Source organism: Bos indicus, chromosome 6 (genome assembly GCF_029378745.1).
Source record: "Bos indicus isolate NIAB-ARS_2022 breed Sahiwal x Tharparkar chromosome 6, NIAB-ARS_B.indTharparkar_mat_pri_1.0, whole genome shotgun sequence".
NCBI classification, from domain to species: domain Eukaryota; kingdom Metazoa; phylum Chordata; class Mammalia; order Artiodactyla; family Bovidae; genus Bos; species Bos indicus.
Genome location: NC_091765.1, coordinates 105957403 through 106027160, shown reverse-complemented (window position 1 = coordinate 106027160; position 69758 = coordinate 105957403). Strand labels below are relative to the sequence as shown.

Sequence of the window (69758 nt, the reverse complement as noted above, 5' to 3'; positions counted from 1 at the left end):
ATGGGATTAGTAACCTTAAGAGGAAAGAGACCTTCCCAAGTGGCTCAGTGGTAAAGAACCCATCTGCCAACGCAGGAGATGTGGGTTCCATCTCTGGGTTCACAAGATCCCCTGGAAGAAGAAATGGCAACCCACGCCAGTATTCCTGCCTGGAAAGTTCCATGGACAAAGGACCCTGGTGGGATACAGTCTACAGGGTCACAGAGAGAGATGACTGAAGGGACTGCACACATACACACACACACACACGAGGGAGGAGACCGGAGCTCCTTTGCTTTCTACCTTATTGAAACAAGACAGTCGTCTGTAAGCCAGGAGACCAGCCTCTCACCAGGAACCCAATTCTTGGCACGTTAACCTCGGGCTTCCCAGCCTCCTCACTTCTTCAGGCCCAGCAGTTCTATGGCTTTTCAACCTCCATGCCCATCCCAAGAGTGTGTTTCAGCTACACTCCCCAGTGGTGTTTCCAGATTCACATCTCTGCTTCTCTGGGAGCAGTTTAGCTCTCAGTGCCGGCAGCCATGGAACAAGGGTGGAGGTCACACAGAGGGAGCATGTGGCCTCAGGCTGCCTGGCCCTGACCAGCGCTGTCACGGGCCTGTCCCCAGGTCCTTCCTGTTCCTCCCAGGCTGGTGCAGGAGGCTCCCCTTCAAAGTATGCATCTGAGATAGCAGATCCCTGGTCTCCCCATCAGCACACCAAAAGACAAAGAAAAACTTCTGCGTTCCCAGAAGGAACACCAGCGAAGCCAAGCGCGACAGGAGAAGAAAGATAACATTTTGAGAGGTAAGGGGGATGGTATTAACTACAGGGTGAGCACTGTAATGTTTTGTGAAGATCTTATGAGTCCTTTTTTTTCCTGCTTGTCCTCTGTACATCTCTTTAGTAGGTCAAGACGACATAGTCCGTCCTTACATTTCTGCCAGTAATATGCTTGGAGTGCCCTTAGGCCATCAACGAAACAGCAAGTTGTTTGCTGAGTTCTTGGAATAAGCACTCGTCCCTCAGATTCCTAGCCAGGCCTGATGTATGGAATTTCCACCTGGGCACCTGGGGCTGGACTTTCAATCCTGGTTTTCATATCAGGAGAAATCTTCCTCCTAGAGGAAGCACCTGCCTGGCAAGTTGGACCATCAGCTTAGAAAATTCAGCTCAAACGGTAGAGAAACCTAGGAAGGAAGACAGGTTTTCCTGAAAACCTAGCAATTGAAAAATAGTTGTGGACTACTGGGCATGTTAACTGGTGTTTGATATATAAAGTATATTTCAGTCAAAGCTTTAGACTCTGCTAGGATCATGACAGATAGCTGCTGCATATCTTTGAGTCATGAAGTTAGAATTTTATGCTTTACCCCTAATACCTTGAATACTCAAAATGTCAAAGATTTAGATGTCTAGTAAGACATGGCCAACTGCTACCTCACATTACTGTGACTTGTCATGCTAGGCTTTTTAAATTTGTAGGAAAAGACTAACTACTTGCTTCTTATATCCTTTGACAATTTCTGGTGCCTTTGCCAAGTTCAATTTTAAAATCATGTTTCCAAAATGAGATTTCTGGCTTAATGTTAACATTTTAAATAAGAATGTCTCATTAAAGATGATAATTTATACCCAAGGCCACGTGAAATGACATCATAAGGTGTTCACTATCTAAAGGATTCTGAGAAGAAATTTATTTACTTGCTTTAGCTTAGGAACCTGGGTCTGGGAGACCAGAGTCCAGGCTTTCCAGCAGGAATGGAATCAATTACGTTTCAAAATGTAGGTGAGCTTGGTGTAGGGTGAGGCAATTCAACACAGGATCAAGGTTCCTCTGAAGGAATATAAGGCAAAAAGCAAAGATGGTCAAGGCGGAGGACATTCCCCACTGATGTCCTCAAAACCCTAGTTTCCCACCTGGCAGCTGCCGGAGGGGTGTCCTTTGGCACCACCTGGTGGCCAGAGGGCATCACAACAACAGACTTAGGAGATGCCCGAGGAAGCTTGATAGATGCTGCGGCTGCTAAGTCGCTTCACTCGTGTCCGACTCTGTGTGACCCCATAGACGGCAGCCCACCAGGCTCCCCCGTCCCCGGGATTCTCCAGGCAAGAACACTGGAGTGGGTTGCCATTTCCTTCTCCAATGCGTGAAAGTGAAGTCACTCAGTCGTGTCCGACTCTTAGTGACCCCATGGACTGCAGCCCACCAGGCTCCTCCGCCCATGGGATTTTCCAGGCAGTAAGAGAATAAAGTCATTTCTATGGCTCATTCTTTTCCTCAGCAGTAGGAATAAAGGGTCAGAAAGAGGGGAGCACAGTGGCATTTATATTTTCCCTTCTGAGCCATGGAAAAGGATAGTCTAGTTTGGAAGCCCATAGCACAGCCCAAATTGACAAAGCTGACAGGCGCTTTCCAAGGATGGCTTCAGGGTAATTTTTTGATACTAAAAAATATACCCACATTACAAGAAGAGCAAAACTGAATGGCCTAACAAGCCAGGTAAAGTGGTGATTTTGCCAAATCCACTCACTGCGACTTGTCAGAAGTGATAAATTTCAGTCTATTATAGACAAAAAGATCCTTAAAGTCCTTGTTATATATAAGTCCACCAAAGGGCTTCCTGTAAATTAACTTTACTCTTCAGTCACAAAGCGATTTCAGACCAAAGAGATGGTAACTCCTTGGAGACTCTCTAGACTCGGAGGGGCACAAGCCCAGGGGTTATAAGGATGCCCCCACGTTCAGTGCCAGGGTGGAGAGGGCGAGCCACCAAGCAGTGCCCACCCTGCCCAGTCTGCATGGCCACGTGGGTGAGCACAGCTTGCTCTTGAGGCTGACCCTCAAAAGAGAGGACTTGGGACACCAACGTCTCAACCAGCAGGTGCCTGACAGTTGCATCATCAAAAAATGCCTCCATGGCTCACACAGCTGTTTCTGGAAACTTCTCTCACCAGGAAAGACAGGTGCAGCAAGATGACCACGTGGACTCCATCACTCCAGGTGGTGGAAGGCAGGACACCACCCCACCCAGGGTAGCTTCAGATCTTGTCTGTGTGCTTCACTTCATTTCAGTTCAAATTTTTTTAAAAAACTGAAGATTTGTTCCAACTCTGCCATCAGCACTGCTTCCCAACATGTGCTCACTATGTGTCTGTCACAATTCGTGATTCTCACAATTTCAAACTCTTCATTACTGTATTTGGTATGGTGACCAGGGATGCCATGAATTGCACCACAGAGATGTGTTCCGATGGCTCCAACTGGCCATTTCATATCTCCCCCTTTTACTTTCTGCCTCTGTGTCCTGAGGATGAAATATTGAAGTTAGGCCAGTGAATAAGCTACAAAGTCCACTAAACAATCAAGTGAAAGGAGAGTTGCCCGTCTCACTTTATATCAAAAGCGAGAAATTACTAAGCTTAGTGAGGGAGGCACAACAAAAGCTAAGACAGGCTGAAAGGTAGCCCTCTTGTGCTGGACAGTCAAGTCGTGAACGCCAAGGGAGTTTTTGAAGGAAACGAAAGTGCTACTCCAGTGAACACACAAAGAAAGCTCAGCCTCATTGCTTACATGGAGAAAAAAGTTTTACTGGTCTTGCTAGAACAGACGAGCCACAACATTCCCTTAAGCCAAAGCCTAGTCCAGAACAAGGCCCTAACTCTTTGATGCAATGTCAGGGAGGTGAGGAAGTAGCAGAAATTTAAACAGGCAGAGTTCAGTTCAGGAGGTTTAAGTAAGTCGTCTCCTTAACTTCGAAGCCACAAGGGCTGATGTAGGACCTGCAGCAAGTTATCCCAAAGATCTAGCTCAGATCACTCGTGAATTGGCTACACCAAGCCAGTATTTTTAAATGCAGAAAAGCAGCCTCATGCTGGAGAATCTCATAGCTGAAGAGAAGTCAATACCTGGCTTCAAACTTTCAAAGGCCCAGTTGACTTGTTCGGGGCTCATCCAGCTGGGGACTTAAGTGGAAGCCAATGTTCACTTGCAATTTCAAATTCACAGGGCCCTTAATTATGCTAGATGGTGCCATTTACAGAGCACAGGCAGAGTCAAAGTCTGAGTGACAGCACATTCTGTTAACATGGTTTCCTGAGTATGTTTACTGTTGAGATCTACTGCTCAGGAAGAAATTCCAAGTATTATTGCCACTGACAATGCACCTGGCCACCCAAGAGCGCTCTGATGATGATGCAGTGAGACTGTGTTGTTACATATGCTTGTTAAGATCTGTTCCGCTGCTGTGGATCGAGAAGTCATACTGACTTTCCCGTCTAAGTACACCTCATAAGGCTATAGCTGCCATAAATAGTGATTCCTCTGGATCTGGGCAAAGTAAATTGAAAACCTTCTGGAAAGGATTCACCATCCTACATGCCATGAAGAACAGTTGTCATTCACGGCAAGAGGTCAAAATAAACGTTCACAGGAGTTAGGAAGAAATCGATTCCAACCCTCATGGCTGGCTGAGGGCTTCAAAACTTCAGTAGAGAAGTAGCTATAGAGGTGACAGAACCAGCAAGAGGACTCGAATGAGAGGTGGAGCCTGAAGATACAACTAGATTGCTGCAGTCCTACGATAATTTAATGGATGAGCAGTTGCTTCTTATGGAGACACAAGGTATCTAACCTGGTGAAGAACCTGTGAAGACTGTTGAAATGACAGGATTCGGAGAGTTCCAGCAACTTAGTCAAAAGCAGCAGTGGGGTTTGAGAGGACTGACTCACGATCTGAAAGTTCTGTGGGTAAAATGCCAGACAGTATTGCACACCACAGAGAAATCATGAAGGAAGAGTCAGTGGTCAAGCTCTGTTGTTCTGAGACATTACCATAGCTACTACCCCCAACTTTCAGCAACCACACTGGTAAGTTAACGGCCATCAACATTGAGGTGAGACCCTCCACCAGCAAGATTCCAACTCACTGAAGGTCCAGGTGGCTAGCAGCTTTCAGCAGTAAGGAAATTAATGTACATTTAGAAATGCTATTGCACACTTGACTATAAACTATCTGCATTGGGAAACAATTTGTGCGACACTGATATGCGCTTTTTCGTGGTCGGGAACTGAACCTGTAGTATCTCCAGGTAAGCCCGTCATGCACAGCACTAGCTCCCTTTAGGAATTTTTATAACAAACAACTTAATAGCTGGTCAGTCCAAATAACTTCTAAGAGTGATAGAAGCTCTCTTCTGTCTTGATTCAAGAATCAAGAATGCATTCTTGATTCTGAAAGATTAAGCCTTTAATATTTCTATTCTTATTCTTAGATCACTAAACAGACCTCTACCTCCAAGTATTGAGGACAAGACCTCGCAAGATCTCTACAAATCAAAGGGTAAACATTATGGTGAACTACTCAAGGCTCAAAGCCTGCTGCCCAAGGGAAGTTGGGCACATTCCTAAGTGTCATAGGGCACAGCAGGAAATTGAGACAGAAACAAGAGGCTACTGAGATGCAACACGGTTTCTGTTCTGCCATCTGGTAAGGATGTTCAGTTCAGTCACGTCTGACTCTCTGCCACCCCATGAACCACAGCACACCAGGCCTCCCTGTCCATCACCAACTCCCAGAGTTTACGCAAACTCATGTCCATTGAGCTGGTGATGCCATCCAACCATCTCATCCTCTGTCACATCCCCTTCTCCTCCTGCCCTCAAATCTTTCCCAGCATCAGGGTCTTAAGGATGTACTGGCTTCAAAATCTGAAGTTACTTAATAGGGAAGTTCTTGATGAATTAAGTGAAATGGACTGGATTGAGCTCTGTTGACTCAAACAGCCAATGATCCAGAAGTGTCCTTGAAGAAAGTTCTTGATCACCCTGATGGGTGATTGGATCTCTTTCAGAGATTAAGGAAGCAGATGTGACCTTCCTGGGTGTTCAGTGTCAAGTGTGAAACAAGGAGGTGACTGTCATCTAGCAGGGGGTCTTATTCCAAAAGGAACTTAGGACTTCAGGTCTTCCACCTAGAACCACCTCCAGAACCAATTCATTGTTTTGACAGTTCTTCAAAGTTCTAAACACAGGGTCACCATTTGACCCAGTCATTCTTGTTAAATAGAATTGAAAACATAGATTTAAGCAGTTTTATCTGTACCCTGATGTTCACTGCAACATTCACAAGAGCCAAGATGTGGAAACAGCTCTGTTATCCATCAACAGGTGAAGAGAAGTAAATTGCGGTATATCCAGGAAATGGATCCTTATTCAGACCCAAGAATTGAATTTCTGACACATTGTTACAACATGGACAGAATTTGAAGTTCTTCTAAATGAAATAAGCCATATAGAAGGACAAATGCTCTATGATCAAAGGGCAAAAAACAGAATAAGCAAGTTACACTCAAGAAAGTAGACTAGAGGTTGTCAAGGGCTTCCTAGGTGGCGCTGGTGATAAAGAACCCAGCTGCCAATGCAGGAAACGTAAGAGACGTGGGTTCAATCTCTGGGTCAGGAAGATCCCCCGGAAAAGGAAATGGCAACCCACTGTAGTATTCTTGCCTGGAAAATCCCACAGACAGAGGAGCCTGGTGGGCTATGGGGTCACACCGAGTTGGCCACGACTGAAGCAACTTAGCATACATGCAAGCCACACAAGGGCTAGGGAAGGGTCGGGGGTGAGAGCCCTTGCTTAGTTGTTGCAGAGTTTTTGTGGGGCGATTGACAGGTTACACTAACAATATTGTATGACCATCACTAGTGATTGCCAATTGTACACTTAGGATGTTTCAAAAGGCAAATTTTATGCTGTGTGCATTTTAACACGAAAGATTTCTTCAGGAAAAAAAACAGCTCATTTGCTTTAGGGGATGAGATGAAACAGCTAAGAGCTCAGCTTTTATAGACAATGTTTCTATCCTTAAACTTCATACATTCAAGCCATAACCCTCAGTGTGATAGTATCTGGAGGTGGGGGCCAGGAGAGGTGTTAGGCTTTGATGAGATCATGAAGGTAGAGTCCCATCATGAAGCCAGTATCCTTTCAAGGAGAGGAAGAGACTGGAGTGCTTGCAGGCTGCTGTGTACAAGTGAGAGAAAAGGCTCTCAAACACCCAGTCTGCTAACACCTAAGATCCTGGACTTCCCAGCCTCCAGAACAAAGAAACAGAGGTCTTCTAGCCATCTGGTCTGTTTTGTTAGAACATAAAGAAGGGCATGAAAGCAGGCACTCCAGCCCTCCTCTTGCCCCAGAGCTCAGAGGTAGTTCCACTGTTTGGTAGGTTGAGAAAGGGGGCTGAGGAACACTTCATCCTCCCAGAGTCAGCATGCATGAGTTTACAGAGATCAAATACCCAGTTCAGTCCTGCCCAGCTCCTCCCTTCCCTGTGCGTTCAGTCCCTTTCACTCCTATCCAGAGACAACCCTGTTATAGAGGAGTGAGAAGGCTGATCCAGGAAAACAGATCTTTCTCACTCTTGCTGAAGGCAGCCAATGAGCTGCAAAAAGCATCCTGCTCTGCAATCTAGAAGCTACCAGATTCAGAGACAGTAGAAACCAAGAGATAGCAATGGGAGATGCCACTTCCTGGGAGGACAGTCCTTTACAGCTTTTACTTAAAGCCTGAAGCGCTCCTTGCAGAATCCATTGTGAGATCCCTCCAGCAGTCCTGGACCACGTGCTGGGTGTTGTGAACACGTACTGAAAGAGCCTGAGGATGTAGCAAAGAATTGAGATGAATACAAAAGCCACAATTGAGTGAACTAAACTTCAATCCCAAATGAAGATCTTGCCTATATAGTAGCAGTCTTAATTTACCTTATTAGAAAAATAAAAAGGTCAACCATTCAGATGGGCAGTGGGTGAAGATTCATCAGCACCAAATCTGAGATCAAGGTTTGATAGGCCAAATTTTTTGAGAATTCATACATAACTTGCAGAAGTACTCATCTCTGAAGTGTCTTAAATCTTAAGAGCAGAGACCCTGAAGTGTTTGAGGTAAGAAAGGGGCTTGACAGTCTAGGTGGAGGGGGTCTTCTTGATCTGGATGTTGAAGCTGAAATGACCTTACCACCCAGCATTGAATTTCAAGCATGAAACCAAAAGCAGTGGATTCTCTCATCTATTCAGGAATTTTAGTCCAAGAGGATCACAGAAAGGTTTTCCATCGACCCACCTACAAAAATAGTTGACAGTTTAGCAGTTCCTCGAAACACTATAGAATTAGCATTTGGTGATGCCCCTTTGGACGTTCAAACTACCGTACACTCATTTCACATGCAAGCAAGGCTATGCACAAAATCCTTCAAGCTAGGTATCAGTAGTACATGAACCAAGAACTTCCATATGTACAAAAGTTGGGTTTCAAAGAGGCAGAGGAACCAAAAGTCAAATTGCCAACATTCATTGGATCGTGGAGAAAGCAAGGGAATTCCAGAAAAACATCTACTTCCCCTTCATTGACTGTGTGTAAATCCCCTTCGTTGACTGACTGTAAATCTCTCAGCATTTGGCTTGCGGGGCATCAGGCTAAGGATCCCAGTTTGGTGACCCTCAGGCATCAGGGCAGCATCCACATTTGACAGACGCTCTCCCTTATTCTCAGTAACTTGGACATCCTTCATCTCCACTTAAAGGGGCAACACTCCCTACAAGAAGTACCTGGACACGGGAAAGCTGAAGAAACGGAACCCTAAAGAAACGCAGCTCTTGCAGACAGTAAGCAAGCATTTCCGGCACACAGGACAGCCCCTGGGGTCCAGCAGGCAGGTCCTGCCCTGCCCGGCACATCTTTCACCTCCTCATGCAGTAGTGCAGGCTGTCCTGCCTGAGCAGCTCAGGTTTGGTGGCACCAATACCTGCTAGGAACTAAAGGAGTTAAAGGAGCCAAAGAAAGCTTGCTTGCCAGTTCTTGGTGAGCTCACAAACGAGACAGCAGAGAGGGCTGTGATCCTGAAGCAATAGGACCTACAGATCCCCCAAGCTGGGTCACATCAGAGGCCACACCCAAGCACTCAACACCCCGGAGCTGGACATTCGTATACGTGAAGCTCCAAGGAAACTGCACGCTTGAGCCCCAGAAACACCCCTATAGTCAAAACACCCTCCCTGCCCTCGGAGTTTCCCATCTGGCAGAGACAATAACTGAGATGGTTCGGCTTTGACATCAGTTGACAGGCACCAGCAAGCCCTTAAGTTTCACCATCACAATATTCAAAAGCACAGTGGAGCACCGGCTCCGAGGAAGGCCCCAACATCCACAGGGCAGCCCCCCAGAAGTACCCCTCTGGATCCTGGCTGCAGTTCACACTGCCAGCCTCTCCCCCAGGTTTGCTTAGTATACAAGTCTGGCAAAGTTATATATACATACAATTCAGAATAGCTAAAACTAAGGTCATTTGGTACCATGCAAATGGCAACTAGGAGGCAGGGGCATTGAGAAGGACATGATCCAGGCTCCCAGGTTATGGCCTTGCATCCTGTTACCAGGCTCATCTCCCAAGGCAGGCATCCCTCGGCCTCCTGGTGTGTGGTCTTTTGTGGACGGTAGGAAATGACAGACCCACTTGGAACTGCCCGAGATGGTCTCCAAGCACAGCAAGCTGCTTTCCACGCCTCTCAGGAAAGAGGCTGACCCAGCCTGGACCACGAGGAGGAATGTCCCTTGTGAGGCCCCTGACATCTGCACATGCAGGGCCAACTTCCTGGGTTTAAAAAATCCTCCGAATCAGGAAGGTTCTTTGTCCTGCTCTGACTGCAAGCTCCAAGGTGCCTCGCACTTGTGAAGACATGTGGGAAGAATTCCACATCCACTTGAGTGACAGCCTCCCCCAAAACCACCTCCCAGTCACCCAGCACCCCCGCCCCTAAGTCGGGCCTGCCACACACCAGGGCACATCAGGCATTACCCAAAACTCAACTTTCTCATCCCCGATCTTTTTTCTCAGCGACCCAGGAAGCCCATCGGACTGTAGCCTGTTCTAGGCCCCAGAGTGCAGCCATCAGAACTCAGCGGGCAGCGGGTTAGGATGCCCTCCTTTTGTGTGTTTAGAGGCTGAGCTGTATGTCCTTGGGGAGCTGAGCACCCAGCAGAGGACACTGCTTATCCTCTATCCCAGTGTGTGAACTGTGGATGTTGTCCTGGGATAAGGTTCCCAAATACATGCACGTGAGAAAATCAAGGATGGGAGAGGTCATTCCCAAGTCTTCTCCCCCATTTTCAGCTAGTTACTTTGAAGTCAGCGGGGTCCTACCACACTCACTGATGACATCCCCTTCACTGTTTTAGGGGAACAACAACAATGCCAAGTCTCAACGAAGCAAACTCAGTACCGATTTGTTGAGTCTCGCCCACCCACCACACAAACCCCAGCCCCTGCACCTCATCCCCTGTGGGTGGCCTTTCCTAGCCCTCAGCACCACCCGCCAGGGCCCCTGGACCCACCTGCCTCAAGTCAGAACACTGTCATCCGGTTTCACAGGAGGATTAAAGTTTTTAAAATTAGATTATGTTCCCTGGCAGTTCCAGACATGTTTTCTGGGTGAGGCCTGTGAGAGAACAACTTGAGTTCAAGTTCAGAGATTCGTCATTCCCGGGGGGGGGGACTTGGTACAGGATCTGCCTTGACACCTTTGGATTCCAGGCAGTCAGGATTGGATGGGTGTGGCGGGAGGGAGCCACTTGCAAAGGCCTTGCTGGGAGAAGCAGCCGGTGCCCTTCTCCCTGGTCCTAGCCAGTTGACCCTCCTCTCCCAGGATTCAGTCTGATCCTCCCTATCCATCCCTCCATTGTCCAGATTTAGGTGCTGCCAGGGGGAGGGGCTGGGGAGCCCACCTCATTTTGGGGAGGTCTCATGAGGCTGGACAACAAGAGCTAAAGCCATCTCTGCGGTTTGACCCTCACAACAGAGCTCTTGTAGCCATAAGACAGGAAAAAGGTCAATCTTCATCCCAAGAAGGGCAGTACTAAAGAATGTTCAAACTACAGGACAGTTGCACTCATCTCCCACACTAGTAAGGTCATGCTCAAAGATCCAGCAAGGCTCTTGTCTTTGAATTCCACAGCCAGGCCCCACCATTAGCCTATTGGTTCTTATCACTAGCCTAGAAGACCCTTCGTGACACAGGGTTCTGGAAGAGGCTTGGAACCTGTAAGGGACAAACAGCTGCTACTCTGACACACCCGAGTCAGCTCCCCAGGTACTCAGGGGACAAGAGTCAAGTCCTGGGCCAGGGAGGCCAAGATTTAAGGGTGGGGCCTTGAAGCTGCTAGATCTGCTCACCTGCTCTAGCAGAGAGCAGTCTGTGAAAGTCTGCAACACATCCCCACGCAGTTTCCTCTGGATGAATGGTAGCTCAACCCCTGGAGGGCTCTGTCAGAGCCCACTATGCCACACTCCTTCCATCCCACACTAAGTCCAAGTTTTCCCACTGAGCATGGCCCCAGCAAGAGGGGCCCAAGGCATCAGGGAAACCCATCCAGTACACAGCAGCTAGCTCGGCTCCTCCTGGGCCACAAGCTGATACCTTGTTCTTCTGCCACTGCCTGCTTTCAAGCCTCTTTAGACCCCTCTTTTTCCTTGAAAAAGGAAAGTCTGCTCAAGTCCTGACCTCTACTTAGACTGAGGTTGCAAACCTATGCCTCAAGTCAGATAAACCCCTTTTTTGTTTTAAACCCAGCTAAAGCCTCCCAACACCTCAGGACTCCAATCAAGGCCACGTTTGATACTCCAGCTGTTCCAAGTCCACACGGCCATACAGATTTAGGCCAATTGTCACCATTAAGAGACTAAATTTCAGCCAACACCAGCACAGAGCCATCCCTTCTACACACACAGCCTGTATCTACACCCAGGAGCATACAGAGCAGCGAGTGTGCCTTTCTCCAGACACACCAGGAAACCCTCTTTTCCAGGTGAGATTAATTAAAATGATGCACTTGGCGGGAAGTTAACTGCATACCAGTGCAGAGTCTGAGCCAAATTCTCCCCACCAAGCTCTAACCACTGCAAAAGGGGCTCATCTATATGCTATTAGTTCCTTCAGGGCACTGCCTTCTAGAAACCTCAAGAGAAACGTCGGGTTGTGGCACGTAGGAGAATCCCGGGCCGGGTGAGCTTACAGGAGAAGTGTACTGCAGGGACTCTGTAGTCATGGATCCAACACAAGAGCTGGAGCCGGCAGCCAGGTCCTCAAGCAGGAGTCTGAGGATTTCCAGGCAAAAACAAACTCCTAAAGCTGGCCTCAATTTGCATTCCGTAATCCCTAAAGTGACACTCCCAAGCTGCTTTCAAGTCTTTACAGATGTAAGAGGTAGAGAAGCACCTCCCTCATCTGAATTCAGACTCTTCCAGTGGTTAGACTTCCCCTCAGTTCCTCCACCGGTAATCCACTTATTTGCAGTTTGATTAAAAACCCTTGCCAGGGCAGAGTCCATCTCCAACACCAGGCCCTAGCAGTCCTACAGAGCCTAGCAGAATTGCCGTTTTAGCTGAGAAAAGCTGGCTCAACACTCAAAAAACTAAGATGATGGTATCCCGTCTCATCGCTTCATGCAAATAGGGGAAGAAGTGAAAATGGTGACAGATTTTATTTTCTTGGGCTCCAAATGCAGCTATGACATTGAGACGCTTGCTCCTTGGAAGGAAAGCTATAACAAACCTAGGGCAGAGTATTAAGCAAAGACGCTCTGCTGACAAAGGTCCAGCTATGAAAGCTGGAGTTTCTCCAGCCGTCATGTACGGATGTGAGAGCTGGACCACCAAAGGCCGTGAGTGCCGAAAAACTGATGCTTCCACATCGTGGTGCTGAAGACACTTGCGAGTCCCTTGGACTGCAAGATCACACCTGTCAGTCCTAAAGGAAATCAGTCCTGAATATTCATCGGAAGGGCTGATGCTGAAGCTGAAACTCCAATACTTTGGCCACCTGATGTGAAGAGCCAACTCACTGGAAAAGACCCTGATACTGGAAAAGATAGAGGGCAGGAGGAGAAGGGGACGACATACTGCAGTCCATGGGGTCACAAAGTGTCAGACACGACTGGAAAACCACCCCCAAGCTGTTCTATCTACTCCTCCCCAGCAGCACAAGCTTACCACTGCAAAGCGTGCAGTCAAGATCATCCCTTTGATGGCCTAGCTTAAGTGACCAGATCACCCACCACACCCCAGTTGTCCAAGCTAAAAACCAAGCATCACTGGGCTCCTTCCTTCACCCTTAACTCCCACTGCCTGCACAGCTCAAGTTTATCTACTCCCTGTTCCCACACACTGTAAGCTAAATTCAAAATTTACTGTAGCCTTAAGGCAGAGGACAATGAGTTAGCAATTTGTTAGCAGTAGCCACAGAGTAGACAATGGACCAACCTGGTGAATGTAGTGATAGTCCCCCATCTGGTGGACTTTTTTGGCATTTCTGAAACAGCCCTTCCAAAAGACTCACCCGGTCAACTCCCAGGCAAAATAAAAAATGTATTACAGAGGAAATATCTAGAGAACTCAAAAATGCCACCAGAACGTGTAGAGTCTGCTCCTCCAGGGGGAAGTGAAACACGGTGTATTTGTAATAGATGTTACATTGACCTGCGAGTTTTAGAAGCTTTAGTAAGACACGTACAAGAATTTCAAGTGAAGTGCAAAAGTAGTCGTTGATATTAACCCAAAAACATAGGTGTTTCAACATTCACTTATGTAACAAATTGGCCACCACAGGCATCAGTTTCTACAAAACTTCCCTGGTCAATCATGTGTTAAGGTCTTTTCTCCCAGAAGACATTCTCATGCCTTAGGAAAATAAGGAACCTCATATGCCCCATGTCTCTGTAGTACCTCCAGCTCCCTGGCACCCAACATGCCTTTCCTCCAAGTTATGCACTTCTAATAACTATCTGAGCAAGACTATGCTGCTTTCCCATGATGAACTCAGTTTTACAAAGGGATATAAAACCTGGGGTGCACCAGCCCCCGGAGTACTTTCCCATTTGTGTCTAACTTTTCAGTGCCCATCATTAACGCAATGGATCTTTCAACAAGCATGAGCCCATGAGTTGCCATAGGCCAAGATTTTGTTTTGAAATATTCAGATAGGTTTGCTTGATTCCACTCCCTCTCCCCCCAGTCAAGGGTTATAACTCAAGTATCAGTATTTTGGCACTGGATAGTTGAATGGTCGGGGGTGGGCAACCCGAGGGAGGGGAAATAAGTTTTGTGAACCAGTCCTAAACTATTGTGACACAAACTGACACCCATCCGATGGCTGACTCCACACGCACTCTGCCTGGGAGTAAGCACTTAAATTCCAAGTTCTAGACATTCCCAAGGGCACCACTTTAAACATTTCTCTCAATCCTAGCACTCTTAGAATTAAGTGACCTCTTCCCACTGGTTTCTAGTGGTTCTGTAACTGAGGATCACTTCAAACACCCACATCATGCCAGGCAGACACCAGGTGAATGGTCAACATGCAGAAATCATGCTGCCTGACCTACATGGTCTCCATCCTACAGGAGAAAGTCTCTCAAGGGCCCACATTCTCGCCCCTGCGTGTCATAGTCTCCACTGTGGCCAACACAGCATCCCCCAGTCTTGGGAATCTCAGAGAGACACAGATGCACCAACCTCCTGAGAAACTTCCGCCTAAAGATACACAGGGCTTCAGTGGGATGGACATGCACAGAAGAGACTGAAAGCCTTGTTTGAAGTTATATCTAGTTGCCAACACCTCCCAGATGTATGTTACTGGTGCTGCCTGAAGCCATTAACTCTGGAGAGAGAGAAGCTCAGACTCTGAACACCAGCCTTACGCTCTGCAATCTCCCTTTGGATCTATTGACTTAAACTCTGCAGGGTTCATGTTGTCTGCGTACTTATTATCCAGTCCCAAAGCCATCTTTAAGGGACTGGAGCTCACCTGACCAGGAGCAAGGAGCCTGGGGCTCCTCCAGGTCCACAGTCAAGCCAGGGGCATCAAGAGAGCCACGTGCGGCCACTGTCATGGTCTTTGTAGACCAGGACCTGGGGACTGGAGTCAACGAGAAGAGGGACTCAGGGGACCCAAGTCTCGAGTGAACAAGGGTGTTTTATTTGTAAAAAATCAAAACCACAATGAGGTACCATTTCACGCCAGTCAGAATGGCTGCAAAACGTCACGTTTTATATTTTTATACAGGCAGCTTCAGGCAGTTAAAAAATTGAGCAAAAACAAAGCCAAGCAAATAACAATCCTTAAAGGGCCAGAAAGCATTCTATGTCCTGAGTAAGAGGGGCATAACTGAGTAGACTACCTTTAAGTATAAAGGTCACTGAAAGGAATCCAAGGAGATGCCCTTTCACATGATCTCAGTCCTGCGAACTGTGTGCAGCTCTGCTCGCTCCTGTTTTCCAGGAACTGATAAGGAAGAGAGAGTCCTTGAGAAACGGCACAAAAAGAACATATTGGATCCCTGAAAGTTGAACGTCCCCTGACAGGCCACTACCACTCTCCATCTGCCCTTGGACACAGAAGTAATTCATATGACCACAACAGCCAGGCTGAGGAATTGGGCCACATATCTCTGGGGAGCACAAGACACTGAGTAGCCCCCAATATGACAAATGTCCTGGTGGCTATTTTAAGAGCTGCCATTTTAAGCTACAGTTGAGCATTTTCAAATGGGAGTCAGACTTGGGGATGGGCTGGAGAGCAACATTTATGATCATTGATACTTTGGTAGGACACCTGCCTGGTTGGGGGTTTCCCCCAAAGTCAAGTATTTCAGAACAGGTGGTAAACATTATGGTGTAAATGCTATTGTCAGTGAGTGTCAAACATCTTGCCATCTTCCCCTCCAAGGGGCTCAGAGGCTAGGGGTTGGGACTCTGGGCTTGGGAAAGGATGCTGATGACAGGTGAGATGGGCAGGTCCAGTCTTCTGTATGATGCAGGGTTGAATTGTGTTCCTCATGCCCCATACATCCAGGTCCTAGTACCTCAGGATAAGACCTTATTTGAAAATAGTACCATTGCAGGGGTCAAGACAACTTCATCTGGAATTGGGTGGGCCTTGATCTAGTGACTCTAGTATCCTGAGGGTGAAGGAGGTACGGACACTCAGGGATATTGCCATGTGAACATAAAGACAGAGATTGGGCAATGCTTCCACAAGGCAATTAATTGCCAGCAGGCCCCAGAAGGGAGACAGGCACACAAGATTCTTCCTCATGCCCTTCAGGAGGAACCAACCCTGTCAATGCCCTGATCTCAGACATCCAGCCTCAAAACTGGACAATGTTTAAGCCACTTATCTTGAGACATCTTGCAAGGCCCAAGTCTCTGAAATTAGGCCGGCTCCTCACCTGGACTTTAAAAGGATCAGATAATGCAGGCTGTTGTCTATGAAGTGATGACAGAAAAATACAAGGATAGGTCAGTAACGAGTGAAGAGGATATATCCTCCCTGAGCTATGTTTATTAGATCTAGTAACCTATGCAGTGATCAAGTTCTTAGAGGTACATCCATCGGGCATAACCTCAAAGGTTATGCCTTCTGTATGCAAAGTTCAACAGTTTTCAGGGAACTGCAAACCCCTACCCACTCCAGTGTTATTGCCTGGAGAATCCCAGGGACGGGGGAGCTTGGTGGGCTGCCATCTATGGGGTTGCACAGAGTCGGACACGACTGAAGCGACTTAGCAGCAGCAGCAAACCCCTACAGCACTCGTTGAGCTTCCCCGGTGACATAGCAGTAAAGAACCCGCCTGTAATGCAGGAAACTTTTCAGGAGACTTGAGGTTCGATCCCTGGGTTGGGAAGATCCCCTGGAGGAGTGTATGGGAACCCTCTCCAGTATTCTTCGCTGGAGAATTCCATGGACAGAGGAGCCTGGCAGGTTACAAGTCCATACAGTTGCAAAGAGTTGGAAACAACTGACAGCAACTGAGCACATACACACAGCACTCAAGTTATTCACCTGGCTGCAAAGCCCAGCACTCTGACACAGCCTGTGAAACATTTGTTTTCATCTGCGCAGCTTGAGGAGGGACCCAGTAACAAGCACACAGAGGTTAAGGACTCACTTGTTCTTGCCTTAGAAGAACTTATATTCCAGAGATTAATATTCATACAAGGTTTATATAGGTAGGTCAGGGTTTTGAATTAAGCCTCTTTGACAAAGGCCTGGCAGACAAAGGCAGAGATCTTGCTGTGATGGCCCCGCCCTCAACAGGTCTCCCTGCTAGGAGGGCAGCCCAAGGGTACAGCCCCAGGTTTCCAGGACAGGAGGAGATAACCTGTAGCTAAGTTTGCCTCATGGGACTTTACCATCCCCGCCTCCCATTCATAGTTAAAATTTATTGTAGCCTTAATGCACAGAATATAATGACTTCAAGCAACTCCTGTTATCAGTAGCTAGAGAATGGGTAACTGACCATCCTGGTGAATGTAGGGTTAACCCCATCCCCGAAAAAATACACCTCATGGGAAATCCAGTAAAAAGAACCCATAGGTAGAGGAAATCACCCACAGGACTAAAAATACCGCCAGAAAGTCTTCTCTTTCAAGGGAAAGCAGTGACCCCCATGGTGTATTTGTAATAGATGGTCTGTTCCTCTGCACAGAGGTGTCTGTGATCCTGCCTACCACACTAATGAAGTATTAGAATGTTTTAGTAAGATGTGCAAAGTTTCAAACAAAGGGCAAAAACAAGTTGCTGATATTTACATAAACACTGGTGTTTCAACAGTCACTGACATGAATTGTTGGTCACAGGCATTGGTTTCTACAAAAATCCCCCATCAACGTAATTGGGCTATAGATGGATGGGAAACTGAGAACAAGATCCATTAAATACCAACTTGCTTGTCCAAGTTGTAACTTGCCTTTATTAAGCTTCCTGTAACTGTTCTTGCAAATTGAATCCCCTCCAGGGGTCACTGGAGCTTAAGACTTATCACAAGATTCCTTTGACCATCCCCCTTATAGGCAACACCTGACATGGGTCAGTGAAGAGTTGCTCAAGTTGTTTTCAGGAACTTGCCCAGATCACTTGAGACCACTGACTATTCAGCTGGACCTGAGTGTGTGACCTTGTGGCATCACAAGAACGCTCTCAGATCACGTGAATGTTGCTACTTTCTGAACATGCGTCCCATGAACCATGTCAACTCACAGATTTTCCTTTCTACCTCCAATTACCTTTCTCCTGAACCTTCTACCATCATCTGCTCTTCACCCACAAGTATCCCAAGCCCCTCAACCTTCGGGGAGGGAGCCAGATTTGAAGTTTGTTCACCCCTCACACTTGGGGGCCTCCTGAATAAGCTTTGCCTCTTCTGCAAAGCTCAGCATCTCACTGGACAACAGAGGCAGACTTGACCCAGCCTGAACTCAATTTTCTGGCGATTTGGAAGCGAGGGCCTGCTTGTGGAGCAGATTAACAGGCGATGGCAGTAAAGCTGGCTTAAGGCAGGAGGCAGGTGCTGCTTGAGTGTGGCTTACATGAGCTTGTTTACAAGCTGCAAAGGACCCAGGAAAGAAAGACTCCTAGAGGGCAGGGGGCAGTTACTCTACTGCATGCGACATTCCTACAGCTTCTTCCAAGAGGTGGGCTAGTCCAACCCTGAGCTCCTGGAGGGGGTAAGTGCCTGCCCCGCACCCCCTGCCCCGTTCTTCATTCCTGCACCTGGCACAGAGCCCTCTTGCAGGGGCCCAGGGCAGAACAGGAAGCAGATCCCTTCCTTGGGAGCCTGGACATGAGAACACTAGGGTTGAAAGTGGGCAAGCAGGAGTTCGGAACAGCCGTCCAATTGCTCCTCTCTCCCCAAAGCCGCAAACAGGCTACCTCCTGTACAGATCCAATTTAGGGAAGAGACAAGGGCTGCCACCTTCTCTGGTGGCTCAGTGGTAAGGAATCTGCCTGCCAATGCAAGAGATGTGGGTTCGATCCCTGGGTCGGGAAGACCACTTGGAAAAGGAAATGGTAACCCACTCCAGTATTCTTGCCTGGGAAACCTCACAGAGTGGCCTGGGGGGGCCATGGGGTCACAAAGACTGACAACTCAGCACACACGCACATAGAATTTAAGAGTTCAATTGAGTGCGTGTGCTACCCTATCTCTGCCTTAGTCAGACACTGTGGAGTTGGGCTAGCGAGAGGAAGTGGCCACAGCCTTTCAGGTTGCTTTTTTTAAATCAGGGCTCTTCTAGACCTGACTACCACTTGCACGCTCGTGTGCAACAAGGGCTGAGGTCAAGCATGCCCAGGGTGAAGTGGAACCTTGTAGGGCTATTGGGGCCACTATGAGGAAAGCAGGAGCGACTCCCATCTTGAAGCTTATCTCTCTTAAGGACAGGATGTGAACTGGGCCTGAACTCTGCCCAACAATGAGGAAAGCGATGCTAACAAAAACCAGGTCTCCTGGAGACTTCCCTCCCTATCGATGGCAAATGGAGACTGTAGTTGAGGTCAGGCTGCTCCTGTGAGATTTAACCATGGAGACATCCCCATGATGTATAATCATTATTCCCCCATAACCTTAATTGTTTGTTCTCCTAGCACCTGCTTGTTGTAAAACTCAAGTCATAAGACAAAGGAGGTTGCTAACATGTAACCAGTCACATAGCAAGGGGTATAAAAGTCTCAAACATCAGGGTCCTTGTTGGGAACCGATTCCCCTTGGACCTGCTGGCATCATGAACTGTACTCCAATGTCTTGAGTGTCCTCCGAAGTGTGTTTCACGACTCTAGATTCCACAACAGGGCCACACGTTAAGCCTTTTTTTTTTTTCTTACTACAAATCAGCTGGCAGAACTGAAGGGGAGAGGGCCTCCTCATACACATACCTGGAGCCAAATGAACGGTTTCTCTCCAAGTTACCCAACTCAGGTAATTGCAACCAGTTTCCCCCAAAGCCAGCCTAGGGGTTTTCCTGAAGAAAGTTTGAAGGAGTATGCCCCAAAGGGTGCGTTTTTAAGAGATGCTGTTTTACACACTTTGGAATTCAATGTGGATTCAGGTGATGCTCTCGTGACTCACCTCCAGAGGGCAGATCGGCAGCTTCCCTTAGCTTATCTGGTGGGCCCTTTGTTAAATATTGCAAAAACTGTTGGCAGGGCAGGCAAATTGGATTAACCCAGCAGGCACAGCATCGTATGTTAAATGCTGTTTATGTACAGTTTGGGCTTCCCAGATGGATCAGTGGTCAAGAGTCAGCCTGCTGATGCAGGAGACGGAGGTTTGATCCCTGGGTCAGGAAGATCCCCGGGAGGGGGAAACAGAAACCCACTCTAGTACTCTTTGCCTGGAGAATCCCATGGACAGAGGAGCTGGGCTGGCAAGAGTGAGGGGCTGTGGTCTGGCGGGTTACCCAGTCTGAGCAAGGCTCTTCGGAGCTGACTGCCACTTGTTAAGAAAGGGGTCATCTCTCCCATTATCTGCAGTTGGAAGTCTCCCCAGGCAGAGGTATGGGTGTTCCTAAGAAAGTACTTCCAACCACTATTCCCATATCACAGGGATTTGCTCCCAAGTGGTAAAAAAAATTTAGTTGAATGAACTTTCACCTTAAAATTGTGAGGTATCAGGAAAGGCCTGGAAACAGGTGCAGAAACCCCAAGGCAGGCTCTGAGCCAGCAGGCAGAGCTGGAAGAACCGGGGTGAGAGCAGTTTGAGAGCCAGGCTGGGCCTGGGCACCCTAGAGCCTGGAGAGGTTGTTGCTCTCTACGGAGAGAAAAAAGACTGGAGTGGGAGGCGACAGAATATTAACCAGAGATTCGGGCATCCAAGAGTCCAGGTGAAGAATGTGGCGGTTGTGGGTGGGTAGATGAGTTTTCTGGCCAGTATAGCCAGAGATGGGGCCGCTGATCACTGCAGGAAGGGACAGCACGGAGGAGCCGTCTTGTGCAATGGGAGAAGGCGAGGTTGCCTGGTCTCAGCTGGCATTAGGTCCAGTCCTGGTAGGTGTCTCTGGGACACTCCCGAGGTGCCAGGGAGGCAGTTTCAGAAATGAGGGGGTCAGAAGTGGCTGGGCGACACAGCAGTCACAGACTGGGGTACAGTTGTGTTTGAGGGTCCCCACCGGAGACTAAGAGTACATTGACACTTGTATTAAAGGTGTGGGTGAGGAGTGGGAGAGCCCAAGGTGGGTTAGTAACAGCTGATACCAACTCAAGGATGGCTGATCCCTTACAGCTGAGATAAACCAAGCTAGGATCACCCCAGGGAAACAGCACCCCTTGTCCCTCTTCCTTCCAACCCCTGAAACTCCCTGACAAGTCATGTTTTCTGTGACCTGATTTTTATAGCAAAGGCCCGCATCCCTAACCCCCAGCCAAACTCAAGTCCCCATACCAACCTAACTTCCTCCTAAGCTATCGAGTCTAGCTTCCTGCAGGGGTTGGAACTTAGCTTTAAGTTTGCTGTATGGTCTCATTTATCGAGTCTAAGAAGGTTTTACCCCCATGCATAAGGGTTATCTGCTTTCAAAGGGCTTAAGGTTAATGCTTTAGTTTTAGAGTCAGTCCTTCCGTTACACAGATGCCTGAGGGGTGAAAAGTTAGCACACCTGATCTTAATCCCAGTCCCAATTCTCAGATGATTACAGCCCTCACCTGTAGACCACTCCTTTTCCCTTTGTTCTGGCAACATCTCTAGGGTGGTTCAGTTCACAAGACTACCTTCACAGATACTCTTTCTGAATTGAGGACTGCACATGGGGTCTGGGGTCAGCCATTTGAGTACCCTGTGCCAGGGACACACTCCAGATAACAGGGATATCAAGAAGGTATTTGTCGAGGATGGAAGGTTTCGATTCAGTCAGGTGGTCAGGGTAGGGGGTTTTCCCTGAATAAACAACATGCATTTAAGTACTTTTGAGTAATTCCAGGTAGCCAACAGAGGTTACAGAAGCCCTGGAGGCAAGAGCAAGGCTGGGGCATTCGTGGAATACCCAGGAAGCTGAGGTGCTGCAGAAAACAAAGAGGGAGCAGAGCTGAAAGTGGAGAGTAAGATAGTCTCATGGAAACCTGAGACCTAGCACATAGGGCTCAGTAGGCCATTTTTATGGCTTATAGCTTGAACTTTTGAGATCGAGCACCTACAGGTTTGAGAGTAAGGAACAGATTTCATTTTCAGTTTTAAAACAGGCTGCAGCCTGAAGAGCAGAGGTGAAGGTGGGGCAGGGTAGGAGCAGATACCTAGAGACCAGATAGGACACACCTGTGTTCACACAGGTGCGCCTTCAAGGCTCTGCAGGACTATTCAGTAAAGACACATGGACCTGGATGCAATTCAAAAATAGAGCCAACCCAGGTACAACGTCCCCTGCAACTCCGGAAGATTTCCCAAGAGAGCCAGAGGCAAGGATAGCATGGCCCCCAGGAGGTCGCACAGGCCTGGCCGAGGAAGACACACTGACCACCTCGCTCTGGAAGCTTCCACCGCGAGCAATTCCTTATAATCAGTACATCGATTCCTATGTCTGACGCCAAGATCTTTATTATGTTTTTTCTATTTTTCTATGTTGAAAATTTTCAAAGCTTCAAATGAGTAAAGGTTAAGCATAAAAAATTTTTCCAGAAAGGATCACCCTGAGGTTTTTGAGTTTACGTTTAACCCTCCTCTACCCTCGTCCCCGCAAACCCCGAGGCAGTACCGAACTTGCTTTTCCCCTAGCAACGAGGCGCTGCTTCAGCCTTACAAGTTGAAGTTCCCCCTTCTGCTTTCATTAGGAAATAAGCACTATTTTTTTTTTTTTTTTTTTTAGAACCTACATCCCTCCCCCTTCTGCTCTTGGGTTCCTAGTTTCCTAAAAAGTTTTTGAGAGAGCTCGGGCCCTGCAAAGCACATCCCTAAAACTCCTCCTACAGCTCCTTTTTGCGAGGAAGGGCGACTACCAGTTAAACATGCTTTGAAGGAGAAAGCAAGAAAAAGAACTCTTCTGTTTGCAAAACCCAAGCAGGACGCCCACTGGGCTGAAAAGCTGGCAGCTCGGTAAACGCCCGCCACGCAAACACAAGCCTTATCCTGGAGCTCCGGTGATTTCACCGCCCGCAAAACTTCAGCAAAAAAAAAAAAAAAAAAAAAATCAACTTCCTTAGCCCACCCTTCCCCACTACTACCCGAGCCACCCAACGTCCTCCCGCCGGCTCCCAGGCACATTCTGACGAGCCGCGCTCGCCACGCCGCCTTTTCATGCGGTCGCGGTTCTACGTCACTTCCGGAGGCGGGGCTCATTGGGCGGGGCCGTGCAGGGAGCGGGGAGGGGCCCGAACCAGGAGGGGGAGGGGCGCGGCGGCGGCCAGGTCCGCGCAGGCTCGCCTGAGCCGCAGCCGCCGAGCCGAGCGCTTGACTATATATGGTCAAAGCTGGGGGGCGAGCCGCGCACGCGGGGCCGCGCTTCCGGGTTCGGCGCGTCCGCAGCGGCTGCGCGCAGGGCAGGGCGCGAGCCGGCCTCTGAGACCCGGCCTCGGACCGCCCCCTCCGCCCCTCTCCGCGCCCTGCACGCCCGGCGCCGCCTTTCGGCCCCTGTCCCCGGGCTCGGCCTCGGCCAGGTCTGATTCGCGGCGCGCGCGGCCCCTGCAGGCTCTCTGGCGAGCGCGGCGCGGTAACAAGTGGGCAAGGATGCCGTACGAGATCAGTAAGTGCCGCGGCCCGGTGCGCCCCCCGCCCCAGGGGTGGGCGCCCGCCCTGCCTGTCTGCCTGGCCCCGTCGGCCATCGGCCGGGTGCGGGCGGTCCGGCGAGGTCCGCGGGGCGCAGGGGAGGGGTGCGGGAGCCGGCTGGTGAGCGCCCCGCCGCCCTCCCGGGGGCGCCGGGCTGGCCGGCGAGGGAAGGCGAGGAGAGCGCCCCAAAGTTGGCGATGCGGTCGGGGCCCCGCAGAAGCCTCCGCATCTCCCTGCAGGGCCTGGTTAAGGGAGCGCGCGGACCAGGAAGTCGCACCCGTCCCCTGCGCTCCTTCAAAGTGGCGGCCGCCCCTCCGGGTTGGAGGCAACAGGTGACCGGCAGAGACCGGTCCAGGGCCGCACCCCCCCCCCCCCCGCCTTCTCCTTTTTTCTCTCCCCTTTTCCCTCCCCTCCGCCCTCAGCCCGGCGCGGGGCTGGCCCTCAGGTGCCTGGCTGCGTTTGTGTCTCTGCAGAGAAGGTGTTCGCCAGCCTCCCCCAGGTGGAGAGGGGAGTCTCCAAGATTGTCGGCGGCGACCCCAAGGGCAACAGTTTTCTTTACACCAACGGCAAGTGCGTCATCCTGAGGAACATAGACGTGAGTACCTCGCCCCCCGCTCCCCCGGCCGCCGCCCGGGCGCCGGTTCTTTCCCTGACCACCCGCCCAGCTTTGGGGTGAATCCTTCCCCTTGCACCCTCTCCCCTCCTGCCCAGCGGCCTGGGGCGAGGACGCCACGCCCCCCTCAGCCTCGGGGACCACACCTCAGAAACCCAGGGAGACAGTTACAGATTGATCCAGACCCAATTCTCTTTCTCCGTGGGGGAAGCCGAGGCTCAGATTTAGTTCCCTTCAAGTGAAGGGCTTCTGGGTTTGAGAGATTGGCCCTTGACCCTTGGGGTGCTTGGTGACTCGGCCTCTCTGAGCCCCGGTTGACTCATCTGTAAAATGGAAATGACTTGGGGCTCCCCGGCTTGCCCTGCTGGCCTGGGCCCCCCTGAGGGAGACCCTGCATGCCGAGCGGACACCCATACTCATGGCACACCCAGGGTGCCCCAGTGTGGCAGGAGCGGGCTCACACCCAGGTCTCTACCCTTCCGGCCTGGTCTTCCCTTTCGCGGGGTCTGAGCCCCACTGCAAAATAAGGAACCAGTTTATCCCCATGAATCATGCACAGGCCTCCTGTACCCAGGCTGAGAAGGCTTCTAGAGCCCATTCCTTGGGAAATCCTCGAAAAATTCCGTTACTTCTCTGTAATTATCGAAATGACCCGGTGTACTTGTCAGGCTCCCCACTGCTGAGATTACACACTGAAATCTTTTCTGCCTGCCTGGACTGAGTAGGGGGTGGGGGGTGGAAGCCAGAGGTATCTACATGACCATTCCCTAGTGTCTGGGGGTGGGGAGGGTTCTCCTGAGCTTTCTGGGTGGGGCTTGTACACAGTCTGTAGGTGGATGGCTTTGATTGGCAATGCCCCCTCAAGGGGTGTCAGCTTTAATTCAGGGTATGTGGGTGGTTACCCCTGGGGCACTGGAACTGTCCCTTTGGAGACAGCCTTGCTTCTGAACCTCAGAGCTGGCTGAAGCAGTGCAGGAGCTCTGTGGTCTTGGTTTCCTTGGTCTGTTTGAGTTCTGAGATGCTGCTGGCTCTGCCTCCGCACCCCTCTCCCCGCCCCCCCCACCCCCAAAACAGTCTGCTGGGAGACAGAGCTCCATTTGGCAGTTTCTGCCCTGCCCAGGATGGCTTGGCCCCTCACTTGAAGGGGTGGGTGGGTGTGAATGTGCTTTGAAGGTGCGAACAGCTCCTCTGCTAGACACAGATTCCTCGAAAGCTGATCCCAACTCACTCAGAACTGGGGAAAACATGGCCAAGAACTTAGATCATAAAGATCCGGAGGTCTCCAGAGAGCTTCTGAGATATTGAGAAAAGAAAAGTTTAGATGACTTGAGCAGCAATGGTCCGCTCAAGTAGATAGATATTGATAGGTCCTGAGTAGATAGATACTGTAGTTTGTCAAATAAAATGAGTAAAGGCATTCTCAGGGATACAGGGCAGCAGAATGAATGCTTGGGTTTGCCCCTGACAAGGCACGCACACGTCCCTGCAGGCTATACTCACTTCCAGATGGCAGCCTGCCCATGAAGACCTACTGTGTGTCTGGTGCCATGAAAGGTTCTTAACCTGCAGCTTCTCCTTTAAACCGCATCTTCCCCACCTCCCTGCTCCACCCGCCCAGGGGACCCACTGCTCAGAACTGGGGTCCAGCTCAGCGAGATGAAGGCAGCCAGTAAATGGAGCCACTTCCAATGGAGACGCTGTTTACAGTCACGGACAAGCACCCCCTTGCAGGGGCATTCCCTAACTTATGGAACCTATTCTGTTTTCTGCTTGCTTATTCTTCTGAGCTTTTTTTTTTTTTTAATAATATTTATTTATTTTTGGCTGCGACAGGTCTTAGTTGCAGCACACGGGTTTCTCTAGTTGAGGCACCTGGCTTAGTCGTTGCAACATGAGGGCTTAGTTGCCCCGTGGCTGGTGGGAATCCCAGCTCCCCAACCAGGGATCAAACCCGCATCCCCCACATTGCAAGATGGATTCCCAATCACTAGACCACCAGGGAAGTCCCTCTTCTGAGCTTTTCGTCCTTAGCCGTACCGCCTCGAGTTTACCATTCTCTTTGGAGGGCGCGTCTGCTTACCTGTCCCATGTTTGTGAGTGTCTTCAGGGCCAGGACAGCACCGGGGTGCCGATGTGTTCTTCCCACCCTGTTCGGGAAGCCCCATCAGGCATTTAGGCTTTTGTTTAATGGGAGCAGACCATTGCTGCTCAAGTCAAGGTGGGAACAATTTTTGTTAGGGCGGAGTATTCCTGGGGAAAAAAAAGACACTACTCATGAATATTGAAATAGAGAGTGTTTTCTGGTTGGAATACAGGCTCAGAGTCCAGAAGAGACACGAAAGGGAGGAGGGGACCAGATCGGGAACGTCCAACAGAACATCTGATGGGCGGCTTATACTGAACACGCCTGCCCATAGTTGGGTTTCCCACACATTCATCCCCAGAATGGTGACCGCCACTCCGCCAGCGGTTCTGGCCCCAGCCTTGGACTTCCCCTTTCCACACCATATTTAGTTCTCTAGTGAGTCCTATTGCCTCTGCATTCAAAGACTTCCGAATCTGACGGATTTTTCACTGCTTCCACCCTCATCGTGCTATCTCGCCTGGACTGCAGAAACCAAAGGCCAAACTGGCCTTTCTCCCTGGCCCTCCTCCAGCCCGCCCTCAGCACTGCTGCTGGACCGGTTATTAAAACATGGGGTCGAGCTGTTCTTTGCTCTCCCATCCGAGACCAATGGTGCCCTGTCGTCCAGCCTTGCATCCCTGACCTCTCCTTACTGCCACCTTCCCCCCGCTGGGGCTCCAGGCCCCCAGATTCCACACCCCTCCCTGGAGCTTGCTTCGTGTGGGTCTCCAGACTTGGGCCTTGCTGTGTCCCTTGTCTGCGCATTCTTGCCTCAAATAGCAGCATGACTCGCTGCCCATTTGCTGTGGCAGCTTGGCCTCCTAAGTGGCCCTCCCATCCTGGCCTTCCGGGAGCCAGACAGCGAGTAGCCACTCCCACCTGCCGTGTCCCGGCCTAGCACAGTGCCTGGCACGTAGTCCGGTGCTCAGTAAGTCTCTTCTTGATTGAAAGGCGGGCTGTGTGGCGGAGATGCAGCCACAGAGGTTTTACTGTATGGAAGTAAGAAAGGCTCCCCTGGTGGCTCAGACGGAAAAGAATCTGCCTGCCGTGCAGGAGATGCAGGTTGGATCCCTGGGTAGGGAAGATCCCCTGGAAAAGGAAATGGCAACCCACTTCGGTATTCTTGCCAGGAGAACTCCATGGACAAAGAAGCCCTGAGAGCTACAGAGTTGGACACGACTGAGTGGCAGATACCACCTTTATTCCCGCCAAGCAGGCGTCAGGCCCTTGCTAGCCTTCCACTTGGAGCCACAGCTGTCACGCACTTTGCTGCCTTCAAAGTTGCTTTGTGAACCCAGCATCACGGCGCTTCTCAAGCTGGTGGCAGAGAGCGTTTCTCATCTGTTTTTCTCTCAACACATTTGATTGCCACACCTAGGAGAGGAGAGGAAATTCTCTGCAGGGTTAAAAGCAGGCAGTGAGATGGCCATCCAGAAAGGAAGATTCCAGAAGGAGGGAGCCTAATAAACTCGTACTTCGAGGCCCTGTTGCCCCCCGCCTGCAGTGTAGTTAAAAGGTTCCCCGCCCGCCGTCCCCCCCCCCCCCCAGCCCCCGCCCAGTGGCTGTGAAGGAGCCTCATCACCTTCTAAACCGCCTGGGATCACTTCCCTGTAAACTGGCTCTGGCAAGTGAGTGCCCGCTGCCAGTAGTAGCCAGCAGGGCTGCTACACAGGCAGGTTTGGGGCCTGCTTTTAAAGCTCTGCAGCCCCTACATTCCAGAGCTAGAATGTACTATATGTGTGTGTAGTAGTTGCTCAGTCGCGTCTGACTCTGCGACCCCATGGACTGTGGCCCGCCAGGCTCCTCTGTCTATGAAGATTCTCCAGGCAAGGATACTGGAGCGGGTTGCCATTTCCTTCTCCAGGGGATCTTCCCACTGTATATATACACACATGCACATATGTGGGGGAAAATGATTTATATGAAGTTAAATTCCAGGGGGTGTAGTGTTTGGAGCAGTCTGGTGTTTCTGTGCTTCCAAGCACGGGCTCTGTGGGCTCCTTGTCAGCAGGGCAGGGCCCAGCTGGCGTGTGTGCCACGTGCTTAGTTGTGTCCAACTCTGTTGTGACCCATGGAGTGGGTTCCATGCCCTCTGCCAGGGGATCTTCCCAACCCAGGGATCGAACCCGCATCTGCATGCCTCCTGCATCGACAGGTGGGTTCTTTACCACTTGGGCCACCTGGAAAGCCCTGGAGGCCAGCTTAGGGGATGTTGAACTTGAGCGCTGAGTTTCCCACGGGGTGACCTGCCGGTCAGCGTGCAGATGGACCACCTAGGGCGTCCCCTTCAGGTGGGGGTGGGGTGTGTACACGAAGGGACAGATGGCCAGAGGAGGACCGACCTCGTCCCTTCTGTCCCATGACGCATGCCTCGAGTCCCTGCCCCCTGCCCAGGACGACTGCATGTTCTATGGGCAGCGCAGAGACGGTGCCCCTGCCTGTGTGGAGCTCACTGCCTCGGGTGGGACTGAAACGGGCCGCCTGATGACAAAAGGAGGTGGCGTGTTTGATTGCCACCTGGACAGAAGGCCAGCAGGCAGCACAGACATGGGGTCAGGCCAGGAGAGCGCTGGGGTCCTGTGGTCTGGCCTTTTAATGAGCAAGGATGCTGGGCTCAGAGAAGGCTCCAGAGCTGTTGGGGAGCCCAAAGGGTGGGGACGTGTTCCACTGGCTTCTGGGCTAATGATCTTCAGGTGCCTGGGCTCTGATGTCAGTGTCCACCCATTGCCAGTCGTCTTGACTATATGAACCTCCCACACCCTGAGTGGCAGCTGGCTCAGGGGGTCACTTCCACTTCTCTCCCACCCTCCTTGCCCCCTCCACTTCCTGTGCTTGAGCCTGACTTGATCCTGTTATAGGTGTATATAAGCACCTGCTGTGTAGCGGAGCCCAGGCCTGGCTCTGGACACTCCCCTGCAAAGGCCTGTCCTCACAGAGCTCAGTCTCCAGGGAAACCGACACTCAGGACTGATGCCGAGAGGAAGAAACATGCCAGGAGGTGTCATCCCAGGGGACCTTGAGCAGCTGGGGCCCTGGGAAGGGACCATCAGGTGGAGCGGGGTTGGCGAGAGAGTCCTGCACAGGTTGTGGACGCTTGTGGCAGGAGCCCTGGGGTGGGGGGAGTTACAGGCAGGCAGGAGAGGGTGCTGGGAGTCAGGCCGCCCCACCGCAGCCTGGCCCTGCCCCGAGGCCACCAGAACCACGAAAAGGTTCAACAGATGAACCATGTAGTCAAGTCAGTGGAGAGACTGTTCTGCAGCTAAGGTATGAAGCAGGTGTGTGCATGCTCGGTGCGTCCCACTCTTTGTGACCCCACTGACTGTAGCCCCCTAGGCTCCCCTGTGCGTGGAATTTTCCAGGCAAGAATACTGGAGCAGGTTGCCATTCTGCTTTCTCGTGGGATCTTCCCCACCCAAGGATTGAACCCACGTCTCCCACGTCTCCTGCATTGGCAGGCAGATTCTTTACCACTTCACCACCTGGGAAATCCACGTGAGGCAGGAGGGAGGCCAATTAGGAAGCTGCTCGAAGATGAAGGCATCGTCAGCTGCTGCATCCAGTCCTCAGCCCTGACGTTTCCCACACACGTTCCCTCTCTTGCCAAGCCTGGCCCGTAGCCATGGTGCCCAAGGTTAAATAAGTGGCTCTTAGTTGAGAGGCAGTTTTGTCCCCACCCCACACTGTTGAGGGGTATTTGGCAATATCTGAAGACATTTTTGTGCTACTGGTATCTAGTGGGCAGAGGCCAGGGGTTGCCAAACATCCCACAATGCACAGGACTGTCTTGCAACAAAGAGTTCCCCAGCCCAAAATGTCAGCAGGGGCGAGCAAAGAACCCCAGTAGGTAACATTCTAACTCACCAGGTTAGCGCTTTAAAGAAGCATGTCCTCAGCGTTTTGGGAACAAGAGGAAAGGGCCAGCTGTGTCACAGAGCCTCAGGGAAGGTTTCTGGAGCAAGGGCACTTTTGAGTTGGGTTTTGGAGGGTGGGTAAGAGTTTTCCAGGAAGGGGGATTGAGACAGCAGAGATGAGGGGAGTCTGGACAGGGAGTGCAGGCGCATGGAGGTTGGAAGAAGCTGAGCTCGTGTCCTTGGCACTGTTGCGGACTCACTGGGGCCTTTGGGTGTCTGTCTTACCCTTTGTTGTCGTGTGCTTGCTCAGTTGTGTCTGACTCTGCGACCCCATGGACTGTAGCCCACCAGGCTCCTCTCTCCATGGGATTCTCCAGGCAAGAATACTGCAGTGGGTTGCCATTCCCTTCTCCAGGGGATCTTCCCGACCCTGGGACCAAACCCGCGTCTCCTGCATTGGCAGGCGGGTTCTTTACCATCTGAGCCACCATTTCTTGCCCTTGGCAGGGAGGCAAAGAAACGGTTGCAGCAGAGCGGCAGCCCTGTCCCTGGTTACACTGTGGGGGCTGACCCTGGCCCCCAAAGCCTGCCCTCCTGACTCCTCCTAAGGCCCTGGGCAGGCAGAGGGAAAGGGGGACAGGAAGGGAGGGGGTGTCATGCTGGGCCCAGCAGGGAATGGTATGCCCACTCTCACGTGGGCACCCCCGCCCCTGGGGCCCCTGTTCTAGGGCTTGGTTTGCTTCAGGGTGGGGGCTGGGCAGGAGCCAGAAGGAAGATTGTGGGCGTGGCCACTCCTGCCCGCCTCCATTCGGGCTCTACACTTTCTGGCGGGTAGCTGGGTAGCTGTCACCACCGCTACAAACCTCTGTTCCCTGAGTTAGGAGTCAGGCTGACAGTGACTCCAGACGTAGGTAATGGAGTAGAACCAAGGGGAGCAAGGCCGCTCGGCTGAGTTCAGGTCCCAGTCCCCCCACTTACTTGGGCACATCCCTCCAAGTCTCTCTGCCCCACTTCTTTGCCTGTAAAATGAGTCCTAAGGTTACCCATAGGTACTGTGAGGTTTCAAAGAGAATCAACTGAAGGGTCACCCCGGCTGTCTGAGAGTAGTCATCAGCATACGATGGTTGTGTTTTCAAAAATGGCTGCTGGGGACTGGCATGCCCCAGTCTTTTCGGCGGGTGGGGGGGCGGTGGTCAGAAGTTGCAGTGGTGAATCAGACCTGGCCTCTGCCCTCTGGGGGGGTCCACTTGGTGAGCTTTGCAGGTGTAAGAATGACATGTGTCCAAGGTAGCAAATAATAAGGGCGGGAGGATAGGGAAGGTAGTGTATAGGCTTTCTGGGCTGGGAGAGATCATTTCTACCTTGGAGCATCAGGGAAGGCTTCCTGGAGGAGGCTGGGAGCCTTTGCCCGAGCATTAGAAGGTAATTCGGAGAAGGTCATCTAGGAAGTAGGGAAGGTATTCCAGCCTGCAGCACTGGAGGAGGGCGAGGGCAGAATGGGAAATGGACTTTGGACTGTGGCTTAGGGCTGCTTCCTCTGGGTGAGAGAAGGAGGCTTCAAGGTCAAGCAGGGCAGGCTGGCTGAACCCTGGACTGAGCCTTTGGGTTCAGTTCTTCAGGTCTGGAAGCAGAGAGGTTTGTGGAGCTGCTTGGCGGTCATTGAGTTGGGTGCCCCGTGAGCAGAGGGCCCCGCAGGTCACATTCGCCATGCAGGTCGGGTTTCTAGGGCCTGCTTTTAGGAACTGGGTGTGTCTAGAAAGCCAGCGCTCTGGAAACTTAATCCTCCCAAAGGTCACTTTGCCTGGAGTTTGGAGGAGGCCGCCACGGGCCATCAGCAGCTCCAGAGGAGCAGGGCTGTGTCCCACGGCTTCACTGATGTGGCGACACGTCCATAGGATTCCAGGCGCGCCGTGGCAAAACTGCATGCCCTGTGGCTGGGGCCACCCCTTAACCTTACCTGTGAAGTGCCGCGGTGACCTCTGGCCTCAGAGGACACAGGAATGTGAAGGCTCCTTTGGGGGCGGGGGGTGCTTTAGGGATTCTCCCTTCCATGTGTGGAAAGGTATGGGGGGAGAATGCTTCATTTGCTGGGCTGGGGCGGGGCCTCCACGCACAGGTGGGAGGTGGGAACGGTCCAGGGGCCTCTGAATGTGTGATCAGAGTCCGGACACAGAGCCTGGTGGGTTGGTGAAAGGCAGAGGGGTCAGTTCAGATGTTGTCATGGTATTGTCCTGGTCCCAGGAGGGGCAGGAAAAACTGGAATCTGGCCAGGGTGGGAAGATGAGTTGGATGGACTTGGGACAAGCCTAGGATCACAGGGCAGGGCAGGGTTGAACAGCAGGTCAGGGCCAGGGCTGGGACAGGCCTGGGGTCAGAGGTGGAAGGGTGCGAAGGGATGCACCAAAGATGGAGGGTTGGGGGCAGGGCTGGGATGCACCTGGGGACCCAGCGAGACGACAGGAGGTTTTCGCAGGCTCAGCCCACATCCGCTAGGCACCCACGGGCCTCAAATGCCGAGGCTTCCTTCTGGTTTCTGCCTGAAGCCCCTGTCCCCTGATGGGGCGGTGGGGGGAGGAGGGCAGGAAGGAAGTCCCAGGGGAGGGGCGCCCCAGCCCCACAGGGCTGGGTTTGCCATGAGCCTGGCCTCTGGGGCCAGGGAGGCGTCCCCTTTGGCCGGGGAGCTGAGGGCGGGGTTCTGCTGCTGACTCGGAGTGTTCTGTTTGTTGTGTTCAGCCTGGAGAGCTCGCCCCCAGTTGTGTCGGGAATGTGGACGGGGGCGCCGGGAGAGCTCGCCCCAGCCGCTTTAGGGGAAGTATCTGTAGGGGCAGGACTGCCTCCCAGGGCCGCTGTTTAACTCACCTTCCACTTCTCCACACGCCACCCCCTCCCCGCTCCCCTTTAAGGGCAAGGCCAGGCTGGGCATCACTGTGGGCATGAGTCCCCCTGGGGGGGTGGTCTCCCACCTGTTGTGCCCACATGCAGGGCTGAGAGCCCTCGGTCAGCCTCGGAACACGGGCCTTGAAGCTACCCGGCCACAGACCGCTTTCGCCAGCTTCTCTATGAGGGAAGTTGTCCTCATTAGAACGTTCCAGTCCAGAGGGCTAACCTGGGCAGGAACAGGTTGGGTTCTGACTGACGTTTACTGGATCCTACACATCATCGTTTTATTGCAGGGTAATCTAAGGACAATAAAATCCTTCCATTTCAAAAGCACAACTAGAGTTTTGACAAATTAAATATCATCCCATCACCCCCGCCACCAGCTGTCCAGTCACCCCCCTGGGCCTCTCCATGGGCCTCTCCACCCTGCCCCCCACCCCCCAGCCCCTGGAAGCTCCATCAGCGACTGGCTTTCTGTGGCCTGTGGGCTGGCCTTTCCTGGACTTTGATCAGAACAGACTCCTGCTGCTCGTTCTCCTTTGCGTCGGCTTTGTCACTCAGCGTGAGGCTTTCGAGGCTCCTCCCGTGGTTGAGGGGCCTCCGCAGTTTGTAGCCTTTTGTTGCCGGGTAGTGGTCCCTTGGGCGGACAGCCCTTTGCTTCTCCAGGCACCTGGGGGTGGACTTTCGGGTTGGTTGGTTCCCACTTAGGGGCTGTCGTGAACTTTCATGTGTATCTTTTTGTGAGCACGCACTTTTCTTTCTCTTGGGGTTTTTGCATAAATGTTGTGTTTAACTTTATAAATAACCAGCTCAACTCTTCCAGCTGTATTATTTTACATTCTCCCCAGCAGTATATAAACATTCCAGACTGTACCCCACCCATCCTTGCCAACATTTGGTCACTTCAGTCTTAATTCTCTTGACTCTCCTGGGTATAGGGTGGTTTCTCACTATAGTTCTGATTTGCGTTTCCCAAAAGGCTAAGGGCATCGAGCACCTTTGCACGGGTTAATTTGCCATTCAGAATATCTTCAGATGGTTGAAGTCTCTCTGATTTCACTTTTTGCATATGTTTATTCTGCATCAGATTAACGTATGAACCACATATGTTAAGTACCTACTCTATCATGTGACACCAAGTCCTAGGGGTAAAGGACTGTGTAAACTTTTACCCCCCACCAAAAAAAAATAATTGAGCATCTGTCGTTTGCTAACGGCTGTGATGGCTAAAGGAGATAAATGCACATGGAGCAGCTCAAAGAGGAGTTGGAGGAGAGGGATAAGGGGGCCAGGGACCGTGGTGTGTGTCGGGTTAAATGATTCGCAGGCATAGGAGAGAGAGGGGCTGTCACAGCAGGCTTCACGCAGATGGCTCTTCAGGCCTGATAAGTGGGTGTTAGCAGGCAGGGAGAGGTGTTGCTGGCGAGGGCACAGCATTTACGGAGACCAGGGGGCTTGTAGGAATGGTAGGAGGGAGGTTGCCGGAGCTGGGACTTAGCAGGACGCTTCTCCGGACTGTCGGGTGAGAGGGCGGGCGATCCTGTGGCTAGGAAGCTGAGAAGAGTCCGGGCCTCTGGCCTTGTTGAAGGGCGTTAAGGAGATGGGGAGGGGGAGACTATGAGGTGGTTAGAAGAGGTGGGAGCGGTTGGGGGGCAGGTCAGATGCGCCCGCAGCAGCCTCCCTGGGACCCGATGTGTTCACAGCCTGTAGCTGCTCCTTTCACAAGGCACTTGGCTCTGCAGTGCGTGTCGGCGGGTGTCGGGGATTAGATGCCTGGCTCTCTCTGCCCTCCTGGGAGGACGCTGGGCTCTGATGACAGAGCATCTGAGCTCAGGGCCTTAGGTTTGCTGAGGCCCCTGGGCCGTGTGTGTCCGGGAGTGCCCTGATTGACTTTGATAAATTGTACGTTTAAGCCTGATGATTGAGTCCGGAGAGCTGCTCCTGGTCTCCGACGCTGGCCCAGTTCTCACTGCAGAGTCCAGCCAGCCTTGGATTTGAGCCACGAAAGGGAGTTTCCCAAATCGAGGGATTTGACCAAGGAGGGGCCCCCCAGCTGCCTGCCCACTTCTGTGTTCCTGCTCCTCCAGGCCAGAGGCTCCGGTTTGGGTCAGACCCCACCTGGCAGCCTGGGGAGAGCTGGTTCGGAACAGGGGAGACCCGCTCTGGGGAGCTAGACTCAGGGAAGGCGGCAGCCCCTTACAAGTGGGAGAAAGAGTCGTAGATTTTTTTTTCCTAAGGAAACTTTTATGTCCCATGTGTATTTCGAAAATACGTACTTGTTCGGCAAGTACCGAAAGAAAGCAAATCACCTCGCATCTCATAAGAGTTAAATTGCCTAGAATTCTTGTCACCCAGGCAGGTAAGTGTACTTCTGGGATTTTCCTTACGGAGGTTTTGACGTCTGTATTTGTGTATGTCTGTGGGTCATTTTCCCACCCAACTCCGTTAATCCAGAGAGTGGAAAGCAAGTTTGCCCACTTCTGGGTTGCCTGTGTTCATTCTGGTCTCCTCCCGCAGAATCCGGCCATTGCGGACATCTACACGGAGCACGCCCACCAGGTGGTGGTGGCCAAGTACGCACCCAGCGGCTTCTACATCGCCTCCGGAGGTACCTGTCCATCCGCACACGCGGCTTCTGGCTGCATGCGGTGTGGCCCACCCCGCCCCGAGTCCTGGGTCCCTGGCTTGGGCAGGTTGGGGAGGTGGGTGAGGGAGGAAGGTCCAGGAGGATGGAGATGGTAGGTGGGCTGACATGGGAAGTGTAAGCCGCCGAGAACTCCCTTTCCAGAAGTGTAGCTGGCAGTGTTCCAGCTGGTTCCAGCTCGGAGGTCAGCGGGATGCTCACGAGCCATTAGGGCAGCTGTGTTGTGATGTATCAAAGCCCATTGAGAGTGTGTGTGTGTGTGAGTGAGTGTGTGTGACTGTGTGTGTGTTTCTGTGTGTGTGTGTGTGTGTTTCTGACTTGTAGCTTTGCCTCGTGTGTGTGTGTGTTTCTGTGTGTGTGTGTGTTTCTGTGTTGGTGAGTGTGTGTGTGTTTGCGTGTGTGTGTTTCTGACTTGTAGCTTTGCCTCGTGTGTGTGTGTGTTTCTGTGTTTGTGAGTGTGTGTGTATTTCTGTGTGTGTGTGTTTGTGAGTGTGTGTGTGTGTGTGTGTGTGTTTCTGACTTGTAGCTTTGCCTCGTGTGTGTGTGTGTTTCTGTGTGTGTGTGTGTGTGTGTGTGTGTTTCTGACTTGTAGCTTTGCCTCGTGTGTGTGTGTTTGTGTGTGTGTTTCTGTGTGTGTGTGTGTTTCTGACTTGTAGCTTTGCCTCGTGTGTGTGTGTGTTTCTGTGTGTGTGTGTGTGTGTGTTTCTGACTTGTAGCTTTGCCTCGTGTGTGTGTGTTTGTGTGTGTGTTTCTGTAGTGTGTGTGTGTGTGTTTCTGACTTGTAGCTTTGCCTCGTGTGTGTGTGTTTGTGTGTTTCTGTGTTTGTGTGTGTGTTTCTGTGTGTGTGTGTGTGTTTGACTTGTAGCTTTGCCTCGTGTGTGTGTGTTTGTGTGTGTTTGTGTGTGTTTGTGTGTGTGTGTTTCTGTGTTTGTGTGTGTGTGTTTCTGACTTGTAGCTTTGCCTCGTGTGTGTGTGTGTTTCTGTGTGTGTGTGTGTGTTTCTGTGTGTGAGTGTGTGTTTCTGTGTGTGTGTGTGTGTGTGTGTTTCTGCGTGTGAGTGCGTGTTTCTGTGTGTGTGTGTTTCTGTGTTTGTGAGTGTGTGTGTGTTCCTGACTTGTAGCTTTGCCTCACGTAGCCTTTCTCTGCTGCCCTTTCCCTGTACCGAGCACAACTCTGGCCTCAGGCAGGCACTCGTTCTGTTTGGCGGTTGAGGTCTTGGCTCCCTCCAGCTGGACTTCTGTGTGGCTCGGTGGGAGGCTGGGCGAGAGGAGGGACATGAGATGCCCGTGGTGAAGGAGGCTCTGTTCACCCCGACGCTGTCTGGTCTACAGCTGAGAAGGAGGGCATACAAGGTAGACTGGCTGCCCCCGCGTCTCCCATCCATTCATCGGTTTGTACACTCAGCAGGTGTTGACGGGCAGCCTTGCCTGCGTCCAGCCGGGTCTCAGGCCCCAGGAAGGGTGATGAGCTGATGTGGGCCTTGTCAGATCCCCCCCGGAGAGGGATGGAAATGAGCAAATTGCTGAACAGATGAATGGCCAGCGGAGAAGGGCAGGGATCGTACATACCGGTGTACGGTGTACATACCGGTTGCCCCTTCATAGCTGTGTTGTCGTTGTCTAGTCGCTCTGTCATGTCTATCTCTGCAGCCCCATGGACTGTAGCCCGCCAGGCTTCTCTGTCCATGGGATTTGGATTTCCCAGGCAAGAGTACTGGAGTGGGTTGGCATTTCCTTCTCCAGGGGATCTTCCCAACCCAGGGAACGAACCCGAGTCTCCTTTACCACTGAGCCGCCAGGGAAGTCCTCCTACCTATGCAAGCCTTCCTTAAAATAACTCACCTTCCTGGGCCTTAATTTAAGTGCCTTGTCTGTAAACCGGAGCTTTTGTTCCTGCCAGGTTGGTTTGGGGAGGACCCCGGGCAGCAGTGCGTGTGCGATGCCCGGGGTGCCCTGGTAGGCACCATAGGGGACCGGGTGTCTGTCCCTGAAACTCCGGGGTGAGAGGCGTGCTCGCTGACGGCTGATGCCAGCTGTCCAGGGTTGTGTGTGTGGGACTCAGCCAGGAGCTGGCACGAAGTGGGCCCTTAATGATTTTTATGTTTAGACCTACTCTTGATTCCATCTGTAAAACTTGCTCTAATTTATACCCTATGATTTACTCTAGCCCTGTGATTCCCAACCCCCCCAGCCCCGCTGGCCCTGCTTTGCTTGCCAGCACAATGCCTCTTCATTTAAAGCCCGGGATTTGGCCCTGGTGCCTATTAAAATGTGTCTTCTCGGGAGAGGAGTATGGTTGGCGCAGCTCAGCGGCCTGGTGCTGGGAGCCGCGGCCCAGCTGCTGAATCACTCACGAGCCAGGCCTGCCCTGCGGTCCCCGGGCAGGTCACTGAACCAGCAGGAAGCACGGTCCTCGCCTGCTGGTGCAGAGACCGTTGCAAAGGACAGTCCGCAGAAGTACAGGCTCCATCTCACGTTTTCCCTCCCTTGCAGGCTCCCGGGTTTGATGGGGAAGTGAGCGGGGTGGGGCTGTGAGCCCGCAGGCTGTGGGCGGTGTGTTTTATGTTTCTAGCAAGCTGGTCCTTTGAATGGAGCAAAGACCAGGAAACATTTACTGCACGGAGATTAGAGCTCTGGGCTAAAGATAGTGTTGTGTGTAGAGTATGGAGCTGGAGAGGTGCCGTGCTCTCTGGCTAAAGTGGGTTACCCAGCACCTGGTATGTCCAGGGTGGGGTTGGGGGTCCCAGGACCTCGGGAATCCTGCGGTCACTCCCAGACAGGGCTCCAGCCTCAGATCTGTGAGTCTGTAGATCCCCGTAAGTTTGGCTGGTCCACATTCAGGTAAAGGATCGAACTTTCCGGAAGGCCTGGGTGAGGAGCCCAGGCCCCCAGCCCCTAAACCAGACAGCAGTGTATGCCTTTGGGGACCCTCTCTCCTGGCTGGTGGTCCTCAGGGTAGAGCCATTCCAGGGCCTGATTTACCTTTCTAGGGGATCTTCCCAGGCTGCTGGGGCTGCATAGGGGTCTCCACCCCTGACACTGCAGTGATGCTGGTGTGAGCCCCACACCAAAGTTGGGGGCACAGGCTCACCATGAACAGATCCTGTTTCTTTTTTGGAAGCAGCTTATTGTCTGGGGAGAGACCCTCTCCGGATGGTGGAAGGAGGCCTTGTGGAGGAAGGGAGCCCTTCCCCCTGGCCCTGTCTGCCCCGTGCACTGTGGCCTCTGCTCTGTGGCCCTGTGAGTGCAGCACGTGGACGAGTGTGTGTGTGTGCAAGCAGGTGCCTAGTCTGTGCTGTACCCCGTGGCCTAGTGCAGGGGCCTGGTCCCCAGGGGTACCCGGTTAGGGCTGCCCTCAGCCGATGGGGCCACGCCTGTTCTCTAACCCCTCCATCTGTTTCCAGCACAAGCGCTCCTGAAAAGAATTAAATGTACCAGCAGGGCCCATCAGAGGAGGCTGATGGTCCAGGTCGGGGTCGGGGGGCAGGTGGTGGAGAAGAACTGTGATGCCAGGCCTGTTAAGGGGAGAGTGAGCTGAGGGCAGGGCAGGCAGACCCCCTCTGAGCCTGGGGAGGGGGAGAGCGGTTCTGCTGTCTTGGGGGCCGGGGGTGGGGCTGTTTCTGCCATGTGCTGCAGACGCTGCTGTGTTCTCCATGACTCCGTGTAGCGCCCTGGGCTGGCCTGAGCGCGGGGACTACACGGCCTGGTGCGTGTGTGAATGTGAGCACACGTACACGTGAGCACGGGCGTTGGTGCATGGGTCCTTCCTGCACACGCAGTACACCTTTCCCTTCTCCGGCCTCTGCCCCTTTCTTGCCTTTTCCTGCTGGCCCGTTCGTTCAGCCAAGGGGCCTAACTCACTCGAGTCAGCTTCTGAGCTCGCCTCGGGCAGCGTGCCAGGCCGTCCGGCTGGACCAGTCCAGAGACCAGGGTCCCCTCATCCGTGCCATTCACAGGGAGGCCTGTGTCCCCTCCCAGCTGTCCCACGGCCAGACAGGAGCCCCGGGTGTGCGCCCTCAGAGGCGGGGTCCCCAGTGGCCTCTGCAGAGCCTTAGGCAATCCGCTGACCCACTAAAGACTAACTCGTCTAGACTGCAGCGGACTGGGGGCTGGTCTGAGACTTGCACGTGTCGACTCGCTTTGTTGGCACAACAGCCCTCTGGTGGCTGGTTGTCCCCCCTCGGGTGTAGTCGTAGGGGGCGTTTTAGACCCACAGAGCCACAAGGGGCAGGGCTCGCGTCTGCAGCAGACACTTAGCCTCGAGTGGACCCAAACAGGAGACAGGAGCTGTTCCCCTGGGCCTCACATTCAGTGAAGCAGCCAGGGGTCCTGGAAGCAGGGTGAACAGAGCTGCTGGGCGGAGGGGACTTCCCTTGCCACCCCACCCCCACCCCTGACCCACGTGGGGCTGAGCTCCTAGCCTTGAGAGTTCCTGTAAAACACTCCACCTTTCCTGCTCCTTTGGGAAGGGGTGTGTCAGGGTTGGTGCTGGGAGCTGGGTGTCAGGGTGGTGACGGGCAGGGAGGGGGTGATGCTTTATCACTGATCAGCCACAAGTGCTGCCGTGAGAAACCAGCTTGGCGTCAGGTTCTGCCTGGAGTGTCATCCCTCCCAGCGCCGACCTGTGTGTCTCCCAGGAGGCTCTCAGCCACCGGTGCTGGCGGGGTGCCTGGCTCTACGAGCAGGCCTGCAGGGCACAGGGGCACCTCTCGTTTCCACTGTTCAGTGCAGCACCCACACCCGAGAGACAGTGTCACTAGGATTTTCCTGTTTTGCAAATGAGGATCCTTAGCTCCTAAATGTTAAAGGTAGTTGCCCCAAGCCTGTGTGCCAGTTAGACCCCCTTCAAGGAAAGGAATACAGTCATAAATCAGACTGCTTCCGGGGTTCAGGGGGTGCCACCGTGCGTCCCTGGGCTTCCTGACAGCCTATGCAGGGCCCATGATCCCCGGGGAAACACGGAGATCCTGTGCTGGTCCTCACAGGCAGCGGGTTCTGAGTGATGGCGTCTGAGTGCTGCTTACCTGATGGATGCCCATGCCTCCTTCCAGCCCCGCCCGCGCCTCCTTCCAGCCCCGCCCAGGCCAGCCCACCAGCCTGGGGACGGTGGGCAGCATCACATGGCATGCCCAGAGCCCACTCGGCCCTTGGCCCCGAGGTGAGCGTGGCCCTCACCACCCTGTTGTGCCCGCAGACGTGTCTGGGAAGCTGAGGATCTGGGACACCACGCAGAAGGAGCACCTGCTGAAGTATGAGTACCAGCCCTTCGCTGGGAAGATCAAGGACATTGCTTGGACGGAAGACAGTAAGAGGATCGCCGTGGTCGGGGAAGGAAGGGAGAAGTGAGTCTGGCCTCTGCCCCGTCCCCCTCTCCCCGTCTGTGTCCCTTGCTTGGCTTTCTCTCCTGGGCACCCCGGTGGGAGGGCTGCGGTGACATCCATACGGCTCGGACTGGGGGTGGCGGGGTGTGTGATGAGTCCTGTGGGTGCCGGGCCTTTGATGCAGGGCTGGCTTTAGCAGTGCACGTCCAAAAACCACGTGTCACCACAGGGAGCACCCCCCACCCCCACCCCTGGGTTTGTCTCTGGGCCCAGGCACCTCCTTTGACCCGGCATCCTCGGCCCTTCGCCTCCTGAAACCCGTGCTATCCTGCACACGTTCTAGATACAGGGAGACAGAGCAGGTCAAACCATGGGGCTCCTTAGAGTGTTTACTGGGGTTCCTCCCTGAAGCTTCCCCACCGCCACACCTGCCGAGGGGGGAGGCTGGATGTGATCGCCAGGTGGGCACACCCCACATGGCTTTCCTAGGGAGGAGGGACACTGGGCAGGTGGCCCTGGGCGGCTGCTTGCCCTCACAGGGCCGCTGACCAGCAGGGTCAGGACCTTGCTCTAGGTGTCTGGCTCCAGGCGCAGGCAGGGTTCTGTCCTCAGCCCCGCTGCTGCTGTCCAGCACTTTGAACTTGTCTCCATTTCCCTTACTCAGGCTTTCTTTTAACGGGTATCTTGATAGGTATTCATCCTTCCATTATCTCTTACGTCATCCCTGTTCTTAATTCCTTCTTCACTGAGTCATAGCTCGCAGTACAAACAGCACATTTTCATAGACTGCCGACTGCCCGCTGACTGCATGGCGGCGTCTCATTTCGAGCAGGGGCTGGGGCCTGGTATGTTTCCTGGTTCCCACCACCAACCACCACCCCCCATCACTTCCCCCACCCCCTCATTAAAACGGCCGTGAGACTGGTGAACCAGGCCTGAGCCATTGGCCTGGCTGGTGCTTCTGAGGCGTCTTCACGTGGGGGGCTCCTTGAGTCTGTGCTGTAAGACACGGTCACCTGGTCCCTTCCCGAGGGCCCTCGGGGCCGCTCCCACTAGCTCTCCCGCATTTCAGATGAAGCCAGGGTGCTGGTGTGTTGGTTCTTTCGGGGAGTACGTGTGATGCGTGATCATGAGCGGGGCTGCCCCCCCGCCGGCATCCCTACCCCTGGTCGCTAGCGACACAGCTGCCCGTCCCAGTGACCTGGCAAGGCCTGACCTTTCTCTCCTGTGGCTCCTCTCGTTGGTGAAGGTTCGGAGCTGTCTTCCTGTGGGACAGCGGCTCCTCCGTGGGTGAGATCACGGGCCACAACAAAGTCATCAACAGCGTGGACATCAAGCAGAGCCGGCCGTACCGCCTGGTGACTGGCAGTGATGACAACTGTGCTGCATTCTTTGAGGGGCCACCGTTCAAGTTCAAGTTCACGATCAGCGTAAGTGAGCGTCTTTGGAGGGTAGTTTTAGGGGGAGCTTTGTGGCTTATGCGTGAAGCCAGCGGAATCTAGACCTGTTAGATGCTGGTGGCAGAAGGTCATGCGTGCACAGAGTTCATGCCAGGTTCGCTGGGTCATGGTTCCAGCACTCGGGGGTGGGCGGGGAGCAGGTGTACCCTGGGACTGTGTGTGTACTGGGCGGGGGGCACATCTCTGACCAGGCGAGTATCCTGGCCCGAAGAGGCCCTGTTAGGGGAGCCCAGGCCCGAGGCAGCCTGCCCTCTGGTTGTGCCAGTGTGAGGCCCACTGAGCCACCAGTGTGGCATAGGACGTGAGCTCCAGGGATGTCTGGGTCTGTTCCCTCCGGCGCCTCCTGGGAGATGGATGAGGGCAGGGTCACACCGGTAAGGTGGCACGTGGTGAGCAGAGTTGGGTGCTCTGCCTGTAGGGCGTGCTCTAAACGCTGAGTGGAACCACACAGCCTTCTGTAGGAACGACTGCAGGGCCTCGGTCCCCGAGGCTTTGCACGTGGGCCTGACCCTCCCTCAGCCTCACTTCATCCATCTGCAAGGTGGGCGTGGGACACGGGCGTGAGAGCATTTTAGCCATGGGGTTGGGCTGCGCGCAGTGCCCTCCCCAGGCCCAGAGCGGCCCCAAGGCTCGTTTCCCACCCCAGGGGTCTGAGTATAGAAGGAAGGGCACCTGGCTGCGGACAGCCCACCGGTGAGTCTCACGGACCACCCACGGGCAGTCGTGGTTCCAGACCTGCTCTCCCAGCGACTCGTGTGAAAACACTGCAAGGCCGCCAGCCCTGGTGTAGAGGTGGACATGACCTCGCTGAGCTGCAGAGTGGAGGACACTCAGCCCTTTACTGCTGGCTGTGTTCCCTGGAGGCGGCCGAGCTGGGCTTGGCCAAGGTCCAGGGACGTGTCCAGAATATTAGTGGCTCGCTGAGGAGTCTGTAAACTCTGATGATGACGCGGTGAGTCATGAAGAGCGGGCAGGGCGTGGCCCGACGGTGGTGAGGGTTCTTGGTGGGCCCCTGGGGCGTCCCGGGGACAGGATCCAGGCCGTGGGCAGCATTTCTGGACATGGGTCTCGGCCCGGCTGCAGAGGGGCTTCTCCAGGTTCCCTGTTGGTGGTGAAGCGGGGTCAGTTTTATCCCAGGGCCCCTGAGGAGGGTCTCTGGCTGGCTGCCTGGGAGGCACAGTGGGCACGGCTCCTCTGCCCTTCGGGGTGGGCAACCTGGAGTCCCTCCCAACACCCCCAGCACCTCCCAGAGGCTGGCCCCCGGGGCTGCTGGTCGTGGTGGGGTGGTGTTCAAGGTCATGTTTCCTGAGCAGGATAAGGTGCTCTGGAGCACGGATGAGTCATGCTGAGTCAAGTAGCCAGGCTTCCTGCACGGTGCCCAGCGGAGGAAGGAGGGGAGGTTTCCGTGGCAACCAGAGGCTTTCCCAGCTCATCCCTGTGGAGCTAGCCCGCCCAGCTCCCCACGCCCCGCACACTCGTTGTGTTTGTTTTTACTTGGCTGAGCTGTGGGTGGACAGGGCTTCTTTCCAACCACCCCCACCGCGCCCCCCGCAACCCACCCAAGGATTTAGTTGCTCTTTGCAGACGTGGGTTAGACCCAGCAGCTCAGTGGCGGCGGGGGGTAAGTGGACCCAGGATTCTTTCCAGACTTGACCCGAGCCTGTGCTCCTCACCCCTGCCAGTCTTCCTTCTGTAGTATGTATGTGTCCGTTCCACCGTACATGTGCCTGATGAAATGATCGCTCACCTGGGGACCTGGCTGAAGGTTCTTCCCCTTTCCATGCTCCTTTCTCATCTGGGAGTACCACCCTCGCCCCGTGGCCCCGGCCAACATCTGTCTCCAGGGTGGGCACACAGCTTGTCCCCAGGTCTTCTGTGTAAGGACCTAGCAGGGATCAGAAGGGGCTGCGGACCAAGGATGGGGTCCTGGGTGGCAGCCCAGCACCGCAGCTGGCCAGCTCTACAGCCGGCGGGCTGGCCCTGCCCCTGAGCACCCCCTGGTAACAGGGTGAGGAAAGCCCTCGTTCATGTTCCCCAGGGCTGGGGCGAAAGGAGAGGCGCTGGTGGACACGTGAGTGTCCATGAGCAGCTAGCTGTTGGGCTTCTGCTGGAGAAGATTCTGAGAGGCTCAGTTGGCCTTGAACAGAAAGGATAGGAGGACGCTCGGGGTCCCTCATGCCCTCCTAAAATGCCTCCTAAGGGGCTGACAGCAAGGTCAGCTTGTGACTCCTCCGTGTGTACCTGGCCTCGACCCTCATGGCCCCAGAGTAAATCTGTAACGTGAGGGCTGCCCATTGGTCCACGTTCCAGCTCCTGCCATCTTCCTCTTGGCCATGTTTAGGGCTGTGGGGTAAGGGGTGGGTGTGAGGAGCCCAGAGGGGTCAAGTTCAAGTTGCTGCCTCAAAAAGGAGTAACTGGTGTTCAGATCAACTCCCAGGAGGCTTGGACCCGGGTGGAAGGAAAGCAGTGTTACAGAACACGTTGGGTGGCCACGCGTCACCTTGCCGGCCTGAGCACAGGGGTCCTGTTGTTTTTCCTTCTTGTTCAGAGTTTGTTTAAACCACCTCCTCCTGTTGGCAGAGCAAGAGTGGAGACAAAGCTGAGTCATGCCCAACTGTAGCCAGACGGTCCAGGTTCCCGCCCGGCCTGCCATCCTTGTTTGTCTGAACCTGAAATGGGCTGAGAGGCTGCAGGGCACCAGGTGGAGGTGCTGCAATTCCAATTCCCCCTGAAATTGACCCCAGCCCACCTGGGGAAGTGACATCAGAGTCCAGGGGACCGGCTGTGGGACAGAGGCCGTGGGCAGCAGTGTCCTGTGCCCAGGGCTTTAGATTCCCCTTTGAGGCCCTCCGGGTGGCCTGAAAAGAGGACAGGTGGCCCTTGCCCATCCCTGCCTCTCCTATGGGGTCTTCTTCCTGCTGAGGGCATCCCTGGGCTAGGTGCATCTGGATGTGGGGTCACAGGCCCACTAAGCATCTCTAGCTCACCTGTGTGTCTGCACCTGGCCACCTGTGGCCTTGGTGAGTTTCCATGCTTCTCCAGCCTCTACTTCCTCCTCCGTCGGGTGGGCAGGTGGGCACTCCTGGAGCAGACACCTCTGTGACTGTGTCCATGGTCCATTCCATAGTATGTGTGCCTGATGAAATGATGGCTCAGAGCAGGAAGCGTTGGGGGCCTTCTTTGCCCCAGGCCCGCTTGTCATCACACAGACTGTGGCTGTGTGATCTGGGACTGGAAACTGCCCGTGTCTCCCCAGGCCTCTGAGAGCAGAGCACACCCTGGCTGAGGAGGGGATGCCTGGCTTCCCCTTCGCCCAGGTGGGCTGCATAGTCTGGCACCTGAGTGTCTCACACATCACCCCGTGGGAGGAGCTGCCCTTCCTTCTAGAGCCTCCGTCTACTGCGATGCAAGTATCACCTTCCTAGACACATAAATTTTGCGCTTCAATGTGTGAGGTTTCCGGGCTGTTGTGATGTCCTGTGTCCTTAGGACAGGGCAGGAAACAGCTTTGCATTCAAGTGTGTCTCAGGTGCCTGCTCTGCACTGGCCCTGGCCTGGGCACACAGGTGACCTGAGGTGTCCTTAACCACCACACCCTCATGCCAGCTTTTCAGAAAGCTGTGTACGTGTCCATGGGGGTCATGCCGGAAGGTCAGTGGGGCAGGGGGTGACCCAGCCAAGCTCCGCGGATGGTCAGTAGCCTAAGGAGGGTTCGAAGGAGCCTTTTGATTCTCCCATCAGGTCCAGTGGTCACTCTGGGCAGGTCTGCAGGGCGACTGGAGAGGCAGGGGAGAAACGTGGCGCTGCCCCTCCAGGCACTTGACAGAGGGTCCTGACCTTGCAGAGGAAGAGAGAGCCAGGTTTGGGAGGGGCGGTGGGCTGAAGGGGGCAAGGTAGCCTTCCAGATCAGGATGGACACCCACTCCTGGGGTGCTGACCACGGAGGCATCTGCTGCCCTCAGGGAGTGTGGGGGCACTGGGCCCAGGAATCTGAGCTGTTTGGTTCCTTTGCAAGCCTGTGACATGGGATCAGGAGCAGATGATCCAGGGTTTCAATGTGCAGGTAGGAGTCCCCCGGCAGGACCCCACCAAGGCCGGTGAAGCCAGGGCGGGCTCTGGGGACACCCGAGCTGATGGGCTGGTCAGTTCAGTGGAGCCCAGGGGCTCTGTGTCCCTGTCAGTGACTGGACTCAGTGCATTACCTAATTACTGCTGGTGGCTCCCGTCTCGGGTTTCTCAGTCGTGGCGGGGAGGGGTGATGGGGAGCAGCAGTGATGGGGGGATAACGATGGGTACGATGACAGTGGGGGAGGTGATGATGGGGCACAGGTAGTAGCAGGGTGGGCGGGGGGAATTGTGGGGAGCTTCTCGGGAGGGTCCATTGGCACTGCCCCAGTCAGAGCTCTGGCTTGGCCGCGCCTGAGGCTGGGCAGCCCGCACCCCCGGGACCTGCAGGACGTTACCGCCCCTCCAGGACCTTAGAGGGTCCGGGGCCCCCGAGCCCAGCTCCGTCTTCTGAACCCTCCATGATGTTTCCCCCAGCCCGTTGGTCCTTTGTCCTCTGGCCTCCTCTCCCCGTGAAACTGGCTATTTTTAGCCACTCCCTTTTTTTTCTGGTTAATGGTCTGCTCACTGTTCCTCCCTTTAAATTGGCTATTTTCAGGAGCAGACATCAGTCTTCCACTCATCTGGGCTCTTGGCTCCAGTGGCAGGAAAAGCTGACGGGGAGACTTTCTAAAGCCACAGCGCCTGGTCCCCGGGCGGAGGGATGTCTGCCCTGTCCAGTTTGACTCCTGCCCGGCAGCCTGCCTGGTTCAGGGGTGGGATGACAGACAGATCCACGTCTGTGACGTCCCTGTAGGGCCAGGGGTGTTGAGGGTGGCAGGCAGGGGGGAGGCCTGGTGACTGTGCTGACCTCTGAGCTGGGTGTGTGAGGGGTTAGTCCTGTTGTCCCAAGGAACCACGGTACCCGGAGTTGAACGAGCTGGCATTGCAGGGTGACCCAGGGTCCCACTGGCTCATAGCGTGTTCCTCACTCCCCCCAGCATAGTCCCTACTTTGGCCCCATGATCTGCTCCACCACGGGGCACTCTTGGCATGCCGGGTCAGTCACAGGGACCCAGGGGGGCTGGCCTACCCCCGTCCCTTGACCATCTCACCACCCAGGAACCCAGAACAGCAGGGCAGGGTCAGCCAGTAGAGGTGCGGACGAGAGGACCAGACTTGTGGGCAGGCGTGCAGAGCAGCTGTTGGGTCGTTTTTCCTGACCTCGTGCAGGAGGAGCCGCTTCTGCCTGTCCATCCTCCCATCCCCATGGGGTGGTTCTGGGAGGACTGAGAGATGCCCTCCCAGCACTCGTCCTGAACTACCCCAGGAACAGAGTCCGGGAGCCCTCGCCACCCAGCAGGCTACCTCGCAGCCCTGGGGACAGCAGGCCGCTGGCCATGGGCCTGGGGAGTTAAGGATCTGAACCCCGGGCTCCCCGCTCAACCAGCCAGCCGGCCTGCCTGCCTCCTGTCCAGGGCCGAGAGCCAGAGCTCTGCACGGGAAACCGGAGACCTGGGTTCCCAGAACCTGGGCCGCTTGGAGCCTGGTTGTCCCCTGGGGAAAGAAGGGTACCCGAGGCTCCCAAGGGGGTCTCAAGGTGGTGGGGTGACAGAGCCGCGGTCGTGGGGAAGGGCAGTCAGAGGGCCCAGTTTGGAAAGTTCGTTCATTTTAATGGATCGTGAGGCCGCTGGGAGACGGCCGTTCTCCAACTAGCTCAGAACGCAAGCCTGAGAGCCGGAAAGGTTGGCCTGAGAAGCAGGATAAGTGGACGTGATAAACAAAAAAGGCAACACAGGCCATCCTGGGGAGGGGGGTGCATAACCCTGTCTCTGCCCCCATCTTCATGTTGAGTCAGTTCCTAGGCAGGTTGATAAGTCCAGGGGTCCCCAAAGAGAAGAGGGGTCTGGAATTCTCAAGGAGGAGAAACGGACAAACTTTTTTCCCCTCTACATTCCTTAGCATTATATAACAATAATGTATCCTGCTTGAGGACAGTTTCTGGAAAAAAAACCTGGCTAATCCTGTTATCTTAAAATGTAAATTATGGGAGTGGGTCTAGTCACAACCTCCAGACATTCTTTTGATTCACTGTAATAACTGATTAAAAGTATATACCTCCATTGCTAACACTAGTGAGGGGGTACTCTTTCTGACCCCCTTCTGATGTTGATGTCAGAAGCTTTGTCTGTCTCTTTTATACTTTAATAAAACTCTATTACACAAAAGCTCTGAGCGATCAAGCCTCATCTCTGGCCCGGATTGAATTCTTCTCCGGAGGCCAAGAATCCCGGCGTCTTTTGTGGTTCAGCAACAACTTTCAACGTGGTCCCCCAGTGTCTGCTCTGAGTCCAGAATTCCCTCCCCCAACGAGGACCCCCGTGGTGTTGGGTCAGGGCCTACCCACCCTCAGGGGCGTCATCTTACCTTGACTACACACATAAAGACCCTGTTTCCAGTGAGGTCACATTCACAGGTCCTGGGATTTGAAGTCATCTCTTCAGGACAAGTCAACCCATAAACTTTATACACAAACACGTGCAGCTCCTTCCAACCCAGCAGCTCAGGCTTTAAAACTGTCGGTGGTTTACCTTGGTAGGGGCTGGGATTTGCATTGAGTCAAATTGCTTTTCCTGCAGTTGGGGCGTCTGTGGCCACGGGGGCAGGTGACCCGTGCACCTTTAGGAGAACTGACGACACTTGTTGCTTCATGCGTGCTGGCACGGGGCAGGCTTCAGATTGATGGCTTGTGGGGTTTTCAGAGGATCACTTTCTGATGCAGACCCTTATTGACCCAGGAAAGAACGACTTCATTTACTCCTTTAGGTAATGGAATCACCGCTGGAAGTCACATCTCCTCAGACTCTTATTGCCAGGAAGGTCATCGCCGCTGTTTAATTTCTTTGAAACCTCAGTTCATTCAGCAAATGCCCAGATGAGCGTCTGCTGTGTGCTGGGCCCCGGGCCAGGCTCCGAGGACTCAGGAACGAGGCCTTACAGTTCCAGCCTCACTAAGCATAGGGGTTCTGAGCTTGAGCGGACTTAAGAGCCGGAGGGAGGGCGGCGTTTCTGTCTGCAGAGGTTGGGGAGTGTGTATGTCACAACAGGGAGGCCTGGCAGGCAGAGATGGGCCCTGCCGAGGCTGGGGGCTGAGCCAGACTTCTTGGCGTGTCCGCTCAGGGCTCCTGCCAAGCTCAGAGGGCTCCCGTGGACTGGCATTCGCATGCATGGTGGTCGTGGGCCTCAGAGCTCGTAGAGAGCTTTCCTGAACTGCCTGTCCCTGGTTAACCGTCCCTTTTCCTACAGGACCACGGCCGCTTCGTCAACTGCGTGCGATTCTCTCCCGACGGCAACAGATTTGCCACGGCCAGCGCCGACGGCCAGGTAAGGTCCAGGACCAGGGAGGTGGGGAGTGGGGAGCATTCGTTCATCTCTTAGGCCTCTGGTTGTTCAAAACAGACAGACTCAGTGAAGCTGGTCTCAACGGGCAGCTCCCTCCCTCCTCCTCCCAGGATGCGACTCAGTTTGAGACTGTGTCCTCAAAGCATGATAGCCCCATCTCTCTGTCAGTCTCCTTTAAAAGGCACTCCAAATTCATCCAGTTTTGATGAATTCCTTTAAAGTCACAGTTGCCAACCCTTTTGATGGTGGAGCGGGGATGAGTGGGAGGAGCTCAGTCAGTGTGCTGACGGCCGGGCATACACACCTACACAGGATCCGTGTGTTCATACACACGTACGTGATTCACATGTTTGTATTTCCTGAAAGATCTTCATCTATGATGGGAAGACAGGAGAGAAAGTGTGTGCGCTGGGAGGAAGCAAGGCTCATGACGGCGGCATTTACGCTGTGAGTATAGGCCCGTGTTCATGGCTTGCTCTGTGCTTATGGTGGGGCCTGTCTGCGTTTGTCATCATCCATATGCGGGTTGAAGTTGGAAGCTTGAGATGAGGGGTCAGGAGTGGGGGCACTGGCAGAGACCTTCAAGGTCACGCGGGACAGGGTGCCGTAGCCCACAGAGGCCTGTGGCCGGGATGCTCGTCCTGTCCTTGCCCTGAGTGTTCCACCACCTCCCAGGCTGTCATCCCTGCTCAGGCACCGGGGCTGTAGACACAGCTCCGGTGTCTGAGTCTCTTCCCCCCCGGTGGAATGCTCTGACCCGTGACCACCATTTGTTGGAGTAGATCAGCTGGAGTCCTGATAGCACCCACTTGCTCTCTGCTTCCGGAGACAAAACCTCGAAAATCTGGGACGTCAACGTGAACTCTGTCGTCAACACGTTTACCATGGGCTCCAACGTCCTGGACCAGCAGCTGGGCTGCTTGTGGCAGAAGGACCACCTCCTCAGCATCTCCCTGTCTGGCTACATCAACTACCTGGACAAAAACAACCCCAGCAAACCCCTGCGGGTCATCAAGGTAAGGCCGGGCCACGGAGCAGCTTGGCCTGCAAGGGCTGGCCGGAGGGGAGGTGGGTGTCCTGCCGGAGAAGGGGCAGCTGAGGCGAGGTGGAGGTCCAGTGGAACGGCAGGACATGGGTTGCTTTGGGGATGTGAGTTTAGCAGAGATGAGAAGCCAGGCGCTGAGATCCCCTTGAGCTGTTATGAAAGCCCTGGCCCCTGCTCTCGGGGCTCCTTTGTCCCAAGGGGCTCAGCCTTCCTCGGTTAGGAGCCCACCAGCTGTGTCCCCCACATCAGGCAGGATGAGGAAGATGCTGAGCCTTGAGACAAGGCATGTGGCGGAGTGTGGCCGCAGTTGTGGGGAGCCTAGCTGGCCTTGGAGCTGGGCTGGGATGGTGTGCAGGGTGTGAATGTGAGAATCAGTGGGGAGGCACTTGTCCCATGTGGTTAGGGCAGGGTGGGCACCAGCCAGTGGTGGGGAGTGGGAACTTGGAAGCGGACATGGACTTGGAGAAGCCTGTGGAACCCTGAGGGGCAGAGGCCCGAGGTGTGGGCAGCAGGGAGCGATACTGGAGGGCATTGGGGAAGACCCCCCTTCCCTGCCTCCCATCCTCGTCTCATCGGGACGGCTCACCCAGGCCAGCTGGCCACCAGCATCTGCCCTGAGTGTCCCGTCCAGGTGGGGCCGTGCCTTCTCCCTCCCTCAGCCCTGGAGATGGTGGCATCTCAGGAAATCGCAGCCAGACTGGGAACTCCTGTGTCTCAGGGCCCCGCTCTGACCCCCTTGCTGCCCACGGGCTTGCTTCTGCTGCGGGGTCGGGTGCTCAGGGTCGCCCTCACCTGCCCTGGCAGCCCTGGGTGAGCCATGCTTTCAAGGGAGGGGCCTCCACAGCAAGGCTTCAAGCGGCTCCCTGTCCTGCGGCTGAGCCCTGGGGCCACACGTCAGCACCTCCTCACGCCCTGCTCGCTCAGCTGCTTTCGGGCCACGCAGACAGGCTCTGGGACACGCCTGGGCCCCGCGGCCTGGGTGTAGACCAGGCTGGGATTATTCCCCGGGGGCCCAATCCCTCCCTCAGGCTGTGGGTTGCCAGCTGCCTGACCCTGCAGTGTGTGTGCACCCCACAGTCTGTGAGCTGGTGGCTTTCATGGGCTCATGGCTTTCCTGATGACCGTGCCCGTGAGGCAGGGGCCAGGCCAGGCCATCTGCCTCCTTAGGCCTTGTGTAGCTAGCTTGTGAATCCCGAGGGGTGTTTGGTGCCAACATCAGGCTGCGGGTGAGCCCAGGAACTGGGCTGGAGTTAAATCAGCTCTTCTCAACCCTAGTGCACGTTCAGGTCATCTGGACATTTCCATAAAGGGCTTGATGCCTGGCCAGCCCCGTCGGGGTGCCGTCAGAGACCGTAGGAAGCTCTGAGGGCTCGGTACTTTTAAGGCGCACCCAGGTGATCCTGTGGCTCGAGTTGGAGCTGCATCAGAATCGAATCACCTGAGCAGGCCCGCTTGTCACAGCGTTCGTCTGTGGGGCGCTGGAGAGCCCCAGTGCTCACAGGCTCCTGGCAAGGCTGCTTGCTGCCCCAGATGGGGCGGGCCAAGTCCCAATGCATCCCGTTGCTCACAGGTTCTGTCTGGGTTCCCAGGCTGCGTGGGGCAAGACTCCCGGTAAGGCCTGGTGGGTCGCTGCCCTGTGGAAAGGACTCAGGGGTCCTGAGAACTGTGTGTTCCTTTCTCTGATGAAACATGTCTTGTGGTGGCAGCAGTCAGTGATGCTCAGAGGGCTCTGGCTGCATCTGAGGAGGGGAAAGAGCTGTGATTAAACCCCATCTCTTAGATTTCCATCCCAGGAGCAGTTAGTTCAGTTCAGTTCAATCGCTCGGTCATGACCAACTCTGCGACCCCGTGGACCATAGCACGTCAGGCTTCCCTGTCCATCACCACCAACTCCTGGAGTTTACTTAAACTCGAGTCCATCGAGTCAGTGATGCCATCCAACCATCTCATCCTCTGTCATCCCCTTCTCCTCCCACCTTTAATCTTTCCCAGCATCAGGGTCTTTTCCAATGAGTCAGTTCTTTGCATCAGGTTGCCAAATATTGGAGTTTCAGTTTCAGCATCAGTTCTTCCAATGAATATTCAGGACTTATTTCCTTTAAGATTGACTGGTTGGATCTCCTTGCAGTCCATGGGACTCTCAGGAGTCTTCTCCAACATTACTGTTCAAAAGCATCAATTCTTCGCTGCTCAGCTTTCTTTATAGTCCAAGTCTCACATCCATACATGACTACTGGAAAAACCAAAGCTTTGACTAGACAGACCTTTGTTGGCAAAGTAATGTCTCTGCTTTATAGTACACACATCATATCATGGCAACAGTCAGCGATGCTCAGAGGGCCCCGGCTACATCTGAGGAGGGGAAAGAGCTGTGATTAAACCCCATCTCTTAGGGTTTTTCCATCTCAGAAGCAGTTAGAAAGGGAGGTAAAATGCCCTCCTTCAAAGCAGTCATCTGGTTGTACACGAGTGTTCTGGGCCCCTTTGTTGCTGATCAAGGAGGGATCACAGCCCTGGGACCGCCCTGGCTGTGGGATCACAGCCCTGGTGAGAGTAGGGAACTCAGGAGAGAAGAATCCTCACGAGCCAGGGACAGAGCTAGAGCTGTGAGCTGGGTCTCTGGGTGGAGACTCTCTGGGCCGTCCAGTGGCTTTGGGGTTCTGCTTCTGCGAGAGTTAGGCCTTTAGTACTGCTCCTTCACCTTCGTGGAGACCCAGTGCTGGGTGGGGGCTTGTCCTCCATGGCTGGGGACGGGGGACGGCTGCCTGGGTCAGTCTGCACAGACCCAGGCGCTCTGCTGGGGCTCCCGCTAGACCCCCGTCCTCCACGCAGGTCGGGGTTAAGTGCCTGGGTGGAGAGGGACCCAGGTATCAAGGGGTGGTCAGCAGGAGGCAGCTGACCCAGGCCGGCGGGCGGTGTTTCAGGCCCACGAGGGCCGTGGCCTCTCCCTGGGGCTTAGCTGGCGGTGAGCGTTTGACAGTCACTGGCTGGACACAGGCATGTCCTCAGCTCACCCCACCCATCTGTCTCCTCTGCAGGGTCACAGCAAATCCATCCAGTGCCTGACGGTGCATAAAAACGGCGGCAAGTCTTACATCTACTCCGGGAGCCACGACGGACACATTAATATCCTTTGACTCACAGTGCTGGCTCCGCAGGCCCTGGCAGGAGAGGTGGGAGTTTCCTGTTCCCACAGAGCCAGAGGCCAGGCTGGACAGGTGGTGGCCACAGGGCTCCTCTGCCTCGTCCTGGCCACCGAGAGGTGGCCCGGTCCACACTCGGGCCCTCCAGCTCCGGGTCACAGCCTTGACCTGATGGGTCACTCGCTGTGTGCGGCCATGAGGGCCTGTTTGCTGAACTTCCCTGTTTGTGACCTGGTCCTGGCCTCACCCCTCACGAGCAGCAGAATCCATGTGCATTAGGATCCAGAAGGACTTAGAGCCTGTTGGGGGGAGTCCCCTTGTCTTAAAAATGGGAAAAGCGAAGCTCAGACACCTTGAGTGGCTTCTGCTCGGCGACAGCAGAGCTGGGCAGAGCCCATGCCCTGTCCCCCGGTGCGGGGCTTTGGGGTCCCCCCGAGACGTTCTTGGCAGCCCTTCCAACCCTCCCGCTCCAGGATGGCCAGTGATGTCCGCAGGGCCTGGCTCGGCGAGGCATCGTGGCTGCGTGCGAGGCCTGCCCTTGTGCAGCCCAGCCCCTGCCCCTGGAGGGGCTTCCCAGGCCCCGCGCTTCCCCCACCTCCGTGGTGCTCCTTGTCTACAGGGTTCCCTCCTGGGAACAGTTCCCCGTAGCCCCAAGGGAGGAGGGCAGAGGTCCCCCTCTGCCCCCTCAAAACAGAAGGAAAAGAGGGTACAACCAGGGTCCTGCCCCATGTCCCCCAACTCCGGGCACCACCCCATCCTCCCTGCTCGTCCCCGGCCAGCCCTGGTGTCCACTCACCATGATGTTGACCTCTTGGGGGATCCACAGCGGAGGCGGGGTGGGGGGCTCCCATCCTGAGACCTGTGAGCTGCAGAAATTGCCCTCAGCTTCCTGGGGAACTGTCCTCAGTGCAAACAAAAATGCTTCTTTGTTGATGTAAAAGGAGAGCCTCATAACTTAAAAACAGCTCACACTCGGGCACCCCGAGCGGACGGTCAGCCTGGGACCAGTTGCCAAATGGCACCTGGGCAGCCATCAGCCAGTCCTCGGGGCATAGGCTGCCTCCCACTGAAGGTGCTGGGCTGGACAGCAGGCAAAAGGGAGCGAGGGGGTCAGGGGGTATCGGCCCGGGTACGTGGGGTCCCCACAGGGCTTCCTTCTGAGCTCCCTCGGACAGAGGCGCCACTCCATTGTGGCAGGACAGTGCCGCCCTGCGACCTGCCTAGTTCTCATTCTAGAGACGGGTGGACTCTCCCACTGCGTGCTCTCTTGCTGGTTGATCACAACGTCCGCTTCCTGAAATTTGGAGCTGAATGTGCACGAAGAAGTTCACTCGGCCCGGTGCCCACTGTCCCTTCCCTAATGTGCTGCCCGGGAGAGGGGACGGGCCATGGCCTCCCCAGGGTAGGGCATGCACCGCATCCTAAGCCAGGCTCTTCCTTAACCCCCCCGCCCCACATTACTGGGATTCTGAGACGGGGGAGAACGACTCCTTTGCTGGGAAGGGCCACACGAACCAGGTTTCCAGGATGACCGTGGACGAGCACGGGCAGCTGGTGAGCTGCAGCATGGACGACACGGTGCGGTACACCAACCTCACGCTGCGGGACTACAGGTGAGAGCTGCCCGGGGCTGGACGCGCCCCCCTGCCCCTCAGCCCATCGGTGGTGGAGTCGCCCTCGGGAGGCCCATGCTGCTGCTACCAAGCCTGGGCTGACCAGCGCACCCAGGGCAGAGCCACGGGCTGGTCACCCTGCCGCAGGGGCCCTTTCACCCAGCCAGGGAGGCACCACGTTTGGCTCAGTTCTGTGGCGTTTTCCTCAGTTTACCGTTTGTTAAGAAGTGGTTTGTGTGTGCAGATTTTTCTGGGATGTGTCTTTGTAGTTTGAACCAAAAGTGCTAAGTCCCTCGGTCGTGTCCGACTCTGCAACCCCGTGGACTGGAGCCCGCCAGGCTCCTGTGTCCATGGATTCTCCAGGCCAGAATACTGGGTTGCCATGTCTTTCTCCATTAACCAAAAGTAAAGGTGACAGTTTTCACCCATCCCGTTAAAAGTGCCAGTTACATATATATATATATTTGTTTGTTTGTTTAATTACATTGAGGAGGAGACTGGTCATGGCCGTGGAAGGCTGGGAAAGTGAAAGTGCTAGTCACTCAGTCGTGTCCGACTCTGTGCGACCCTATAGACTGTAGCCCACCAGGCTCCTCCGTCCATGGGAATTCTGCAGGCAAGAATACTGGAGTGGGTTGCCATGCCCTCCTCCAGGGGAATCTTCCCGACCCAGGGATTGAACCTGGGTCTCCCACATTGCAGGCAGATTCTTCATCATCCAAGCCAGATTCTTTGGGAGGTCAGGACCAGAACTAAATTCTGTCTGAACCCAGGGAGTGCCAGCCAGGGTCTCTGGCCGGCGCACATGGGGCCCGACCCAGGACAGGGCAGCAGGGGGGCGGCCCTCGGCGCAGATGCGGGACGTGCCGCCTTCACCTCCTCTCACCGCCCCCACCCCTCGTCCCAGCCCCCCATCTCGACTCTCTCCTAGAGTCGGGGAGTCTTTCCTTCCTCCCTCCCATGTCTGTTTAGCAGAGGCTCCTTCGGCCACGATCGGGCGGAATTCCCACCTGTCCCCGAGCAGCTGTGGTCCTCACTGAGTGAGTGTCTATGCCTGCCCTGCACCCCTGGAGACTAACACATCCTTCTCTCCACAGCGGACAGGGAGTCGTGAAACTGGACGTCCAGCCGAAGTGCTTGGCCGTCGGCCCCGGGGGCTACACCGTGGTCGTGTGCATTGGCCAGGTACGGCTCCCACCCGGGTCTGACCAGAAGGTCCAGACACACTGCGCAGTGTCTGGTCCCCACGTCCCTCCACAGCCGTTCTCCCCTTCTTTACTGAGAGCTCTGCTGCGTGTGCTGAGGGCCTCCCACGTGTTCACTGAATCCTCAGCAGCCCCATCAGTTAGGCAGGCATCATCCCCACCTCACGGGTGGGGACACTGAGGCACAGAGGCTAAGCTGCCCCAGGGCTGCGTCCGGCAAAGGGCAAAGCTGGGATTTGAACCCGGGCAGCCTGGTCAGAGCCCACACTGGAGGGCCAGATGCCCTGCACGGGGTGGTCCCTCGCCCCTGCCGCCCACAAGAGGCACAGCCAGTGTGGCTCAGTCCACTCATTGCAGATCCCAGCCCTGCAGCACTTGGCTGTGTGGCTTTGGGCGTTTTCCTCACCCTCTCTGAGCTTTAGTTTTCTCGTCCCTTGCAGCTCACAGGGCGGGTTACAAGGAAGTACACAGCAGGCTGTTGGTACTGCCTCCGCGAGCGAGGAGGCTGAGAGTGGCCGTGCCTCCCTCCCCGAGGCCCTGTGATGGTGGAGGGTGGCACCCGGGCCTCCGCGGGGTCTGCTCTTCCAGCCCCGGCAGCCTGGGTTCTCATTCAGGGCGGTGAAGGTCTGTCTACATGCCATTTCTTAAAATTTCCGGAACACACCGCCCTTGACTGAGACCCAGGCCTGACCCACTTTATCCAGGACACTGCTCTGCAGCAGACGCCGTCTGTCGCCAGGGCTGGGCGTCCCAGCGTGCAAGGTGGAGGAGGCAGGTGCAACAGAGCCCCTGTTGGCACGAGCAACAGACCCGCTCCGGAGAGTCTTTCGGATCCGCTGCCCCTCCTCCGTCCTGGGAGCTTAATTGCTTCGGGGAGTGTGGAATCCTATGTGTCCTAGATAACACAGCCCTCCCGCCAAGCAATTACAGCAGACAGCGGGGTGGCCAGTGAGGGTGCACGAGGAATTGAGGACTGGGAGCGCCGTAGCGAGTGTGGGAAAGACTGGACGTGGCCTTTCTAGAAGGTCACACCGGGAGAGCTCACAGGTTCTGGGAAGAGCCGCCCGAGGCTCTGCTTAGAAGGGGCTGGTGGGTACAGGGTCTAGTCCTGGGTTCCCAGGAGTCCATGGCCCATGCGATCAGGTGTGATGACTGCCCTGTTGTATTCTGCTGTTCCCCTGCTTCTCTCGGGCATCCTGACCAGAACTCCCCACAGCCAGTCGTAGGGTCCACAGACCATGCTGGAGGGGCCCACGATTCTCGGTCAGGGAGCAGCCACATTCAGGTCTCACCTCGGAGACTTGAACCGGAGTCTGGACAAAGGCTCTCCGTCTCTCTGTCGGGGGTGCCGGGCAGTAGGGGTGCTTCCTGAGTCAGGCTGACGACTCGGGTGAATGTTTGTCCAGGTGAGTTTTCCGTAGCAGATTTTAAGGTGGGTGCTGCCGCCCATCGCCTGGGCTTCTTCACCTCCCCCACCCCACAGCAGAGCCCACAACAAACCCCAAGGATGGCGGAGGGGGGCTACCTGCCCCTGGGACCGCTGGTGGCTTGAGCCGGGATCAGATGGGGTCAAGCCAGAGCTATCACAGGTGGAGGCCACGCTGTTGGGACAGTCCAGTGAATTAGAACCAGGAGGGGTAGCAAGAGGTGGGAGGGGATGGGGACAAAGGAGGGTCACCATATCGGGGGGCCCTGGGCCGTGTGCAGAGGGTGGAAGATGCAGCATGGTGGCCAGGGCAAGGCTTTGAAGTCGTGCAGCCCATATGTGAGTCCCTACTTGGCTCTGAGAGCTGCAGGGCTTGCACCTCGTTTGCTCCTATATTGACAGGAGGTGACCCTGCCACCCCAGGGACCTGCAGGGTGCGTGGCTCAGGTAGGCTCCAGCGGCTGGTTTTGTTTGCTTTTTATGAGGCACTTCGTTTACTCTGAGCCGTGAATTCCATCCTCAGGCTGTCTAGGCACCGCTGGGTTTTTAACCCTGGGAGCCCAAGGCTCAGGACAGTTCATGAGCCGCATGTGTCCATCCCCTGCCCCTCCACCCCTGCCAACCCCCATCCCGGGCAGCAGGTGGCTGAGCCAGGATCAAGTCCTGTCTGTGTCGGCAGAGCCCTTCTGTAGGGCCTGCACCCCTGGGTGCTGAGCCCCGCCCGCCAACTCTGTCCTGCCCTGGCAAACACGGGGGAACTGAGGCAGGAGCTGGCCAGGGTGGGACGAGGGGGCGGGGTGTGCCGTGGGTGCCTCCAGGCCGCTTAGCCATGAGCCATCTGTGTCCTGTCCTCCCCTCCCTGCCAGGGCTGGGGACAGATAGATGGCCTCCACAGACCCGCACTCCCAGCGCTGCTGTGCTGTCTGCCCGCTGGAGTCAGCCCCCAGGGGCCCGGTTTCCCCTCTGTTAGTTGGGGGTTGGGGGGGGGCCACCAGCACTGTCCCCAAGCTCTGGGGACTCACCAGTGACGTTGCTAGCAGTTTCATACACCACGGGTGGAGGTTGCAAAGGATGTTTCTTTGGACAGACCTGAAAGGCCAGGACTTAGAAGTCCAGCCGGTCCCGTTCATTTCTGGTGTCAGATTAGAGGCTCGTCGCTTCCACGTGCTGTGTCTTCTTGAACCCAGGACAGTCTGCTTAGCAGAGCTCTGTCATTACGCCCGCTGGTGTGTAGTTGGAGGAATTCAAGTTCAAAAGCAGCAGATGGCTTACCCAGACGTCCGGGTGGGGGGTAGGGACAGCACCATTGCTGCTGATGAGGGAGTAACACTGCGGGGCCCTCGGGTGGTCCCACTTAGTGCGGCTGAAGCCCTGTCCTGGCGCCCCGCGCTGTCCTGCCCCCGACCCCCGGACGGCCTGGGCCATCTGTCCCGGGCCTCTGCTCTAACCGCATTGTCTGTGTGTTTCCCAGATCGTTCTGCTGAAGGACCAGAGGAAGTGCTTCAGCATCGACAACCCCGGCTATGAGCCCGAAGTAGTGGCCGTGCACCCGGGTGGTGAGACAGTGGCCGTCGGGGGCGCGGTAAGGCCCTGTCCCCACACCCTCTGCCCTAGGGTCTTTGAGTGATTTGGGGGAGGGTGGTCAGGGCTGTGTGGGTGCCAGGCTACCTCCTGCCACCCAAGTGAGAATCTCCCTGGGCTGCCCCCTTCCCCCCCAGGAGACCAGGGTCCCAGCAGTGAGCAGGCTGTGCTAGGGGCACAGGGCAAGGAAGGCCTCAGCCTGGGTGTCGGTCCTGGGGGCAGGTGGGAGAGCCTTGTGGGCACAGGGAGGGGACAGGGGAGCCTTCACACCCGTGCAGTGCAGCGCCCGCCAGAGGGCTTCAGTTTCCCCGAGTCTGACTTCCCGTCGTCCACTCTTTCCCCTCACCTCCTGGCCCCTGCAGAGAAGTGCTGGGACCGCACAAGGATGGGGCATTTGCTAGGACAGAGGCTGGACAGAACAGGGAGAGAAGCCTGGTGCCCGAGGGGATCTGCCGGGCCGGGGAGGGGCATGGGGTACAGGGCACGGGACAGATGGTGAGGCTCAGTGCACAGTCAGGTTGGACAAGGGGCCCTCGCTGGAGACTTAACGCCTGTACAGGTGCTTCTCAGAGCTCGGCCTGTGGACAGTTGATTGGAACATACTGGAAATTTTATAAAAGGGGCAGTCTCGTGAGCACCCAAACACCCAGATCACAGTTAGGGTTGGGGAGGCTGGGATCCGCAGTTTGATGTGATTTTAAGATAATTAAACCTCTTTTCATGTAATTCTGCCCACTATGCTAAGCCAGACACCAGAGCTGCTGCTGGGTTGTAGGACATGTCCTCTGGCACCTGGGGACGAAGGGGTAGTTATTCTGGCACCTGAGCTGGCATGTGGCCAAGCCGGGCATGAGTCGGTGGGGAGGAAAAGCACTACTTCTTACGGATACTCGGGCCCCTCCCTCTAGGAGGATGGGCTTCAGGAGAGTCGGGGGTGGGGTGGGGGCAGGGAGGGCACAAGTGTTTGTGGGCACAGGCGCCCATGTCAGGGGAGTGACCCGCTGCCCCTCTGTCCTCCTGCAGGATGGGAACGTCCGCCTCTACTCCATCCTGGGCACCACGCTGAAGGACGAGGGCAAGCTCCTGGAGGCCAAGGGCCCCGTGACCGACCTGGCGTTTTCCCACGACGGCGCCTTCCTCGCTGTGTGCGACGCCAGCAAAGTGGTCACGGTCTTCAGCGTTGCCGACGGCTACTCGGTGAGTGGGCGGGCCACCTGCCCTGGCCCCACACCAGGCAGCACAGATGGCAGGAGGGGTTCACAGCCTCTCTCCCTGGTCATCACTGATGGGGCGGGTGCACAGGACACGCAGTTTTGCTGCTCCCGGAGCGTGAATGACGTGGGCCAAGGAGACTTCCCCTGCCGTCCAGCAGTTTGTGGGCTCGTAGCAAAGTTGCCAGAAAGCTAGGGGCCTGAGTAGGGGCCAGGCTGCTGTGAAATCGGGCTGGTAGGTTCACCTCGGCAGTATTGCCCAGTGACTTCTGGGACCTTCTCTGTCAAAGGGCTTAGGCTAGGTTTTTTTTTTTTTTTCTTGGATATCATTGCCACTTAAAGTCCTGTCAAGTGTGAGTGCTGGTCGTCCAGATGTGGCCTTGCACTCGGGGTGGGGGGGGGGGGGGTCCCTGGGCAGTGGATGGGTGAAAGAGGACCCCATTGCCAGGACCCCGGAAGCTCATCCGGCCCTGGCTTGGGAGGCGTGAGAAAGCCTTAGACCCGTTTCACAAGAGACTGCACTCCAGAGGGCTCTGGTCAGCCTCTGGGTATGAGGGAGCTGGTGTGATTGGACCACAGGGCAGATGGGAGGAGGGGTCCCTCCAGTCCCCCCCACCAAGCCAACCTCCCCCCCACCCCCAACTTCCAACCCTTAGGACAGCTTTGAAATTTATAGCAGAGTCCAAAGAATTTGCCCCCTAGATTCTACCATTAACCATTTTACTGTGTCACATTACCCATCTAGTAATCTAATTTTTTAGTGCATTTAAGTGTATATTTTGCCATTAAGTATATCAGCCCACATATTGACTAGAGTTTACTGGTTTCTTAGTTTTGGCTGTAAAATTTACATATAATGAAGAATGAATGAGAACCTAAGTATATACTCATGCTTTGCTTCTGACTGCGACCCACACCTCCGTCAACATGAAGAACATTCCACCTCCTAGGAGGTTCCTTCCACCTGAGTAGCACATTTATCAAATCCTGCATTTATCACATCTTAAGTGATTTCATTTGCATATAACAAGTTTACAGCATGCTGAGTAATCTGCAGCGTAGACTCAACAAAAAATGAAAGAGGCAAACTCGAAAATCATGGTTAATCTAGGAATTAAGAACAAGGTGGAATACTCGAAGTAAAAGCATTAGTTTAGTTAGAGAGCATTAACTCTGTTCACATTGACCCGTTTGGTAAGACAGCGGCTCGAGGCTGGCACATGCTGTAGACACGTGCTCCTGTGGACAGATGTCTGCCTGCAGAGCACACCACCCAACTCGGTCTCCAGGGCAGTGGCACATGTCTGGGGGGCAGCCACTTCCTCCGTCCATACACGCATAGGGCCTGGTCCATGCCAATAGGACGTTCTCGTGCTTTCTATTCCTACTTTTCTGACTGTCCCCTCCCTAGGGCAGAGAGCTCTGCAGGCAGGTGGGCACATGTGGCCCATTGACACATGCTAGGAGGACAGCCCCAGAGTCCCAGGATCCTGGGAGGGGTGCAGCAGCCGCTGCTTGATCTTGGGCTGCTCCTGTCTGTGCCTTTGAGCAGTGGGCACCCTGGGCATGTTATGAGGGGTCGGTGAGTTGGTGAGAAGCCTGACCTTAGGTGAGATGATGCCCACTCACTCTGGCCTGGACCCTGACCTGCCACCTATTTTCAATTCACATCCAGGAGAACAACGTTTTCTATGGACACCACGCAAAGATCGTCTGCCTGGCCTGGTCTCCGGACAACGAGCATTTTGCCTCGGGTGGCATGGACATGATGGTGTATGTGTGGACCCTGAGTGACCCTGAGACCAGGGTCAAGATCCAAGGTGATGCTCCCACCCACCTCGGCTCCCTGAGCAGCTCCGGAGAGGCATCCCCAGGGCCCGAGGGTCCCTTCTGTGCTTTTAGGGAGGTGGCCCCCTCGGGAGGCCTGGCCATCCAGCAAACATCTCTGTTGGTCCAGGCAGACATGCAGAGGACACCGTGTGCCCAGCATCCATCCAGCAACCATGTCCATCCAGGGTGGATCTCAGTTCTCCTGTCCCCATGTCCCCACCTTCCACCACCTCATGTGGGCTCTGGTCCCTTTCCATTCAGTCTCTACCCCACAGGGAGCCTTTTATGTTGAATATAAATGGGATCCTCTACTATTCAAAAAAGTTATGTCAGGTGGGAGAGGGGTCCCCACCTGTGTCAGGCCCCACCCTCACCCCCCATCAAGAGCTCTTTCTCAGGTGGTGGGGGAAGGGCACCAGTGGGCTGTCCTCAGGTGTGCAGGCAGGCGCACTCCTTGGTTCAGAATGGGGGTGGGGAGCAGAGCAGACTTAGATGGGCCATCCTGGTCTCCACGGGAAGCAGTGCTGGTTTTGTAGGAAGACTCAAGTTCAAGATGCAGCAAGGAGCTCTCAGAGTAGAGGGTGGGAAGTCCAGTCCTTGGACTGGACTTGGGGGGCGGGGGGGAGGCGGGTCGCAGGTCACTGAATGTGCACTGGCCTGAGGTCAGGCTGTTGTGTGCAGGGTTCCCCAGCTTGTGTTACCAACCTTTTTTATTCACTGTGGTCTTGGTCCTACCAGAATTAACACTGTGTCCTGTCTGTGTGTTGTCTGTATATTGTTGCCTTAGGCACAGAAAGACAGACTTGTACCCCTGTGGGGAGGGGCAATTCTGCGCCCCCCCCCCCCCGGTTGTCAGGACTCTGCTGGTACCAGGAAGCTGCAGCCAGGGGTGGCTGGCTGCTAATCCCCGAGTGTCAGGGGTCCCAGCGCGGGTAGGGGTGCTGAGGAGCCCGGCCACTGCCCCTCCCATCACCCAGACTCTCCCCCGCTGAGAAGAGGGCAAGGGGGTCTGGTTGAGCAGGAGGATCGTGTTGGGTTTCTGCCGTGACCCCTGCGGGTAATCTCAGCCCAGGGTGTCCCCGTGGCCGCGGAGTTCAAAAGCCGCCGCCTCTTTTCTCCCCAGATGCGCACCGGCTCCACCATGTGAGCAGCTTGGCCTGGCTGGATGAGCACACGCTGGTCACGACCTCGCACGACGCCTCTGTCAAAGAGTGGACAATCGCCTACTGAGGAGCCCCCCTCACACCAACTCGACACCGAATCAGGGACGTGGGGTGAACGCAGCTCCGCCTCTGTCACTCCTCTCTGCCCCGCCCCTGCCCCGCCTCCCAAGGGAGGGGCCTCACCTCGGTCCCACCCCACCCTGCCTCCTGGGGGAGGGGCCGCACCTCGTGCCCACCCTCGGCCCCGCCCCCTGGAGGGAGGGGGCCCACCGCCCACCTGCCAGCTCGCTGGGCCATCCTGTCTGTCCCAAGTTCTGAAAGCTTTAGACCCTGACCGTTTGCACATGGGAAATTAAGTGGGCACCTTCAACCACGTGTGGCGCCTGACTCAGACCCACCGCTTGCTGCGCAGAACATTCCAGAGGCAGAGCCTCCAAAGCACACAGACCCTCCCGTGGCTCCCGAGGGGCTTGCAGCCCCTCGCGCTCCCCACCTGCGGGTCCTTCTGGTTTCTGTACCTTCGAGAAGAGGGGCCGGCAGGGCCGATGCTGTGGAGCAGGTGGCGCTGGTTTCAGGCTGACGGGCGCACACGGAACTCCACGTTTCACTGTCAGTTTCTGTGCTTGGTTTTGAGAATGGAATCGTGGGGGTTGGTTTTTGTTTTTCTTCCAGTGTATCTTAATCCATGCCTGTCCGTGTTTACTGCGCTGCCTCCAGGCCTTCAGATCCTCTGCTAGCGGGACGGGAGGCATCCTGCTCACCAGTTCACTCTTGTGCTTTGATGTTTTTTCTTGTCTTTCTATCCTCTGCCCTCGAGAGAACAGATTAATTTAAAAGGCAAATATGGAGTCACTGTAAACTAACTTGTCCTCATTTACACCTTCCTTTTCTTTACCAGTGCGGAAATTAAAATAAGTATATAAAGCACGGTGATTTGGAGTCTCTGCGTTTGTCGGAATCACTGGTAAAATGCTGGCTGAGAGCGGGCCCTCCCCTTGCACTTGTGAAAATACTTTGAGCGCTTTAAGAGATTAGACAGAGAAATAATTAAATATCTTTTCTCTTCACTGTGGGTTGCTGACTTTGTGTAATGGGGACACGTGGAGCGGGGGCTGGAAAGCTACATGGGACCCCATGACCTGGGTATCTCACTGGCATGCAGCCTCAGGGGATGGTTCGGGAAGGCATGGAACCTCAGGATCCCCTCCTGCCCCAACTGCCCAATACTGTGTGTCTTGGACCACCTCGCTTTTCTGCACCTGAATTTGTCTGTATACTGAAAGCGTCGGACAGGTTGAGCTCAGTCCTGCCTGACGCTCAAGTTCTGTGGCAGTTCATGACCTTTCTGGTACTGCCTTGAGAAGTAAAAAATAGTGTGCATTCCGATGTTGAAAAAAACTAAATTCCCAAGCATTTAAATTAGTAATGGAAAGACTGTCTTACTCTTGGCTAGAAGACAGCATCATAAAGACGTCTATAAATTTACAGGCCCAGTAAAAAATTTCCCCTTCTGTTCTCATTGCTTCTACAGTTCATGTATAAAAAGGAGCTAAAAGTGGAAGAGAAATGTTAGTCTATAATAAGTGAGGGTCACCAGAGGACACAAGTACAGGACTGCTTTGTTCCGGTGTGAGTTTGGACTAGGGCCAGGTACCTTCACATCAGTGGGGAAGTGACTATTAAGTAAGCTGGGTAAAACTGGCTAACAGTCTGAAAAAAGGATTTCTTGCCATGACACCAGATCCAGACCTAAGGTCTAAAAGTAGATCCAAGTTTTGGATTTTAAACAGCAGTTTTAAGAGTGCTGGAAGAAAACATGCAATCTCATATGGTACACACAAGCCTGAGTGTTCCTTAGAATGACGGAAATAATGGTCAAGGAGAGAAGACTGGTACTGCATGAAGGTGGGGGGAACACCGTAAAATGTTAAATTATGGTAAATGGCATCCATATTTTCAGCATATGCTAGGCAAAAGCATGTCTGTTTGACATTTGGTGTGGTTTTTTAAATGGAAATTTTATGTCCACACGTGGGAAAGTTTTCCAAATATATGACCAAAAACAGAATAATGCATACAGACTACGGACATTAAGACACCAGGCTGAGAATTTAAAACAAGGCTTTCGGGTGTAGAAGGCCAAGAAGAGGGAGGGAGTGAGGAGGGTGTTTACCAGCCAGCCTTGGGGCTACCTCCCTCACTGAGTCCCTTCACTCATAAAACTAGAACATTTTACAGCAGAACTTGACTACACCCAATATCCAACTCGTTTCAAGGAAGGAGGTGTTTGTATTCAGAGACCTTCACAAGAAAATTGAATGTGGAAATAAGCCACTTCCATTATCTTTGGAGAAAAGCTGGGTGTAGGTAGCCTTTGTGAGCTTACAGTTAGCATAGGATCTGTGCTCACAGCCTAAGCTGCCCTCAGGGCTCCACAAAGGGCAGGAGTGATAACTGCCCAGTGTCGTTTCTTGCAGACCAGCTCTGGTCATCTGGGAAGGTTATAAGGATCCCAGGACCTTGCTGAGCTGCCCAGGACTGTGTAGTTGGTGTTCAGTCACTAAGTCATGCCCAACTCTTTCTGACCCCATGGACTGCAACACGTCAGTCTCCTCTGCCCCTCATTGTCTCCCGGAGGTTGCTCAAACTCCTGTCCATTGAGTTGGTGATGCCATCCAACCATCTCATTCTCTGTTGGCCCCTTCTCCTGCCCTCAATCTTTCCCAGCATCAAAGTCTTTTCCACTTAGCCGGCTCTTCACATCAGGTGGCCAAAGTATTGGAGTTTCAGCTTCAGCATCAGTCCTAATTCAGGGTTCCAATTCAGGGTTGCTTTCCTTTAGGACTGACTAGTTTGATCTTGTAGTCCAAGGGCCCCTCAAGAGTTTTCATCAGCACAATTCAAAACATCAGTTCTTCAGTGCTCAGCCTTCGTGGTCCGACTCTCACATCTGTACATGACGACTGGAAAAACCATAACTTTGAGTGTACGGACCTTTGTTGGTATAGTGATGTCTCTGCTTTTTAATATGCTGTCTAGGTTTGTCACACCTTTTCTTCCAAGGAGCAAGCGTTTTTTTAATTTCACAGCTTCAGTCACCATCTGCAGTGTATTTGGAGACCAAGAAAATAAAATCTGAAACTTTGACTTGATCCAAAATTGATCAGCAGTGGCTGGCAAGGACCCACAGCTGGAGGGAGCAGCACGCACCCTATTGCTCAGCTGCCAGCTCAGGGCTGAGCACAGACTTGCACTGGCCCTAGAGGGGTGAGGTGGGGAGAGAGCTGGACTAAGCGACGGGATTCTATCCCAGTTCTGAGGGGCTTGACATTGTGACCGTTGGGCAAGTCAGCATCTTCTCCAAGCCTTCCTCTCAGTTGGTAGGCTGAAGTTCAACTAGAAGAATGCTGGCTTCTATGAGACTCTTTGGGAGCATTGCCCCTCTTAAACGACTATGTAGATAATTGAAAAATGCATCTGTGTGCGTGTGAGAATGTGCTACACGTATGAGAATGTGCTGGAATGGAGTTCCTTGCTACAAAAGATTGTTTTTCCATGTTTACTGCTGACCACTGATCACTGCAGTGACATCACTGTATTGATCACCAAACCAGCCCACAGTGGTATGAAAACCACTCTCAGTGGTTCCTGTACTGGAATCAAGAATTACTGGGAGAAGTGTTGGGTCTTGGGTCCTGTCCTATATGAATGTGCCCAGTGTGGGTGCAGCCCTGAGCCTGTTAAAACTTCACATCGCCTGCCTGGACTTCTGAGTCCCAGCTGCCCCCTTGGAATATAAACCAGAGCAGTGACTTGTAGTCTCTTGACACTCTTGAAAATTACTACAGACCCCCAAAGAGCTTTTGCTTGTATGAGCTTTATCTATCAACAAAACTATCTATCTAATTTTATCTATCGATACTGGATTAGAAATGGAAAACCAAGGGGGAAATGGTTACTGATGTATGAATCTAGTATTAGCAATTATAAACCCATTCCATGTTAGTACATCTTTAAGAAAAATAATTATATTTTCCAAAACCTACAAATAAAAATGGTAGAAGAATGACATTGCTTTGTATCAGTACTTTGGAAAATTTCTGTAATGTCTGGCTTCTCCAATCTACAAAATACATCTTTTAGTTGAAATTTATAAAGAAAATGTGGCCATGCACTGATACACACCTGGAAAAGGGACAATTATTTGAATAGTGTTTTTAGAGAATTGCAAATATTCATCTTTGACACTATACCAAACTCAAGAAGTAGAAACTTCTTCAAGGTTAACTGCAAGATGGAATCGAAACCATTATAAACTTTATGTACTCTGTTATATTAAAATTCACTCAATGCATCTTTGATTTATGCATAGTTTTATATCATTCTTTGACTATTTGAAAAATACTGGTTCATTAATTTATGCAGATCTTTCCAATGTTAACATTTTATACAATATCAAAAAAATCACATTTGTTCAGCTCCTCACCTCACCAGCCTCATCAGAAACATCATTAACTATTGAGAAGGAAGCTCTTGGGCTCATGGAACTTAAGAACTCCAGATGATTATTCTAGGTCCTTGGGTGTTCCTTGGAGCCCTTCCACAACCTGTCTTGTTGTCCTGGTTGAGGTAGAGTTGCTTCCGTCTTGTGGACTCACCTTCAGAGGAAGGCACGCAAAGTGGTCTTTAGGGCCCAAACACCCATCATTTCTACTCCCACTTTGGGGGAACATTAGTCCTCTGACCATACCTACCTGCAGAGACCGGGGTGGCTGGAGTAGTGGGTGGAGAATGTAGTCCAGGCCTGGCACGCCATGCCCAGCCAAATGCTAATGTCAGGCATTTGCTTGCCTTGCTAAATCTGGTTTGCTTTCAGGCAGATCTGGGACTGCAATGTTTCCTAACATCTCTGTTAACAGTATCCTTGGATTGCAAGGTAAATTTTAAAAATCTTTCTTTAGTTGCCCCTATTCTGCAAGAACCAAAATTTTCCTCACGCTGTATGACTAAAGCAAAATGAATAGTTGATTACTGAAATTATTGAAACTGATATAAAACTCCAACCACACATGATATAAAGATGATATGAAGTTCCAACCACATGTGATAAAAATATGATATAAAGCTTCAGTACCCATCTGAAGTTTATCTGTCATTTCTAAACTGTATTCTGAAGTTACACTGATTATATATTTGAGCTTAGAGCATACTATTTTTAACTTCTAAATATCCCACTTAACACATATGTTGAGATTCTATATAAGATTTTATTTATAGAAGTAATTTTACTGAAAACAGTTTGACAACCACTGAATCAGATCATCTTTAAAAGCAATAATTTCACATTTTATTATAGAATAAAAACAAGCTTCAAATTTCCCCGTGATTATTTAGGTACACAAAAAAAGCTTCTAATTTTTAACTTCTAATGATTTCTTTTTTCAAGGGGGAAAAAATTTGCCAGAAAGAAAAGGAATCTTTTTTCTGCTCTAATCCACAGCACTGAAGAAGCAGTTTAGTAAAGTTACTATTAATTATTCCTTCATTTTAAAGTGAGAATATAATTACTGTGTGAGGTGAAAAATAAAGACTGGGGAATCCACTCAGTGCCATCCCTGGATCACGTCCTGCTGGGCAGCTTCCTCCAC

The 69758-nt window shown here is 53.9% G+C and overlaps 1 protein-coding gene across 3 annotated transcripts; it reads left to right on the top strand.

The window, feature by feature from the left end:
* The first annotated feature begins 23327 nt into the window (after positions 1–23327).
* Positions 23328–65037, top strand: WDR1 (WD repeat domain 1). 3 transcript variants are annotated; one of them, XR_011567273.1, is made up of 16 exons: positions 23374–23532; positions 24029–24150; positions 35542–35632; positions 40861–41008; positions 42237–42417; positions 49798–49875; positions 50260–50340; positions 50676–50909; positions 53977–54066; positions 55540–55694; positions 56792–56879; positions 59797–59907; positions 60930–61103; positions 62793–62937; positions 64071–64293; positions 64336–65037. XR_011567273.1 is itself a non-coding variant. In XM_070791808.1 (15 exons), the coding sequence occupies exons 1-15, from the start codon at positions 23517–23519 to the stop codon at positions 64175–64177; spliced, it is 1821 nt and encodes a 606-aa protein (XP_070647909.1). In that variant the 5' UTR covers positions 23328–23516; the 3' UTR covers positions 64178–65037. The 3 variants fall into 3 exon arrangements, 2 of the variants coding, with proteins under 2 accessions (XP_070647909.1, XP_070647908.1); XM_070791808.1 differs by having other exon boundaries at positions 23328–23532; positions 64071–65037; XM_070791807.1 differs by having other exon boundaries at positions 53977–54069; positions 55543–55694; positions 64071–65037.
* The last annotated feature ends 4721 nt before the right edge of the window (positions 65038–69758 follow it).

Coding starts and splice junctions, on each gene's coding strand:
- WDR1 (XM_070791808.1), top strand. Junction 50,341..50,675: donor ATGACGGCGGCATTTACGCT/GTGAGTATAGGC, acceptor TTGTTGGAGTAG/ATCAGCTGGAGTCCTGATAG. Junction 59,908..60,929: donor CAGTGGCCGTCGGGGGCGCG/GTAAGGCCCTGT, acceptor GTCCTCCTGCAG/GATGGGAACGTCCGCCTCTA.